Here is a 72089-nt window from a genome sequence, read left to right as displayed (position 1 = left end):
TTCAATGGAGATCAAATGTATTAGGATGAGAATAAAATGTTGTAAGTTTTATTTAAAAAAAAAAAAGGAAAGAAGGACAATATTTTAGGTAAAATGAATGCATATGCATTACGTATTGTAGGGTCTTTATTTCCTCTCTCTTTGCCTTTTCTCTCTCACACGCATGCAAGCAAATTAGAATATATAGAATCAAATAAGAATGAAAAGTAATAATCAATAAAAGATGAGATCATTATCTACAGAAAATTAAAATATGGCCCTCCATTTTCTTAATATATAACTTCCCATTTACTTTTCAATATTAACTTGTGTCTTTGACTGAGGAAAAAAATATTTCTAGTTTGTATTTTGAAAATAACACCACTATATATCCTCAATTGATTTAATTACTGGAGACAAAATTAAAACTACTATACCATAATACCACCTAAATTTACCCATAATCAAATTAATAGAATTTTTTTTGTCGTTAGCAAATAGTATTGATCTATAACTCCATAGAATTTTATATGAAATAATAACCTAATAATAAAAGTATAAAGACCTAGTTAAAATTTTAGTAAAAATATAAAGACCAATAGAATAATAAACTTAAAAAAATTATGTTCTTATTGATGCAAACATACTATTCATGTAACTAAATAAAGAGAAAGAATTCAAACATTATTATTTAAAAATATAATAAAAACTTCCTTAGTATTAAGTTCAGTCAGAATATGATTTTCATGACTCAATAAATGTTGCTAAATATTTTATAATTTTTAAATAAATGTCACTTTTTAAATGCATAAATAAAATCATTTAAAAATATTAAATAATTTACCTAGATTTTAAATAATTTTGGATGTATTTAAATAATTTAAAAATGTTAAATATTCTTTGTTGAGGTTTTTTTTAATCACAGGTGGGTTCCATTCAGAGATTACAAGTAATTAAACATGCTCATTATTTGATACAAATGGCATAAAAAAGTAATCAATATTTCTTTTTTTGATTTTAATTTGTTCAAAAATTTTAGAAATAAGTAAACCTAGCTAACTCGATTTTCAAAATTAATTCAAAAGATAAAATGATCATATAGTTATAAATTCATATAGTTGTTTAATAAAAATGCTTCATAAATATTAGTGTTTTAATAATTTTAATCGTTAATGTCAATTATGTATAATATTGTATAATAAAAACCAATAACTAAAATTACTTGCACATTAATATTTTTGGAGTTCCTAATAAATTTCTTATAAAATATTATTGTATCTAATTAAGATAAAAACACATAAAAAAAGATAAATTAGAGACTATGATGCTCAGATAATACAAGATACGACACAACAAAAAATACGTAGACATACAAATTTTAATATTTTATATTACCCAAAAACACGACATATATTTAAACTATAAATTAAAATAATTTTTAGATAAATTATAATAATATTTTGATATTTTATTGATATTAAAATATAAATTAATTTTAAAATTTTTTATATTTTTAATATATAAAATATTTATAAAATAATTTTTTATTTTAATAAATAATAATATATATTATTTTTAAATTTATTTTAAAAATAATATTAAAAATAAGTTAAACATATTAATACGTAATAATATTTAAATATATTTAAATATATTTTTAAAAAATTATATTTTATTAAGATACGATTAAATACAGACGATATATAATTTAGATAAACATAAAATATGTATCATATTTAAAATATATCTGATATGAGAATACAAGAATTCAATCAAGAATTGTTGATTCATACATCAGAGGTAGTAGTGGTAACACTAACACATGCATGGAGGACACTGAATGTAGTGCATGGATTATTCGTTGTCCTTAGACAGCAACAAATTAAAGAATCTTCCAGCCCTTTGCTAACTTGCAATTCCTTCTATAAAACAATTAAATCCCCATTCCCTCATTTTTGTCCATAGTAACCCAGGGACCAATCTTGTACTTCTCTTAATAATTGAATTATATTAAATATATATTGTACAAAAAAAATAAATAAAAATGATATGTGAGTCCTACCACCAACCTAACTACTTTATTATATTTTGTAATTGTTATAAGATGACACTACATATATCATTTATAGATAAGATGTACAATTACAATATATAACTAAACAACAAGCTTAGCATTGAAATTACATTTTTTTTGTCTTCTTATTCAAGGCATCAACTACAAAAATTCTAAAATAGCAAAACTGATTTAGTTATTGAATATTAGTAATTAATTAATTTGGTTGGTTACTAAAATTAATTATTATTTTAAAAATTTCTTGTAATAATTTCTATGGCTGTCAAATTAAATTCTTTGGCACTAATTTTTTTTTTCTTTTCTTTTTTTAAAGGCATTTGTTTTCTTTTGTTGCACATGATATCTTCTAATTCGACAGATTAATGACTAATTCGTTGTAGATTAAAATTTTATTTAAAAATTTATCGTTGACTAATAAATTACTATATATATATACAAGACAAAATTTAAACTTTAATTTTATTTAAGCAGACGAGTGAACTAACCATTATAATCAAGTTAGTTAAAGACATTTGCTACTAATCATCGTGTTCATGCAATTACATTAGCAAGATCCGAACTTTTGACTAAATGCTTAAAAACCTAGATAATAAATGCCAAGCTAAGTGTGTTTGTCCTCTTAATTGGTTAGAATTGAGATTACCTAACCCTCAATAAGATTGATGTGATTTAGATTCGAATAATTGGATCACTAAATAATGACATATATACGCGATAATGCTGATGCATGGCCACTTTAATTATAGTGAGCAAGATCAAGTGGGAATTTATGATTCAAAACTGAGCAACGTTTCTTAATAAAGAAATTAGTAAGGTACAATCATTATTTATTAGGATACTGTTATTATTGGTATTAGATATATCAGAGTGGAGAGAATATTATTTAATAAAAATAACAAGAGAGTACCATAGTTAATTACCATTTTGAAAGTTAATAAATGGAGAAAGTAATTTTAAAAGAATGAGATTAAATAAAGTAGTTTTTTTTAATACAGGATTACTACTAGCGCATTGTTGGATACTTCGTGCTCGTCAAGCTATGCTACCACAATTTTATTGATTATGTTAACAAAAAAAAAAATTATAATATAATAGTAAAAAAGTTAGTAAAGAATATAATTTGAATGAACTATATTTGATTTTTTATAATTACTAGTTTAAAATTGTTTTTACAAAATTATATGAAAAAAAAATGAGAATGAAAGACCAAAATTTAAATCATATTATTATTTTTTATTTTATTCTATTTCATTTTATTTATGTTATTACTTCTTTGTATTGTTTTTCCTAAAAAAAATTCTTGATTTGTTGACTTTTCCACTATTTACGCACATGACCTTGTCTTTATCTTTTATAACTAAATCAACTTATTCATATGAATTTGATTTCAGCAACGGATTCAGAAAATTTTAAAAGTAGGAAAAAATAATATAATAAAATAATAAAAAATATATATTAATATTAATATTAATATATTTAGATATTTAAATTTTGGAGTATATTAACTAATTAAATTTTTAATAAATAAATATAATTAATACATTTAAAAGTATAGTAATTTAATTTAAAAATATTTTTTTCATTAATATTTCGGTAATATTGCATGAGTAATACATTTATTATTAATATTTATGCTTAGTGAAGCATTTAATATCCGTCAAATTATATTTATATTGATTATCTTTTATATGATACAAAAAAATTATAACTTAATAGCTAAAAAATCTATACGAAATATAACTCGAATGAACTAATTTAGAATTTTGACTATTTTTTATTTTGATGTCTGAATTTTTTCTAAAATTATGCGAGAGAGACAAAAAAATTGTGAAAAAAAATAAAAATTTAAATTAAACAATCACAATTATCTTTATATGTAGATATAGATAAAATAATATATTTTTTTCTATTAAACAAATATCAAATAATTTTTTTGATATTTAATTGTAAAGTTGATATTTTATAATATTATAATAATTTTTTTTTAACGAAAACAATATTATATGTATGTATAAACAAAATTAAATTAAACAAAGTATATAATAAATATTAATAATCTCATTTATATTTAAAAAGTTAAACTTAACTTTAGGCAATTAAATCATTAGATTATTATTGATTATTATTAATATTTGTTTTGAATTTATATAATACAATAATTTTTATTGTTATATTAATATCTAATAATATAAATATTTCTTACACATAATTTTTTTTTTGAAGTGTGGGGCAAATAAATTATTGTAATAGAAGTAATTCTCTACACATATATATACTTATTATTAATCTTTTAAAAGTTTAATGGAACAATTGCCCTCACACCTCTACACATAAATCTGTCCCTGCTTCATTTAGAATTTAGTTTAATTGTACTATGTAAATTAAACATGTAAACAAAATATCAATTAATAGAATAATCAAATAATACGAAGATATTATCACCTAATTATACAAAAATATATATATTTTTAAATAAAAATATTAAAGACCAATATTTTTTAGTAATATTAGTCAACACTTTTAAATTTTAATAAATATTTTATTTTTATACTATTAAAAATTATGATTTAGTATTAACAAAAAATAATAAATTTTATTAGTCATGTAATATTATTTTCTTTTAATATGGATCAATAATGGTGTGATACAAGAAAAAAACATAGTGCAATATATATATATATTTTATATACACCTGTTCTTTTGGTTAGCGTTTGGTTTCAAAGACACAGACACAAAGACATGGACACGCTAGAATATGTTTTATGTTTGTTTGTTAAAACACAAATCTTTGATGGACACATTAGTATACAAGTATACACAAAATACATATATTCAGTGTACTTTTAAAATAATGAAACACAGACACAGTCAATTAGACACAATTTTTTACTCATTTATCTTCTTTTTCTTCTTCTTCATCCCCTGTTCTCCTTCCTCCCTCCTCCTTCTTTCCTTCCGCCGTCGCATCCCCTCATCCAGATTCGCTGTCAGCGTTGCATCTCCCCGTCCAGATCCCTCGTCCAGATCCACCGCCGCTGCCGCGTCTCCGCTTTCACCCAGATCCGCGTGCCACCGCCACTGCGTCTCCTACTTCCTCCAAATTCGAGCGCTGTGTCTCCTCCTCTGTCTAGATCTGCGCGCCGCCACTCGTCTCCTCCTTCGTTCAGATCCGCCGTCGCCGCTAAGTCTCCTTCTTCGTCCAGATTTGTGGTTGTCGCCTCTCTTCCCTCTTCGCGATGTCCATGGCCGCCTCTCCATCTTCCTCTTCGAGTTTGCCATTGCCGCCTCTTCCTCTATCTTGGTTCTCTTTTCACAGTTTGCTCTTCAGTTACCTTCTCCTCTCTTTTATTTTTCTGTTGAAAAATAAAATTTTTTGTTGATTCTTGTAAAATTTTTGTTGATTGATTTATGGTGAATTGTGTGTGATGATGAATCTGAAGTGGTGGAAATGGTAGATGATAGTGATAACAATGGTGACTGATATTTTTTTTATAAAGATAATATGGACTTTTTCTAATTTTATTGTGTCTTGTTCAATATTTACCAAATACAGTATATAAACACTAATAATTTATGTTCATGTCTTTAATATCTATATTTCTGTGTCTTTGTCTCAAGAGATACATAAACCAAAAGCTGCCTTGTGGAACAAATCACAGGAACCGAGACTTCCACCTACTCATCGTTGAATGTAGGAAATTAAAATTCTCTCTGTGTCTTGGGTTAATAGAAAATGTTGGGCATCACTACTACATTTCTATTGTACTAGCTTTCTTCACAAGCAAATGTTTCATAAACCTACAATTTCATATCATTCTTTTCTTCCCTTCCTCTATAGCTATAATCAATCAAGCACTAGTTTGTAAAAAACAACTACTTTGCCATTAGATCATAATAGTAATAATAATATCCACTAACTCACTCCCCTAATAGTGAGGGTTGCAATAATTAGGTAGAGCACCATGATAGGACTACCTCCTCTTAATTATACAATTGCCACCAAAAAGGTTACTATTAACTTACCTGCATTGAAAGTTTAAGCATCATAGTGCTCAATGACCAATTGACAATTGTTTCAACGGTAGCACAACATTGTACTTGATTGGTGAAAATTACTCCATTAAATCCTAGCATAATTGTTGTAAAATTCCTAATGGGCACTTAATTAATGCTTTTACTAATACTTTTAATTTGGTATTAATTTCAATATTTCATTATATTATCCGATAGAGCATTATCCTAAGATCCTAATTTTTGGAAACTAGACCAGCAAAAGGAAAACCACTGCCACCCTAATTCAGAAATTGGAACGATTCATAACTCCACTTAGGGTGCACATGGACCGGGTGAAACCGAGTTTGATGTGACTTAGATCCGGCTCGAAATATACAACGGGTCTATTTATTAGACCCGAATCCGGCCCTAAACCCGATGAAACCAATACACTTTCGGGCCACAATTATACCGGGTGAAAATCAGGTGAAAACCGGGCCGTTAACATTACATTACATTGATACCTTCTTGTAAGCTAGCATGTAAAAATATCCAAATTTCCAAGACTCCAACCATTAGTTAACATGGTAAAATTCACTTAGAAAAATATAACAAGAACCAACCCTTCTTTAAAATTAAAGCATAACCACAATCAATACTAATATTGTCTAATAATACCAAATATTTAAATCAATACAAATAACACAATCTTATGTATCAGTCTAAAGTCTTATGCATTCTAAACATAAAACATTAACTTATAGTCTTATAATGACTAATAACACAAAATATTAAGGTTTACAATACTTAAATTCCACATAAGAATAGTCATGATCTATCACTAATAACACAAAATATTAATTATGTATGATGACCGGGCCACCGGCCGACTTCGGGTGACCCGAGCTATGGCCCGGACCCGACCCGAAATAATAATCGGGTCTATTTTTGAGACCCGTACCCGACCCTAAACCCGATGAAATCACACCAAATTAGTCCCTAAAGTGTTCGGGACCGGGCCGGGCCTTCGGGCTGGGCCGGGTCTGTGCACCCCTAACTCCACCACATTCTCCTACATAAAACATATATCCATGATGCATCACCTCAACAATTTCAACAAGGAAAAGTATACGGAATCAAAAGGTTATCGGCCAAAAACTAAATAAAATCACATTAATTTATATTAATAATTAATTTTAAATTTTTTAAATTTAAAATTTTAAAAATTTAAATTTGATTAAGTAAACCTAATTAAAACCTATAAAAACCTTCATCTTCTCTCTCACATTAACCTACCCACTTCCAACAATCACACACACAGACCTCTCTCTTACCGTTAGACCCTCTCCACCTCTCCACCACAACTTACTCCTCTTCTATCACCGACATCTGGCAACACTGGTGATCGTTATTATGAGGATTGTAATTCAAAGAGATTAAGTGCAGATGAAACGTGTAACAATGATTTTAAAGTAGAAGCTAAAGGTTCTTGTAGATCTACATAAGTTGCTTCTGAAGAGCTTGGAATATGCATGACTGGAGGCTCTCCTTTGCAAATGGTGAGGGTTTGGCAAGGTCATGTTCACTGTATAGTCGGTCCTTGAATTGCACAGGAAGTGATAAATTGGAGAATCTTGCTGTGGAAACTGGCCACAATTTTGAAAATGATTTTTCCACCATTAATGTGTGTTCTCAGTCTCAAAATATCATTCCACTCATGTCAAACCAGAATATGCAATTTCCAATGTTCCAAGGTCCTACAACAATGAGTTACTTCCATCAAAATTCAGTTTCATGGCTGGCAGCTCCTACAAATGGCTTGATGCCCTACCCACACCCGAATCATTATTTATATGCTGGCCCTCTTGGATATGGTTTGAATGAGGATTAAAGAGACTCCAAACTACACAATTACAAAAATATAAAAAAAACATTCATTTAATATGAAAAAAAACATCTTAATACTTAACAAAAAAATCTAGTTATATTTTAACAAAAATAATTAAATATCTATAAAATTTAAAAAAATATATATAATTTTTAAAGAAATAGAGACATTCACATTTGCAATACAAAAAAATTCGAAAAATATATAAAAGAACATCCATTTAGTATGAAAAAGAAACATTATGATACTTAGCAGAAAAAACATCCATATATATTAACTCGTAGAGATTTTGAATTCACCCAAAAATATTTGGCTGATTTTTGGCTAATACCCTTTTGGTTCCTTAGCATTGTTCTTTCAACAAACTTTTACAATGGTACTCTTTTTTCTTTTTTGTCTTTTGGGTCAAGTACATATTATAATACAAGAGCAAAACAATTTAGGAAACAGAGAACCTTCTCCTTCTGGGCCGATTGAAATCCACAGGCCCATCATCTAATTGGGTCGTATCTTTTGACCCATTTCTAAACGGGTTCATCTTTCCCAGCCTCCTAGAAACAGAGGACAAAAACGTGGCCTTCTTCTTCATCGTTGACGACGACGAAGACGTCGTTTCCAGAACGTTCTTCTCCAGATCCGTAACGTACATCTTCATCCTCATCAGCTCCGTCCTCAGCTCCTCATTCTCCTTTACCAACGACACATCCGCCGCTGCAGCTGCCGCCGCCGCCGCACGGTGTTCCTCTTCTTCCTCACTCCTCAGTCTCAGTTGGTCGTAGTAAAGAGCGTGAAGCACCATCTGCACCGGTAAACGCTTGTTCTGCGACGCGTGCACACGCGCCTCGTATGATAGCTTCAACGGATCCATCACACTACACAACTTCTCCCTCTCTATCTCATCAAGCTTCGAGTGCGCCTACAGAAAAAGGAAAATAAATAAATAAATAAATAAATAAGTAGCAGAAGAGTTAAACGGTGTAGTTTTGTGATTTAATGTACCTTGAGGTAGATATCTACGGCGCGGTAGAGATCGTCGTCGATCTCGCGTGCAAATTTGGGAATTAGAGTTGCGATGGCGTTGAACTTCGAGATTGTGAGATCATTGAACGAAGCAATCTCGGCGAGGTAAGCGTCGACGGTTTTGGTCACGCGGCGCAGCGCGACGGAGCAGTTATCGTCGGCGGCAGAGATAACCGCTGCATGCTTTTCGTTCTCTATGAACGCCGACACGATCCTCCGTACGGTCTCGAGATCTGAGAGCCTGTCGCCGTCGTAGGCGAACGACAGAACGAGGATGTCGTCCACCGTTGCGAGTTCTAGAACCGCCGCGATCCGCTTCTCCAGTTCGCTCCTGCAGTAGTTAGATGCTCTGAGGTAGATCGCGCAGCGGAGGAGGCAGCAGACGAAGCTAGCCGGAAAAGCGGTTTTATCAGAGGGGAAGAGATCTACCACCGATTCCAGAAGCTTCCGCGGATTTGTTCGGTGATCAGAATCGGAATCACTAGGATTCAAAAGACGGATTCTGTCGGTGGAGAGAGATCGCTCTGCGTAAGCGATTAACGCTGCTGCTAGGGTTTTCGGTTTGGCGCCGCGATTCTTCATGGCGGCGATGACTTTTCCGAAGAAATCTACGTCGAGAACGGCAAGATCCTCCGTCCACCAGTTCGCCGGTGACCTGCTCGGAAAATTTGCCTCGCTGCAAGCCTTGGCGCTGACGGCCTCCACGCAGCGTTTCACGATATTTAGTTCGTCGGCGAGAGGGAGGAGGTTCCGGCACGATCTCAGTACCGTGATGGCGCCGGTGAGTGTGAAGAACGCAACATGAGAGAGATAGTCCTCAGTTTTTCCGGCGAGGTTGTTCCCTTCCGTCATCTGGAGGAACTCCGCGGCACAGCGCAAAGCGGCGACGTTTTGAGCCGTTATATCGAACTTAACGCCGTAACAGAACTTCGCTGCCTTCTCAAAGGTTCCACTACCTCCCGGAATGCCCGAAAGGTCGATCCTGGTGAGTTCATTTTCTTCAATCTCTTCTGATTCCTTTATCAGTTTTCTGATGTAGTTGCTCTTTGCCACTAGCATAAACTGCACATACATGAACAAAAAAAAAAAAAAGAAAAGATTATTGGTCACGTGCAAAATTGGGTGCATGCATGCATAGATTACGATTCATGCTCTTATACGGTGAGAAAGTTAACAAAATAAAAATCATAGATTACATTCATGCTCTTATACAGTAGCTCTATGCAGTAGTTTTGGTACCTTGTGGAGAGGGAAACTTGCTTCTCCAACTTGAACTATAAGATCTGATGGAAGTTCTTGAGAGAAAACCCTGAAAATTAAGATAATAATGCAACGTATATAGTATAGTTAGGAAAATATAGACATAATACATGATCAAATAATAAGTGGAATAATCATAGAGTTTAGAGAGTTAATTAGAATTTGGTTGCATGGAAAATGGATATAGATCAGAGGTAGTGGCGAAATACCATTGGCTGGTTCTCTCCATGGCAAGGGAGAGTGTTCTATTGGGAGCAGCCATGATGAATGATGAGCTGTGCTTTATTTATTTCTCTGTGTGTGGTTGAAAATAGCTAAGTTAGGATATTGAAGGATGCATATCATTATAATGGATTACATATGTGGTGAGAGGCTGGGCTGTTATAATATAAGGAGATTTTGAAGCTTGTAGCTTTCATGCTTTTAATTATGATTTAATTTTATCTTCATAGGGGCGGGGCTAGCTAGCTGGACTATATTCTGAGTTTGTGGTATTGTGCATTGTTCCAAATATGTGATGATAATAATGATAAGTTAGAGAAATATTTGAGCTGCTTTTCAGCGCAACTAGTTGTATATATTTTGATTGGAAAAGTCTAGGAGACTAGCAAGTTTGTTAAATTCTGGCCAGTATATAACTAGCAAAGAAAAGTGAGTTATTGGATGAAATCTCACACCAATCTCACACCATTAAAACCATTATTGATAGTTATTTGATGAGTACAAATCACAAAAGTTGCTGACCCCTAACATTTCTCATTTTGATTTGTTCAAATAAATTATTATTATATATACGGAAAACTCATATATTTTAAGAATAAGAAAAAAAAAAATATATATATATATATATATATATATATATATTTCACTTATTTAATATATTCAAGACTTTTAATGAAAGAATTCTTAAGGTTATTATATGGCCTTAAAAGTGAATTTAAATTAGGTCTGTTTTGATAAAATTTTAATTTTTTAAAAAATAATTTACTAAAGTTGGTTTTTAGAGAATAGTTTTGAAAAAGTTGTAATCGATATGTTTGGTAAATAAAAAAAAAGTAATTTTCAATAAGTACAAGTTACAAAAATTATTGCACTTAGTAAATTAATTTTAATATTTAACATGACTTATTTAATATACATATGTGTAGAAAGGAAGAATAAATATAGATATTTATTAATATGTAAAGGTATATTAGATTTCTAACTTTGAGAAATACAAGTTAAGTTTAAAAAGTATCTTCATATATACTTTCAAAAGTACTTATCATAATTTTTCCAAACTAAAAGTATAAGCATGTGACTTTTTAATTTGCCAATTGTAATTTGTCTCTCTGAAAAATTTATCAAACTAAATTTTAGTCACATGGATGTTTTTGGATGTTGAATAATTGATCTAGTTACAACCTTTATTTTCAACTCCAATAACATGTGTTATGTATTAAACAATTTAAAAAAGAAAAATAAAAACTTAATGTTACTATGATCTCTCTCAGTGTAACTACATTTTTTTTTTTTAATTTACTTAGTGACTTAGTGTGAACTTGTTGAATGTTAGTATCTATTTACAACGTTTTTCTTTAACTCTAGTAATAGTATTTTGATAAAAGAACATATAATGGGAAGTGAATTTTGTCAATTAAAAATACTTTTTTGCTATAAGTTGATAAAATAGATTCTAATATAGATTTCACAGAAGTGTATATATATAATTAAAAAAATTCAAAAGAATATTTAATTGAGAATATCAGTTCTTGTTAAATAGGATAAGAAAAAAGTTTGAAGACTAACAAGTTTAATGTATATTGGTCAGTATTTTAATTTTGGCTAACATTTCAACATTTTTAGTCTAATAATTTAACGTTATACTTTTACTCAATACTTTTAAATATGATTAATTAATTATTAGTCAAAAACAATAAATTGTGTTCATCTTTTAACATTGTTCATGGGATAATTGTTTTTATATTATCCGATTTATTTTAGTTGGAGCATTTCCTTTTCAAGGTAGTATTGTAATTGGAAGACATTTTCCACATGCATAGTTGTCCTACTGTTTAATATGCTTGCAATAGTGCAGACAATAAGTTCCCATCGGCTCCACTGGAATTTAATTTTCACTATGCAGAATATTGTGCGCTACGTAGTATATACTCGGGCGTTACCTTTATTCTATAATGAAATATTAAAATTGAAAAGTTTTATTTATCTTATTATTCGGTTTTCAGATCTTTCATTTTTCTTTTCTTTCTGATAATTCAAACGCTTGCATATGATTGGCAACCACCTACATTTTCATTAAATATCAACCCCACCATATCCAATACTATTCAATATATATAAAAAAAATTATAAATAAATATAAATTTTGTCTACATTCATGATTCACCAATATATATTCATAATAATTTTGACGTCCACTCCCCCCCCCCCCCTTTAACTGTTTTAAGTTACTACTTATTTTGAACATGAGTTGCAATGCTATTCATAGTTTCCTACGATGTTGTTATTTTACACCATTTTATGTAATGTAATCGTCGAGCCAAGCTCTAATAGTCTAATTCATGCATATGGTTATTCTTCAAGACTTCATGGTCATTATTTCAAAAATAAAATAAAACTTCAACAGAAGTTTCAAGGTTTGACTATCAATTTTCATGGAGACAAGTTTGGATACTTATTTACTGGCATAGTTGATCAATTGACTTATTAATTTTTCCTCATTAATGCTGCTTATTATTTTTGGATAAGAATAAGGCGACAAGGCAGGATATGATATTAGAACTGTATATTATTATTATTTTCACGTGGAAGGCCTACGTATATAATAACCTAAAATGTTTGCGGGTACGTAATGCCTAGTTATTGTGACAAGGAAGAGAAAGAAAGATTATTAGCCATGAACTAACCTCTATATATGCATGGTCCCAATTCTAAGGTCCAAGTTAAGGGATGAAGATCTTGTGGACTAAATCGCTGAAACAGACGCGACTTTAAGTCCTTAACTTCCCAAATGCAACACGCCATTTTTCTTGTCATGATCACAATAATTGTTCTATGGATACTACCAATATTAAGTAGTGGGGATAGTGATTGTTAAGAGAAATTCTTGCCTACTTATAGATTGGCTTTTCTTTTGTTTTTTTCCAGTTTGTTTTATATTAACTTTTTTTCCTTTTGAAAATGAATAAGAATAAAATTTTATACTTTTACATTATAGAAAATCTGATATTATATTATAAAATTATTTATTCAAAAAATTTAAGTCGATGAATAAAAGTAAATAAATATTTATATCTCTATCAAATAGGTCAAGCAAGGCTAGGAAATTAGCCAATTATTAGGCAAGGTTTAGTTGAACATCATCTGTCTTGGCGTCTTGCGATGCATTCTATGACATCATTTTTAATTTAATAATTTGTTTCTACTTAATTACTTTACCGATCTTAATTCTTATGAGAAATTTTTTGGTTAATGTTCGAATTAATTTTTAAAAGATTAGTCACTATTTAAATTTGTTCGTAAAAAATTTATCAATCAAATTAGTTCTTTAAGTATTATAAATTAATCATCTTTATTTTTCCGTCACCTAGTTAATAGTTTTTGTTAACGATTAATGATATAAAATGTTAACTGATAGCATATATAATACCTATCATGTCTAATTGGATACTGAACAAATATGTTTATGAAAATCTATCAATATAGTCCATTTTTCTAATTATATAAATCATAATCCTAATATAACATAACGACACTAAATTGATAAATTTTCATAAATATATTTATTTAGTATCTAATTAGATATTCTAGGTGGCATATATGATGTGAATTAATGTTTCATGTCGTCAATCGTTGATAAAAACTATTAATTGAGTGACATGAAAATAATTAATTTATAATATTTGAAGGACCAATTTAATTGATAAAATCTTTTAAAAACAAATTTAAAATATGTCCTATCTTTTAAGCAAGGTTCTGAAAATCGAATCGATCATCGAACCGTTCTAACTATCAGTTCGTTGGTTTATAGGTTTAACCGATTTGACCGTGGTGGAACCAAAAAAATTATTTTATAATAAAATAATAAATAAATAAAAATACATTCTGCAGAAAAATACCATCCAAAGTTCCTGTTCATGCATATGAAACGGACATCATCAAACAAAGCCATATAAATCAATGGCACGAGACATCAAAGAAGTTGTCTCTTGCCAAAATTTCGTTTCATATTACAACATATACAGACAACAAAATGCCACAAGTGATATAGAAATTCTATAATGGTTATTGAACATGCATGCTCTCATCAACACTAATCAACTAATCAATACCATCATTGCCGCAAGTGCTAGTCCACACTGCACCATGGCTTCGATCTAGCAACTTGCACTCAAAGTTCTTAGTCTGCATAATAATTATATGTATGATCAATAATACTAGCTGCTAGTACCATTTACAATGAAAAAAGTTTAAGAGTCAACAATTTTAATTTATATTAGCTAACACTTTTAGTCAACAGTTTAATGCCTTTAGTTTAATAGTCTAATACTATATTTTTAACCAACACTTTTAAATATTACTGACTAATTGTTCAATAATGTTTTATATATATTAGTTATATACTAGGAACTTAATTCTTACATACATATATATAACATAATAAAGAGTTTTTAGTAATGGTTTTGTGAGGGTGTCTATTTAGTGATTCCAATGCAATATATATGATGAAAAATAATTTTTTTAGTCATAACAATAACCACTATTTCATTACATAGGATAGTAGCATTAGTGTAAGATGTTGAAGACTCAAATTTCAACTACTCTTGACGTTAATTACTTGATTCAGCAAAATAATTTAAAAGTAGAAGAATGTGTATATATATAGTATACCTCACAAAGCTGGACAGCAGTTATGTTTCTAATTCCCTGTTGATACCAATCACAAATGCCAAGTAATTAAGGTTGCTGTTACTCTTGTTTATCTTTAATGTTATGTTCTCGTGTGGATAATTGCATGCAACCCTGCACACACAGATACAAAAAACTATAAATATTTCAATCTTAGCTTGCATGTGTGCATATATAAGGATCTAATTAAGAAAAAATGTTAATTATTAAGGGTTAGCACCTAACAACTAATCAATTATCATTGCTTTTAACAATTAATCATGCTTCAAAAAATTAACAGAAGGTTTAGACTTTAGAACCAACAATTAATAAATGCTTCAACAATTAATTATGCTTCAAGCAATCAGCTTCAACAATTAATCATGTAATCATGCTTCAAGCAGTCAGCTTCAACAATTAATCATGCTTCAAGCAATCAACAACAAAGTTTAGAACAACCAACAATAAATCAATGCTTCAACAATTATTATTACAAAAAACAAATTTTATACCTAGGGTTAGTAGAAGATAGGAAAGAATACAGAGCTGGCGGTGACAGTGGCTGGGGTGGAAGGGTCGAATAGAGCTGACACCGGCAAAAAAATTGCATGACGGCAACTGGCACTGGCAATAGCTGAGATTTTGACGGCTGAAAGGAAAGCTGGCTAAAAGGAACTTGCGACGGTGAGTGACTTCCACAGACCTTGCGACGGCGGCGGTGGCTGAACGGAGGTTGTGCCGGAAGCTCACCGTGGAGACTGGACGTGGTGAGAGCGAGAGGTGAGAGTGGAGGGCTGGAGGGGAGGTTCAAGAGTGGGTTTGTGCAGCGTGAGTGTCTGGGTGAAAGAGTCCTAAGATTCCCTTTTTGGGGGGGCCAAGTCAAAACGCCTACATTTTTTTGACAAAATTCAAAAACCAGCCGGATCACAGTTCGGTTCGACCAAATGATTTTCAATTAGTTCGGTGGTCCAACTAATTTTTAGATTTGATGGTTTTACTTTCTGTTCAAACTGTATTTGCTAACGGTTTTTGATTCGATCGACCAGTTCGAACCAGTTTTCAGAACCTTGCTTTTAAGAAGTAATTTAATTATTAACTCGAAACTTTTTATATTTATGAAACATTCAAATGAATTGTATTACGTTACATCTATATGATGACAAAGAAAATTCAAACATGCATGATGAGTTAACTTACTGAAAAATAAGTTGTCTTAAATAAATTTTATTCGCAGCTCGACAAACCTAAGAGCCAACTATATTTTAATCCAGTTTTGGGTTTTTCAACTATAACTATTTGTAATAATCACCAAAAAAGTTCGTTCCATATTGACTTTCTGATGCAATTTTGCTTTCTTTCTTTCCTTAATCAACACAAAGTCTAATCCTAATTAAGCTTTTGCGACAACAATTCATTTTCGGTATTAAAATTGATTGAGAAGAAGCAAGAAAAAATAAAATAAAAAATATATATATTTTATACCATAAAAAATATAAAAATATATAAAGAAAAAATAGTATAGATATATTTTTTCGAAAAAAATACATAGCTTTTTATTTGGGACTTGACATAAAGTTTTTAAGTTTTTACTTGTGGGGATATCCTTTTTTTTTTGGGTGTACTGTGGGGATATCCTTTTTGTTGGAAGATGATTGATAATTGGGAGTTTGGAACCAATTTTGTATGTTCTTCAGTGTTGGAAATAAGATACTTATCAATGACCAAAAAAAAAAAAGAGAAATAAAAACTAGACTACTTACCCTAACCACCCCCCCCCCCTCCTTTCTTCTTTTGGTCTGGACTTATTTTACAGCAAAAGCAAATCGTCAATACACAAATGCCTACCTCTATTTATAAGCATCCATATATGCTCTCCGTTGGGCTTTGTTGACTTCAGACAAAAAAAACATTAACTGTCCAAAGAATCAAGCATGATTTTACTAAATTTAAAAAAAAAAACAGAGGTATATTGTAAGCCCTGGTGATTTACAGAGTCCTCCGAGTTCTCTACAATTCTCCAAACTTGTTTTGCAAAGTGCGTTAAGTTTTGTAATTAAAAAACTTGAATCCCAACCCTCTATGTTTTTTGTTTAGGTAGATACTACAATGAAGATTTTATAATTGTCTTTATGTGAATATATTTCTTTTTGATCACTGAATGATAGATTGTATAATTAGATTTTGATATTTATAAAAGTGTTATTTTTGTTTAAAATGTGACTAAATAAATAAACTACACTTTTAACCAAAGCATCTTCATGAAAAGATATTTTTGCCATCTTTATTGAAGTATCCACTTTTTGTTTATCGTGATCTTTTTCCGGCTCTTCAGTGATTTCTGCGATCTTTTCCTAGAATGTCCACTAAAATTTGGTTACCTTGTTCACCGAAAAAAAAAAAAAATTGGCTACCTTAACATTTAATCTTTATCAAAAGTTTTTTGGAAATTTAATTACGTTCGATGCATACGATGGAATAGCTTGAATTATTGATTTAATCAAAATCTCTTTATCTGTTTGATTAAGTAACATTTTTTTTATCCTTTTATTTTATTCATAACTCTTTTTATATTTAAGCTAACGCTCTACTTTTAGATCTTTTTTAATGTGTTGATAATTCTAAATATTTGTCAGAATTTTCTCACGCACATATCCAAAATCTCTTTAATATTATTTTTTACTTGAATTGATACTTGTTCTCTTACGCTTAACTTCTTAAGATTAATTCTGTCTTGACACTTCTATAAATATACTCATTCAAGATTAAAACAATCTGATATATCTCCTCCTTTTTTGCTTCAACTAAAATGATGTAGTTATCTACAAACATGAAATATGGACTCATTTTTTTGGATATGTAAATTTTTTTGTGTTGTGCATGGCTATGGAAGTGGGTGGTGCTAGACATGAATGTGAAAACTATGAAGTAAAGAAAACAGACTTATGTGGGAGGAAAAATCGGAGGGTCCTATTTGTACTTTTAAAATTTTTTTATTTTAAAAACAAAAATCGGATGGTCCGATTTTAATATTAAAATTTTTTTAATTTCTAAAACACAAATCGGACGGTCCGATTTGTGTGCTGCAAATTTTTTTTAATTTTTAAACATAAATCGGAGGGTCCGATTTGCTCTTGACACTATAACTGTATAAAGCACTCATGTACTCCATAACTGCGTCTTACACCATTCTCTCTTCCATATCTAAATTAAAAAGTGATAAATATGTGATGGTAGATACATTAGGTATAATTTTAAACATAAAAATCTCCACTACTATTATAAACAGATAAAAAGATAGATGATCATCTTTGTCGGAACTCTTTTATGCTATAATTTTTTTTGGCAACTCTCCCCTCACTTTAAATCTATAATTTGCATTTTTAATACATTTTATGATAAGTTGCATCCGTTCTGTTTTAAATCTAAAAGCCTCTAAATTTTTTTTAAGAAACCTCATTTTAATCTATCGTAAGCTTTGTTCATATCTAGTTTAATAGTCAAATTTTTAGATCCTCTTTTTCTTTTCTTTTGCAAGATGTGAAACGCTTTTTGAATAATTACAATATCATCCTGAATAATTAGTTTATTTCTTATAAAAGTACTTTAAGTAGGTGACATTACTTTATCCAAAATTTTCTTAAGCCACATAACTAATATTTTTGAGATGATTTTGTAAATAAAATTGCAATAACTTATCAATTTTAGATGATTGAAATTTTTTGACTACTTTATTTTAAGGATAAAAACAACCGTTATTTCATTACTAATCTCTTCTGACAAATTCTTATTTACAAAAAATTTTAAACGTCACATACCTCATTTTTTTATATCATTCCAATATTGCTGGAAGAACGACCATTGAACCGTCTGCTCCTAGTACTTTTAAACCTTCCATGCTAAAAGATTGCATTTTCTTCTGTCACTTGCACTACTAGCTCTTCATTCATCTCTTGATTCACTTTTGTGAAAATCTTTTGCACACATTATTCTAAGTTGTTGTTCTTAGAGGCTTTAAATAGTTATGTGAATTGCTCCTCTATCATCTCTAATACCTCTGAATTTCTGCTGATCCATTATTTTTAGGCATTTTTGAGTTTCTCGATTTTATTTCTGTCTTTCCTCCAAATGGTGGTAGCTAAAGATGGTAATGAGTCTTCATGAGAGCGGAGAGTCCTCAGTCCTCTCCTGTTCCTGTTCTCATTTAGAAAAATATCTCCTGATCTCGTCCCATTTTCGTTACGAGTCCGCGTTTATTTTTGTTGTTGGAAAGGTGGGTATCTGCGGGTATCAATGGATAATTGAATATTATTAAGTTTTAACATAATAACATAACATAAAATTTTTAACATATAAATTAAAATAAAATAAATTAGAGTTATTTATATAACTTATATTAAGGACATTTAAGTAAATTTTCTTTCGCAGGGATTTCTCGAGTCCTGTGGGACGAGTACCTCAATTCGCACCCTGTCTCCATTTATTCGTGGGAGCGGGTCCCGTCTCCGTAGATATTTTGCGGGTCTCCATTAGCCTTCTCGTCGCGGATAATCCTGGGTTTTTTTTTGCTATCCCTACTTAGGAGTGTTCATGAATCGGGTGAAATGGGTTTGATGTGACCCCGACCCGGTCTGAAATATATATCGAACCTATTTGTTAGATCTAAACCCGACTCTAAACCCAATGAAACCTAAACACTTTCGGGCCACGATTATATCGGGTGAAAATCGGGCCGTTAATATTATATTACCTTGATATCTTCTTGTAAGTTAGCATGTGAAAATATCCAAATTTCCAAAACTCCAACCATTATTTAATATGGTAAAATTCACTTAGAAAAATATAACAAGAACCAACTCTTATCTAAATTTAAAGCATAACCACAATCAATACTAATATTGTCTAATAATACCAAATATTTAAATCAATACAAATAACACAATATTATACATTAGTCTAAAGTCTTATGCATTTAATAACACAAAATATTAAGTTTTACAATACTTAAATTCCACATAAGAATAGCTATCATCCATCACTAATAACAAAAAATATTAATTGTGTATGATGACCGGGCCACCGGACCGAATTCTGGTGTCAATACAATGGGACGAATGGTCAGAACTCATTGTTGGAAAAGCCTCAAGCTTTGTATGTTAAAATATCTTTCCTCATTTCCAATTAGCTAGTACCTAATTTTGACATTGTGCTTCATACCAAATATCAATTATACATCACATACCTTGTACTCCATCTACATAGATATCAGATCATCAAATCATACCAAATTAGTAGTGCTCAAATTTATGTAGTTATAGTAGCCATTTGGTTAATATCACAAATTTAAGCTTTATCAATTAGGTGTTGTATTTTTTTTAACTCAAAAAAAATCTATATTAGATCATTAAAAGATATATTTAATTGTTCTTAAATTTATGAATATGATTGAAAAACTTTAATTTTTTATCTTGATGATTTGTTGTTCTAAATCTTAATGCGTGTTTTTTTTTTTTTTTTGAGTAAAATTTCTTAAATCTTCATTATTTAGGGTTGAGAACTAGAATTGGAAGGTAATTTTTTAAATATTATATTGAAAACTAAAATCTTAAAATTTTATTTATACTTTATATATTAATTCCTATTATACCCTGTACAAATAAAATATGTATTTAGTTTTATTTTTATTAAGAATCAAACTAGTAAATAATATTGACTTATCTTTTTTTATTTATAAAATAATAATAAAATTATTATGAGTTAAATATAAAATAATTAATATAATTATACTTATTTCTGTAATATATATATATATAAAAGCATAAAATGAATAATGAAAATAAAATTTTCCAACGTTAGGAGCACTCAGCAAGGGCGGAGGTTAGCTTCGACAACGGAGTTATAGCCTTCCTAAATTTTTTATAAAAGAATTAGTAGTATTATTACAAAAGAATAAATATAACTCAATTGATTTATGTTTTCTATTTTTATATTAAATTTATGGGATTAACTTTCATTTTTTACATTTATTCAATCGTTTTTAATTTTAAACATTAATGTCTTAGACTTAATTTTAATGGATTTTTACAAATTAAAGACCTTATTAGCTTATTCATATAAATTAAAATTTCATTTTCATTATCATTTATTATTTTCATTATCAACAAAATTTTACAATTTTAGTATTGAAATAGTTATAATAAAATTAATTCTTTTTATTTATATAATTTTTTTACAATAACATCTTAAATTTGGATTTCAATAGACTTTTACAAATTAAAAATTTTATTAACTTATTTATACAAATTAAAATTCTATTTTCATTATTATTTATTATTTTTGTTATCAACTAAATTTTACAATTTTAATATTAAAATTAGTTATAATAAAATTATTTTTTTATTTATATAATTATTTATTTTATAATTTTAATTCTACAAATTTTAAAATATTTTATAATATCTATTTACATAGTTATTTATTTATTATCATATTAGTAATAAATTTAAAAACAAATTATATTTATAAATTTTATTTTAATATAAATATTATTATATAATTTTATGTTACAAGTTTTTGCCTCCCAGACAAATTTTCAAGCTCCGCCTCAACAATTAACTGCTGCAAGACCTCGTCAAATTAAATGATAATGATAATAATAATAATAAATTAGAGAATGGGCCAGCAAAGTTGAATCTTAATCTTTTCTTTGTGCAACTTGGATACTTGTGTATTTTCAACAAAGAAAGGATATTTTTGAATTCTTCATCCAATGGTCTCCGTTTACGTTCGTTGATATGAAAGCATACCTTAATAGATATATACATGCAGTTGTATCTCTCATTAAGGTCTTAGGAGCATGATAAGAATTATTGGTTAATTGTCAAATTAAATAATAATGACTATGATGATGACCGTGATGATGAATTGATGATACAATACAAGATGGAGAATGATATGACCTTGTTGTACTTCACTTCTACTAATTATGTATATATTTTTTTAGAAATATAGATAAATAAGAATTTTGATAGAAATGGAAGAATACGGAGAAAAAAGAGATTGATAAGAGATTTGAATTGAAAATTGAAATAGAATAATTATTGTGCTATTTTTCAGTTATTTATAACAGAATCATAACCTTCTATTTATATAGCAGAGTTAGTAAGAGGACCTTATTTCTAAAAAATTAACAATCTCTAACTAAATCAGTTATAGCTAACTAACAGTTTTACTAATTGTTACTCATATCTCCAATATCCTCTCTCAAACTTGAAGATACTCTTGCAGTAACTTTAAGTTTGTCTTTACACATTGAAAAGTTCAGGGATTTAGTAAAAATATCAGCCACTTGATTCACTGCACTAATATGAATAATACTTAGTTGATTCTGATTTACTCTTTCTCTAACAAAATGTAAATCTAACTCAAAGTGTTTAGTTTTGCTGTGCAAAATGGGATTAGCTGCCAGCAAAACTGCACTCATGTTATCGCAATATAGAGTGGGAACAGTGTCAACTTGGATGTGAAGTTTCTTGAGAAGATTTTGGAGCTAGATTATTTCGAAATCTGCTTCGGCTAGTCCCCTATACTCAGCTTCTGTACTGGATCTACTGACAGAGGGTTGTTTCCTGCTGTACCAAGATACCAGGTTTGCACCAAGATAAACTCCATAACCATAAGTGAATTTTCTATCATCAACATCCAATCCCCAGTCTGAATCACAAAAAGTATAAATTCTTAAGTCAATGCTGGAATTAAACAAAAGATCTTGTTCTATGGTCCCAGCAAGATACCGTAACAATCTCTTCACACATTTCTAATGACTAATCAAGGGTCTTTGAATATATTGACTTAATTTGTTAATACAATAAGAGATTTTTGGCCTTGTTAAGGTAGCATACTGTAGAGACCCTATAACAGATCTATATAATGTTGCATCATCAAAGATATCATTTTCTTCTTTAGATAGTTTAACACTTGTGATCATAGGAGTTGGAACTCCTTTCAATTCTGCCATGCCAACTTTCTTCAATAGGTCAGATATGTATTTTGTTTGGCTAAGAAGATAAGTTTTCGAATCAAATAAAGAGTGATCTGACCTGGTTTTGATGAAACCAAATGAAGCTAAAGTTGGAGAAAATTTAACAAACCATGCTCTTGGGGCTTGTTTTAAGCCATACAAGGATTTTTTCAATTTACAAACCTGTCCAACATCACCTTGAGAAAATCCTGGAGGTTGTTTCATAAAAACCACTTCATTCAAATTCCTATTCAAAAATGCATTATTGAAATCGAACTACCGAATCTGCCAATGATACTTTAAAGCAATCGTGAGAACAATTCTTATGGATGAAGGTTTGATTACAGGGACAAAAACTTGTTCATAATCAACCCCTTCAACGTGGTGGTTACTCTTTGCAACCAATCTAGCTTTATACCTAACAATATCTCCATTTGATTTTTTTTTAATAGCAAAAATTCACCTGCTACCGATCACCTTGGCAGTAGGGGGAGGAGTTTCTAAACTCCATGTTTGATTCTTATATAAAGCTTGCAGCTCCTCCAACATGGCTTGATGCCAATGAGGTGACTGTAAAGCCTGTGCAGTAGTCCTAGGAACATTATTATAAAGATTAAGATTGGAAGAAGTAGTACTTGAGAATAGTTTTGGTTTTGCAATACCAGACTTGGATCTGGTTTGCATTGAGTGAGTATTAGTTGAAATTTTTGGTTTTGGAAAACTTCCAAATTATATTTCTAAACCTAAAATAGAGACACTATCTGAGTGGTGTTGAGCTGTATTGGCTTTAGAGAGAGGAATTAGCTCATTTGATTTTCGGTTAGAGGCTTGCTTAGGTGATGATACATCTAAGGAAGAGTGAGGAAGATTGTCAGAATTAGAACTAGATGGAACTGGTTGGTAGGAGGAATGAAGAGTAGAACTGGACTCATTGTTAAGATGTGAATTTGAAAAAGTATGAGTTATAATAGGCAGTACCAAGGATGTATGAGGAAATTGTTGCTTAGGCAAAGCAGGAGGTGAGGATGGCAAAAGAATAGAATATGAAAACTTAGATTCATCAAATATAACATGATGAGTAATAATGATATTTCCAATTTTAGTGAAACACTTATATCCCTTATGATTAGGAGCATAATCTAAGAATATGGATAATTGAGATTTGTAGTCAAATTTATTAGTAGAATATGGTTTAAGACATGGACAACAAGCACATCCAAAGGTTTTAAGGAAAGAATAGTCTGGTTTATGATGGTGAAGGAGTTCATAAGGAGTGATATTTTGAGTATTTAGAGAGGGTAGTCTATTGATGATGTAAGTTGCCAAAAGGAAGGTATCGTCCCAATGTATCAAAGGAAGAGAAGCTCTTGCAAGCATTGCAAGACCAGTTTCAACAATGTGACGATGCTTCCTTTCGACCCGTCCATTTTGTTGATGAGTGTATGGACAAGAGAAGCGATGAGTGATACTGTGAGTAGCAAAAAATTCAGTGAATTGTGTAGATAGGTATTCACGGCCATGGTCAGTTTGTAAAACTTTAATCTTTAGACGCATGTGAGTTTCAAGATTAGCTTTGAATTGTAAAAAATTATGAAAACGCCTGATATTTAGAATGGAGAAGATAAACACATGTATACCTAGTAAAAGCATCAACAAATGAGATATAGTAATTGAATCCATGATATGAAGTAATAGGAGCAGGTCCCCATAAATCTGAATACACCATTTCAAGAGGAGCATTAAAGTTAAATTTATCTAGAGAAAAAGGAAGAAGGTGCATTTTTGCCATACATCAGAATTTACAAATATGAGAAGTGACTTTATTTGATTGAAAATCCAAATTACAATATTTCATTACATTTAGAACAGTATTTGTACCACAGTGGCCAAGTCTATCATGCCACAATTCATATAAGTTCAAATTAGCATGAAAAATCTTAGGATAAAAGTTGTCAATTTGCACTAAATTCTTATCAGCATTGTCAGATTTAGTTTGAGTAACAGTCACTCTATCAAAATGATAAATGCCATTCCTAGAAATTCCTTGAAGAAGAATCTCCTTTGTAATCTGGGATTTAACACAATAGTAGTTAGCATGAAATTCAAAGAAACACTTGTTATCAATAGCAAATTTATGCACACTTATAAGGTTCTGAGTTATTTCAAGGGAATGTAATAATTTGACAAGCAGAAACTTTTATTTTGTATCAAGATTAACAAGATACGAGTGACCATATTGAGTAATACTACTACCTGTACCATTACCTAGCATAATCTGTTCAGAACCATTGTAATAAGATGAACAAACCAAATTGTTTGGATCAGATGTGACATGCATGATGGCTGGCACCTGTATCAAGAAGCCAGGAAGAATCTGACAAGGTGGAAAGAGTTGCAAGATAAGCACGAGGAGTATGAAATGATGATGGAGGTGGAAGAGCCAAAGGTGTATTTGTTTGCTGATTTGTGGAATTTTGAGAAGAAGGGTGAAAGTTGTGATCAAAGCGATGGAAGCAAGAAAAGGCCACATGTCCAAGTCTCCTACATACTTGACACTGAGGCCTAGAGTCCAAAGAAGAGTATCTGCCACCGCGAGAAAATCTACCACCCTTTCCACGACGTCCATAGAAATTTGCTCTTGAAGGTGGTCGTGCATACGGAGGAGTTGTTTGTGTGTAATTGGCAGAAACTGATCCAAAATAAGGTTTTCAAAAATGATCGAACATATGTTCATGAGCCAGAAGGAGGGATTCAGCTTTCATTAGAGAAATTGATTCGATGTTTGTCAATGCAGCAGAGATATACAATGCATAATCCTCAGACAAGCCTTCAATAATGGCAGTAATATGATCATCAAGGAAGAGGGCATAACCACTTGCTGCTAGAGAATCCACAATCTTTCTTATCTTGGCAAGATATTCAGTAGCAGAAGTTCCACCTTTTCTAATCGACTTGAGTTCAAATTTTAATTTTTGAATCTTGATTTTTGAAGTTTTAGAGAAATAATCTTGAATTTTTGCCAAACCTGGTGTGCAAAAGCGCAATCCAACATTCTGTTCTTGAAGCTATCATCAATTGATGAAAGAAGCTAGGTCGTGAGGTAGTGATCTTTAGTCTTCCATTTCTTGTAGGATTCTAATTCTGTTCCTGCAATTCGAGCTGCTTCATTATCAAATCTGGTTAGAATTTTCTCTGGATTAAGATGATCCACCAATTCATTAGCATTAATGACATGGAAAGCCAAGTGCTGCCAAGTCTTGAAAGAGTTTTTATTGAGTTTATCTATCATAGGCGCAGAAAAAATAGTTGAATTTGTAGAAGAAGGAGAAGAAGAAGTGTGTGTGATAATTGCTGCCTTGGATCTTGGACCTGAGCTCATGATACCATGATAGAAATAGAAGAATACAGAGAAGAGAGAGATTGACAAGAGATTTGAATTGAAAATCGAAATAGAATAACTATTGTGCTATTTTTCAGTTTTCTACAACAGAATCATAACCTTCTATTTATACAGCAGAGTTAGTTAGAGGACCTTATCATTAGAAAGCTAACAACCTTTAACTAAATCAGTTATAGCTAACTAACAGTTTTACTAACTGTTGCTCATATCTCCAATAAATTTAATTTTTATATACCCGTAAGTGTATATAAATCTTATATTAATAACAATAATTAATTTTTTTTAAACCATTGTAATATGTAATCATAAAAATTCGTCGTTATTTTGTGACGGTTTTTAGAATGAAAGTGCAATTTATTTAGAATTTAGTATTATATCTTGAAATTTATAGAATATGTGATAGCTAAGCTAATTTTATTTTTATTTATTTCTAATATTGTTTATTCTTCTCTCTTTTTTGAATTAAGTCTCAAAGTAGTCTCTGAAGTTACACTCGAGTCTCAAAGTGGTCCTTGAAGTTAATAGTTAGCAAATTTCGTCCTCGAACTTACACTCTATGACTCATAGTAGTCCCTAAGGCACTTTCCGTCCATCGGAAAGCTGAAACAACGTCATTTTGTATTAATAAAAAAAATAGAAAAACCCGAGCCCCTTCTTCAACCCAAGCCCTTCCTCTTTCCCTTTCCCAACCCGAGCCCCTTCCTCTTCCCCTTCCGCTTCCCTTCTATCGCCGCCTCTCGCCATCCTCCGTCACAGCGACGCACCGCTCGCCTCCTATTCAACCTAGTCTCACACTCTTGTCTCTTCTCTGTCTTTCTCTGCCTCCCTCTTCTCTGTCTGCTTCTGCAAGTTGGAAGAGCCAATAAAGTTAAATTTTTTGAAGATTCTTGCCTTGGGATTTGAAAATCCAAATTTAACATAGGTCAACTAGTTAATCAGACATGACAGAACATGGGATGCTAGCTTAATTCACACAAATTTTAACACAGAGATTACCAACAAAATTTTTTCAAACAATTATCAAAGAAAGGGAATATTGTATTACATGGGCAAAAGATAAGTCTGGTCAATATTCTATAGCATCTAGATGCCAAGTTGTATTTGTTTTCTTTTATCCCCCAATTGATCAACTCCTTGAGGTTTGTAGACAAAAAGCGTTATGGAATACAATTTAGGACTTGAGATGCTCTCCAAAGATCATTTTGTTTGGAAACTCCTCCGTAATGGTGCTCCAGTTCGGCAGTGGCTCCACAACAGATTCCCGAACATTGAAGACAGATGCCCTCGATGTGGAGAAGAAGGGGAATCAATCATCCATTGTCTGGTTTACTGCATACAAGCAAAACAAACTTGGCAGATATCCCCTCTAGCTGGCCTCGACACAGTTTCAGATGAACTTGAACCATGGTAGTGGTGGGCGTGGCTCTGCGAACAGACAAAACAGCCGTTCAGGGAAAGAATGACTTGGCCATGGCAGCTAACATCCTTTGGAAAATTTGGAGAGGAAGAAAATTGAAGGTCTTTGAAGGAAAAGAAATTCCGTTGGCATTATACTCTCTTAGGCGTTGGAATTCCATGCTCGAATGTTGGACGATGGGGGACGGTGCAGCAAATGCGAGTAGAAAGGAGAGAACAGAGCGGCGTCAGAGAGGAGAATGGACGCGATGGAGAGACTATATTGGGGAAGGGGCGAGTGGCACGACGCTGTGACGAAGGCCGGCGAGAGGCAGCTAACAGAAGGGAAGGGGAAGGGAAAGGGGGAAGGGCTCGGATTAAAGAAGGGGTTTGGATTTTTTTTAATTAATAAAAAACGACGTCGTTTCAGCTTTTCGATAAACGAAAAGTGCCTTAAAGACTACTATGAGTCTTGGAGTGCAAGTTCAAAAATAAAATTGAATAACTATTAATTTCAAAGATCACTCTAAAATTCGAATACATCTTTAAAAATTACTTTGAGATTTAACTCCTCTTTTTTTCCTCATCAATTTTCTACTATATGAAGAGACATATAATACATTGTGTGTATCTAATTCTAAACTACTGTAAAAGGAATAATTACAAAAATCATATTAAAACAAGACGTAATTGATTGGCAATATGATTTAGTATAGTAAAACTATAAGTAGTTAAGTACTCTAATATGAACATATTCTGATTGAAAGCAAGGAAAAACAAGTTGAATAATAGTAGTCTTTATTTTATTTAACATGGTTAGAACTTACAACCTACACATGTATAAACTATATTATCCATGCACAAAGTTCAATCTTATTGAACATTTATGTCACGTTCAACCAAGTCTTAAAAAAAAAAATAAAAAAAATATTTGGTAACAACAAAAATTAACAAAACAATAATCAAAATTTATTTTATTTAATATTTATTAATTTTAGTAATAATTAATAAATATCAATAAATAAAATAAATTTTGATGATTATTTTTTTTATTTTTCTGACATTATCATAAAAATATGCATTATAACAAGACTGCATTATACTGCAATTCACTTGCTATTAAGAAAATACTACATAAACAAGATTCCAATATTTAAAATAAAAAACATATTTTAAATTTTTTATTTAAAATATATAATACACATGTTTCTTAGTACTAATGTATAGTATAATCACGTATTTATCAATGTAATATAAATAACAATACAAACAAAGCAAAATTTTCAAATTAATATAATTTGATATAGCAGGGGAAGGAGATTCGAAGCAGCTATAGTTTGCATAGTGTCTTCATTAGAAAAGAACAATAAAATAAATACTAAATAAAAAAATATCTTCCGAAAATATTTGGTAACAAAAAAATATTAACGAAAAATTATAAAAATTTACTATTTTTAAATATATCTTATAATAAACAAACATTAAATAAAATAAATTTTAACTGTTTAAATTGATTATTTTTTATTTTTCTAACATTATCGAATATCCTCCTAATCAAATAATCAATAAAGTAAACTTCATAAATATTATATAAATGATTTTAATTATGATTATTCTTGATTCTTCATCATTGTTAAGTGTTTGATTCTTTACGATAGGTATAAAAGAGATCCATATACTTACTTAGTACAGTCTTAAAAGGGAAAAAAAAGCTTTTGACCTAGTAAAAATGCTTAATAAATGAAATTAGAATTTAATTAGGAAGTAATCTTTTTTCAGCCAATATCAATAAACTTTTTTAAATAATAATTTTACTCTAAATTTTAAATTTTATTTAATCTTTAAGTTCCAATCCTAGACTTTAAATCTTCTTAAAAATAAGTTAAAAAAAATAATTTTATAATAAAAAATAAACTAAAATTAGTTTTTTTTTTATATATATACTTATGTATTAAAATTGATAAATAATTTAATTAATTAATATGCATTATTGACTTTGAGGAGCCAATAGAATATATATACAATATATATAATGGAGGTTTAGAAAGTATTAGAGATATAATTATTAGTATTATTTTTTTCATCAGCTGAAAATTTTAGGATGAGTGGTATTATATTTATTATCGCTAGTATTTGGATGGTTATTCTAAATAATATAAAAATGTTTATTTTATAATTTAATAGTTCATTATACACATTGTACAAATAATTCATTGTCTCCCTAACGAAATCTATCTGAAATATATAGTTCACTTGCCTTCAAAAAGGATGGCTTATGTAATTAATGCGCCTACATATTTGAAAAAATTGGAAGCTTCAGCCTCAATGATCATTATAAAATAGTAACATTCAAATTAGACCATTTTACCAACTATACTACTTTTAAGATAAAAATTCAAGAGTCAATAAAATTTATTATTTTTAGTTATTATTTTTAATTATTAATATAATTTTTTAATTTAATAATTTAATAATATATTTTTAATTTATATTTTTAAATATTAATAATTAATTATTAACAAAAAATAATAAATTCTTCTCTAATATTCTTCGTACTTTTAAAACTCCTATATTCTAATTACTATCGAAAAATATATACTTTGATTCCTAACATTTGTCTTTGCTTTCGGTTTTACACCAAATATTTTAATTTTATTTTTTATAATACAAATTTTGTTGATTAACTTTTTTTTTCAATTTTTTATGGTAAAATTAGAATCGAACCGATCAAAATGTAATTGGTTCGGATTTATATTTTTTTGTACATGTACCCGAACCAAATCAAACCGATTAAGAACGGATTGGTTCGGTTCGGATAATTTGCTACCCAATGACTTTGAAATTCATAAAAAAAAAATAAATTTTTATCTTAAAAATTCAACAAGTACAATAAACATGTAACATCAATAGAAATAATCCAAACATGTTAAACATCAAATACATTAAAAACTAAACTCATTAAAATTCAAACATATTAATAATGAATAATCATTGTCTAATAGAAAAACCATATATATATATATATATATATATATATATATATATATATATTTATTTTTTTATTTAATTAATATATGATCGGATTCGCGGGTTGGTTCGAGTTTTGCACCCCAAAAATCGATATTCAAACCAATCACTAACAAAAGTCATCGGTTTGGTTCGAATTGGACCTGATTACCCGTTGATTTCAGAACCAATTTAATTGATTCAGTTCGAATTCGAAGGGATAATCAGATACCCGCTACCCGTGCTCACCCCTATCGGTCTTCCTTTTTAAATTTTAAGTCTCTACGTATTGCAATTTTTGGGATCAAAATATTATTAAACTTTTAGTAATAGAGTCTGATTAAAAAATATCTTTTAATTAAGTTTAGTTGCCACCGACACCTATAGATTGTGTTCAATTTGCTTAATTTCCTACTACAGGTTCACCTAATTGACTTGATTTTCCCCACTGATAATATATTATTAACCACTTACTTTACTATAATTATTAAGTCATATTCGATGGAGTGTAAACCAATATGAACACTTGCATAAGGAATCTATCTATAATTAATATATAGTGGTTTGAAGCTTTCTACGCCTGACTTGTTCAATTACTCTCTCTAATTAAAATGAATTAGGTTTGATAAAGTTTTTTCTGAAAAGATGTACAAAAAGGTTATATGCTTAAGTTTTTCAAAATTACAGTACTTTTTTGAAATTAGTTTATATTTAAATTTGTGTAAATTATTTTTTTAATTTTAAAAATTGTTTTATAAATATAGTTATTGTGTTTAAATTTAAAAATTATTTTTAATTAAATTTATCAAACATATATATTACAATTTTTAAAAAGTTATATTTTAAAAACTAATTCTGATAAGTTATATTTTCGAAAAATAAAAGGTTTACTAATCAATATTTTTTTAATTGAATTTTTTGATGTCCATCCAGAGCTTGTGAACCAGTGAAGAAGAGCTGGAAGTCTTGGAATGGCACATTAATTAATTATTAACCAATTTATAATATATGTTAACCAACTTGACTAATGTGATCACATTTGTTTGGTTGACTATATTCAATTCGAGTCTCTCTGATCTTAGCTTTTTTTTTTTTTTTTTGGTGACTAAATACTAATCTCTTCTTTTTTTTGATTGGTGACATTTTTTTACCTCTATTTTTTTAAATAAAATATTGTTAGTTTTTTTTAAAATAAATAATTTATTTTTTAATAAAAATACTTTTTTAAACATGTTAAAAACTTAATAAAAGTACTTTATTTTTTATAAAAAATATTTTTTCATTCAAATAAACTAACTCAAATCAATATTTATACTACAAATTAATAATTAAATTAGTCATATATATATATATATATATATATATATTGGTGTAATGATGATATTATTGCAATGCTTTTGGTATACTACTCCTCTTGCTATATGGTTCTTTTTTTTGTTTAAATCTTTTTCCTACTTCTTGTTCTACCAATTACCAAAACACAAGCAATTGCTTAGTTTAAAAGTTATCACAATCTCAATCCCAACACAACATTAAATAAATAAATTAAAGAAATCAAAAGTCAAATGTATGTTTATATTTTATCTAATTAGACCGCATAACATGGATAATGCTTTATGGAGGGGGAAAATTTATTTGAAATATTGATAGTCTAAGTAGGAAAAAAAATTAAGATAAAATAATATATTACATAAATATTTTTATCTTCTTCCTCTCATTTTTGTTCAGGAGCATGCGCCATAGCAACCACCACCATGTGGGCATGTGGTATGATGACCACCATTGCTATCACAACTTATTATTGCACCACCATCATCTTAGATATTAATAATTAATAATATATATTATTTTTAAATTCATTTAAAATGTGTTAATAAAAAATAATGTTAATACACTGATGACATATATATGTAATTGTATATAGATGTATCCAAGTTTTTTCTTTAAAATATCTTTTATTTTTTTTATTAAACTACCACACTTAAATAAAGAATACATATCGAATAAGTATCTAATGAATTATGTATTTAATATGTAGATATGACAATTAAGTAAGATGATAAAGAGACGATAAATCAATAATTATAAATAAGAAAAACTAAACAAAACTATTAATAAAGCCAATAATGTTGATGGATCGAATCTGATCCGCAGATCCGTGTAGTGGCGGAGCTTGAAACAAAATTTTGGGGGGCCAAATAGAAAATAATTGTCAAGATGCTTTTGATATGGATCCCATTAAAAATAAGTTTGTCTAACCTCATCTCTCTGATTTGGGTGATATTGCCAAATTTGAAGCCGTTTTCCAAGATCTTGTTTCAAAGAATTAAGGTCAAACTCATTGGATGCAACTCTTTAAACTTTTGAATGTTATATCTCGCTTTTTTCGTGATTCATTAAAGTAGAAGAACTATCTACAGGTGTTGATATTGTAAAAGTTATATGTTCTCTTTCTTGAATATTAGCCTTCCTCTTAAAAAATACATCAATTCTTTGATTTTTCACGATTATTTTATATAAAAATTTGAATATATATCTTATAAAATATGTAGAAAAGAAGTTAGAAGCACAAATATTAAATTTTATAATATTTATTAATTTTTTTATTAATTTATACAAATACAATAATATCAATACTTATTAAATATTCTAATTTTTTTATCATATAAAAAATAAATTAAATAAACAGTAAAATATAAAATAATATTAAATTACATAAATAAAAAATACCTAATTTTTATATTTGAACTCGAAGATAGAGGGAGTGTTGCTTATTGAATAGAGAGTTGTGAAATACAAATACACTCGGTTAAGTCCAAATCCAACTTGTTTTAAATGTTTAAAACTAAAAACTATTGTGCAATAAAAGCAAGAGATGGAGATTAAAATTTGGTATTTTAAGTCATAGAAAAGTATTTGAGCCAATTGAACTATTTTTTATTTTTTGAAAAAGTACTACTAATTTTTTTAACAAAAGTTTGGGGGCCATGGCTCCCTTGTCTCAACTAAGCTCCGCCACTGTATCCGTGATGTTTATCCAAATTCGATCTAAAAATTACGGATATGAATCTAATCCGCAAGGCTATCGAATCCGATCTGCACACTAATATGATTGGATTACAAATTTTGTGTATAGGTATATGCATATCCAATTCGCATCGCAAAAATAAAGAAATAAATAAGTAAATATTCTTTTTATGTTTTATTTCAATTAATAATTATCAAATATGTATTATTTTAATTTATTATTTAAAAAGTATGTTTACTATTATTTTAAGAATAAACATATTTAAAAGAATAGAAAGATAAATTTTATTGATATTTTTTTAATAAAAATAAATTTTTTAAAAATATTTTTATATTTTACGAATATATCCGATCCGCAAATGTACGGATCGAATTAGATTCAAGCTTAAAAACTACGGATATTAGATCTGATAATTTTAGTTCGGATCGAATTAAACAAAATTTTGACCATATCCAATTTGATCCGATCCGATCCCATCCGCGTCCCTAACCAATATATATGATTGATGAGAAGGCACAAGAATATTATTCATCCAAGCAGTTGACCCATCGGATAAAGCTTTGATTATTGTTGGTAGATTGGTTTTGTTATTACTTGTTTTTTTTGTTAAGAATTTTAATATTTCTTTTGGCAAATTATTATTGTATTTGAGAACATTCCTGAAAATGTTTTCACACATGAGTTGTATGTCACATGGGATATGTCTAAAAAGTAAACAAATTAACAAATCCATGTTGATAAAAAAAACTAAGAACAAGAAGGAAAGAAAGCTATTTATTAATGGTAGTTGGGAGATTGCCAATACATTAATTCCAACCAAGAACTGATAATATCAAACTATACACAAAAAGAGCAAAAAGACTGAATTTTATATCTTTATCTCTAGACTTTAATTAGAGTGAATTTTGTAAAGATAGCTTTGAATGTTGGAGAGCAAAAAAAAAAAAAAAAAAAAAAAAAAGAATGAAGGAAATGGCTTCATATATAAATACTTTTATTTCATTTAATTTATTAAGCTGTTTTCTTTTCCTTCCTTTTATTTTCTTTACACTCTTTTATATAGATAGATTTTGATGTAATTTTTTTCTATTAATTGTTTCCATTAAATACGAACATAATGGATTGGAATAGTAAATGCAAAATGTGTATAAAATCTTGCTATACTTAATATGCTATATTGTTCTTTTTCTTTTTTAAATTTAAAAAACTCATTTTCTCTTAGTTAAATGTTAAAAATTCAATCCTAATCTCACTCATAAAAGAAAATTAAAATCATGGTTCAATTATTGCCCTCATCAAAATTCCTACTAGTTAAAAAAAAAAAAAAATAATCATCATATATTCATATGATCATTTAACATGCCATATATATAACTATTTGTTAATTAATAATAAAATATCAAAGCAAAAGAATAAAAAGACACCCATTTCAACTAATGTATGTATTTATTAATTTACTTTTTTCTATACAGTACTTTTTTATATTTTAATGATTAAGAGTATTTTAAAATTTTAGTGATTTTTAAACCTTTTACAAAGGTACTTGTATTTTAAAATTGATTTTTCCTGCTAATTTTAGTGAAATATTAATTCACTCTACCTTATATTTTGCTTGTCTATACCAATATATTTTTTATCAAACAAGAAAAAATAATCTAATTTAAGTTATGCTAATATATATTATTCTTTTAATTTTTTAGAAAACATAATACAACTTAACAACAATAGAAAGATGCCTCAACATACATTAGTAGTTAGAAACAACAACAACGTGCAAGATATTGATAATATAATAATAAATTAATGATAAAGTCTAGGTTGGTTATTATTATTGTCACTACAACGATTATATAATTTTTACATTTTTGTACAGTTGCGTTTTTTAATTTTAACTAACATTTTATTAGTGTTACTAAAATTATTTAACCATCTTAAAAACCATAACACAACATAACTCTCCTATAAGGTGAAAATTCAAATACAATTAATTTTATATAAAATTAATAATTAAAATTATTAAAAGATAATTTTAATTAAATCTATTAATATATAAATACTACTAATACTTTTAGTACTCCTAATTTAGTAGGTATTAGGTAATACTAATAAGTGACAATTGTATAAAAAATATAAGAAAATAGCTAATATGACAGTGTATAAAGAATATAAAAAAATAGGTATATATATATATTCTTTTTTTTTTTTCGTTCTTTCTCTTAGGGTTGTACACAAATCAGATTGGATATAGTCTATAGTTCTATCCGATCGGTATTTTATCGGATTAGATCAGATACGATATTCGCATTTTGTAGGTTGGATTCGATCCGATCAAATCCTTGTATTTGCGGATTGAATCCGATTAGATATCAAGTATATCTGCATCATTAAAAAAAAAACTATTTTAAAGTCCTGTTTAACTGTTTTAAAAAAATTATTTTTTTCATATATTTAAGTCTATTTATTTCTAAAATATTATCAATAAAAGTTCTCTTAAAATAAAAAAATAATAATAATAACATAAGATTTAAATTTAAATTATTTTAAATTGAAATATAACATAAAAATAAAAAATAAGATATTATAAACTATACTATTTATATCAGATATACGAATATATAAAAATATTACTCCTAAATACACAATCCGATGTTATCATATTTGATCCGATTCAATGAATATACAGATCGAATAATATCTACAAAATTTAAATTAAATACAAATAATTACCGCAAATATACAGATATTATCCGATCATTCTGCAGTCTCTCACCTTGGTATCTTCGGAAATTAGAATCAAGCTTCCCTCTTTCGAAGAAAGAAAAGAGGTGACAAACCCTAGCTCTATTGCCGCTGCCGTCCCGCCATTTGGCAGCTCCTTCATCGTCCGTCGCGTGCTTTTCGCTGGCGGTTTTGCTCCTTCTCCCTCATATTTTGCTAGTTCTCCGCGTTGTAAACATATGCACCGGAGGAATCTCTTAGTGAAGCTATTGGGAACTTGCTGCAGTAAGATATCAATTGCACAGTTGCACTCCCAATGTTTGAAATTGGGCCTTGCCCACGATAGTTTCATTGCTACCAATCTTAATGTTCTTTATGCTAAATATGCTTCAGTTACAGAAGCATATAAGCTATTCGAAGAATCACCTTGTAGAACTGTCCATCTGTGGAATGCTATGCTTAGGAGCTATTGTTTAGAACGAAAATGGGTAGAGACACTCTGCCTGTTTCATCGGATGAATGCATGTGCTTTATCAGCTGAGGAAAGACCTGACAATTTCACAGTATCAATTTCTTTGAAATCATGTGTTGGTTTGCAGAGGCTGAAACTGGGCGAAATGATTCACGGTTTTCTCAAGAAAGAGGCAATGAATAAGGATGTGTTTGTGGGATCTGCCTTGATTGAGTTGTATTCGAAATGTGGACGAATGAATGATGCTGAAAAAGTGTTTATGGAGTATCCAAATCCAGATGTGGTTTTATGGACTTCAATGGTTACAGGCTACGAACGAAGCCGCGATCCTGAACTTGCACTTGCATTTTTCTCACAAATGGTTGCGTCAGAGAATGTGAGTCCTGATCCAGTGACACTTGTTAGCGCTATTTGCGCTTGTGCTCAGTTATCGGATTTTAAGCTTGGAAGAAGTATCCATGGATATGTAAAAAGAAAGGGCTATGACACCAAGTTATGTTTGACCAATGCACTGCTGAATTTATATGCAAAAACTGGTTCTATCAAGAGTGCATATAACTTGTTCGAGAAAATGCCTGATAAGGATATTATATCTTGGACCTCAATGGTTGCTTGTTATACTGATAATGGAGCTGAAACCAAGTTATTAGATCTTTTCAATCAAATGATTGATAACAGAGTTGAACCCAACAGGGTTACTATTGTTAGTGTACTGCGATCATGCACTAACATGTCCAATCTGGAAGAGGGTATGAAGATTCACAAATTAGCAATTGACAATGGTCTTGAATTGGATATGGCAGTCTCTACAGCTCTTATGGACATGTACATGAAATGCTTTAAGCCTGAAAATGCAATTAGCCTCTTCAACAGAATGCCAGAGAAGGATGTAGTTTCTTGGGCTGTTTTGTTTAGTGGGTATGCTGAAATTGGAATGGCTCACATGTCAATGGGCATTTTCCGCAACATGTTATCTACCGGAACCCTACCCGATGCAATTGCCCTCGTGAAGATTCTTGCTGCTAGCTCGGATTTGGGGATTCTTCAACAAGCCGTTTGTCTTCATGGTTTCCTAACTAAATGTGGATTTGACAATAACATTTTTGTCGGCGCATCTCTCATAGAGATGTATGCAAAATGTAGTAGCATAGATAACGCTAACAAAGTTTTCAAACAAATTACACATAAAGATGTTGTTGTGTGGAGCTCAATCATTGCAGCTTATGGATTCCATGGGCAAGGAGAAGCAGCATTGAAGTTATTCAACGAGATGGTTGATAGTTCACATGTTAAGCCTAATCATGTAACCTTCCTTTCTATTCTGTTTGCTTGTAGTCATGCAGGTTTGATTAAAGAAGGGATAAAAATATTTGATACAATGTTAAATGAGTACCAATTGAAGCCGAATTCAGAGCACTATGCCATAATGGTTGATCTTCTTGGCCGGATTGGAGAGCTAGATAAAGGCTTGGAAATAATCAATCGCATGCCAATGCAAGCTGGTGCTAATGTGTGGGGAGCCTTGCTTGGTGCATGTAAGATTCATCAAAACATAAATATGGGAGAACTTGCAGCTCAGAATCTTTTTTCCTTAGACCCTAATCATGCAGGGTATTATGTACTTTTATCAAATATTTATTGTGGGGACAAGAATTGGCATAATGCTGCAAATATTAGGAAATTGGTAAAGGAAAATAGGTTGAAGAAGATTGTAGGTCGAAGTATGGTTGAGTTAAGGAATGAGGTTCATAATTTTGTTGCTTGTGATAGATTACATCATGAATGTGATCAAATTTATGACATGCTAAGAAAACTTAATGCAAGAATGAGGGAAGAAGGTTAAGCTCCTCAAGTACAGATTGAGCCTCTTGTGAGTTATTAACTTGGAGTGGATCCTAGTGGAAAAAAAATTGGATGGTGTCCAATGTAGAATCTCATCTTTCATTGCTCTCTCTTATTTAATTTTGGTCCCACTCATAGAATTAAAAGTGAGAGATTACACTTTATTCTTTCAAGTGTTAAAAAAAATAGAGAGGATCCATTCCCATTAACTTGTAATAATGAAAATTACTACCATTTTTTGGAAAAAAAAAATAAAATTATACTAGCTATCTCTTCGTATTCTTTATACAGCTGTCATACTAGCTATCTTCCCAAATTCTTTATACTAATAGGATTCATAAATTAATAAAATTATCAAATTATTTAACCATTCTCAATTATTAATTTCACATAAAATTAATTACACCTATAATTTTAACCTTTTTATAATTAACCGTTACTAAATAATGTGTGTCTTTTATTTATTGTCTATTTATCCAGGGTACGCTTTTGATTTGATGTAGAAATATCAAACATTTTGTGTATTGCGTCTTTCTTCACTCAATTTTTTTATTCATTGCTTGTCTAAGCTGTCTCATTCGGGGGTTTTGCTTTCTCTTCTTCTTCTTTCTCTCCTCCTTCAATTTTCATTCATCCCCCACAAAAGTCAAAGTCTTCAACTACACACATTATTATTATTATTATTATTATTATTATTATACCTCTCTTTCTCTTTCAAGTTTCAACCATTTTCTCCCTTTATTTTATACTGAGAAATTCCCATTGAATTTGGATTCAGAAAAGCTACAGTTTTCATGACAGTGATGGCATTGCATTCATCATCAACTCCACCACCTACATTTCCTGCTGCATTTGTTGTGTGTGCTGACCTGGTCCTACTCCTACTCACTCTTCTTCATCCCTTTCATTTTCATCATATGTTCATGCCTCACTATCTTTTGGTAACTTTAGCTGCAACTACACCCATGTGGTAGTTTAAATTTTTGTTTTCTTTCTTTATATATCATTATTCTCTTTCTTTATAGCTGTTATCTCAGGTATTCTTTTTTAATTTGGTTCCATAGATACATAGTTGCCACCCCCTGTGTTAATTTTTGCTTTCTTCATACCATTTACTTCAAAGTTAGAGTCTTTTTTGCTCATAATATTTAGCTCTTAATTATCTCAGGTACTCTTCTTTATATGCTGGTTTTCTTCTTTAACTTATAGTTGACGCCCCATGTGTTAGTTCTTGTTTTGTTCATAGTGTTTGATTCAAAGCTTCTTTTTTGTTCATAGTATTCAGTTGTTAATTATCTTGATTGTAGCCACCCGAAGTCTTTGTTTTTGCTTAGTTATACTATTTGCTTCCAAGTTAGATTCTTTTTTGTTCATAATATTCAGCTCTTATTTGCTTTAACCTCTTGTGCTAGTGTTTTTTGCATTTTTTGGATAGTTTTTTATTCCAATTTAGACTCTTTCTTGATCAAAACATTCAGCCGCTATCTCAAATTTTCTTCTTTAGTTGCCATCCTTTTTCCTTTTTGTTTCTCCAAGTATTTACTCTCTAAATTAAGAGCCTAATAGTTATTTGTATTTGCATTTTAGCTTTGACTTTGCTTTTAATTCTGTTATTTTCTTCGTTGATTTGATATGCCTTGGTTTTCTACACTGAATTGCTTTTGCCTTTTAGTTTGATAACTATTGTAAATTCTGTACTTTATGCATACGTGGGGTTTTATCTAAAATAGATATTCTTCTTTAGTTTTGAACTTAGGCTTTTATGCATCCATGGATGTTTCTTACCTAAGTTGTTGCTTTCAGAGAGAGAAAAGTAGCTTGCTTGGTTCATGAGAAACATTTAAGAGTTTCGTTGATATCTACTTTGCCGGGATGTATCTTTCAAAGGGTTGCAAGCATCAAGTTCTTTTCATCTTGTGGTTCTGCTGCTACTTGCTACATGTTTCGGCGGAGAATAATATCACTGACCCTGTTGAAGGTTTTACCCTTCTACTTTCATTTTGGTTTGATATATATTCCATGATGCTTTTCTTCTAGAAGTGAATATTTCCAGTCCATTAATTTGTCTCTGTGTATAATTGTTGTTGTGCTAAAGATCATAAGAAAACTTGGTAAAAACAATTGTGCAAATGCAGTATTCATGTGTCCCTTGCAATAATTATCCAAATAATTAAAGAAAAAACTTTATGAAGCAGTGCTGATAATGTGTAGTGTAGGTAACTGTTTGTTCCATTGATGATGAGATGATTGCTTTTGTTTTAATATGTAGTTGAAGCATTGAATGCCATAAAGCAAAGATTGAATGACCCTAATGGAAATTTGAGCAACTGGGGAGATAATGATCCATGTACATCGAAGTGGACAGGAGTTTTGTGCTACAATGAAACATTGGATGATGGATATCTACATGTTCAAGAACTGTATGGCCTCTATCTTCTATTTGACATTTCTTTTCCATAAAATCCATATGAACATTTCTAAGCTTCCATTTGTTTTTCTTGTTTGTAGGCAATTACTGAGTTTGAACCTGACAGGAAATTTGGCACCCGAGCTCGGCAACTTAACCCGTTTGTTAAGATTGTAAGACTTTGTCTAAATTGATGTTTAAGAAAGGACTAATATTGTGAATGGTTTTCCAATTTAGCAATTTCTAGATGCCATTTTTACTCTTTTTTTGCAGCTGTTAATTTATCCTTCTTCCTCTGATATATGCTTTTCTTTGTTCTCTAAGGAACTTTATGTGGAACAAGATAACTGGGAGTATTCCGAAGGAAATCGGTGAAATCAAAACTTTGCAACTCTTGTAAGTTGAGATTTCAATTTTGGCTTGTGTTTTTTTTCTGTCACCATTTGGTTCAATAACAAGGTTGTTTTATTGCCTTGGTAAATTTGAATCACTTTGTTACATAAATATCCTTGTCTGTGAATCAGTTTTGAATTCTGGTTCCTATAAGATTATAGAAGAAAAAAATAATTCAAATTCTCTCTCAAATTTTAGTTTTTTATTGGTTTTGTAGGCTTCTGAATGGAAACAACTTAACTGGTCCACTACCAGATGAGCTCGGCTATCTTCCGAATTTGGATAGGATACAAATTGATCAGAACAATATATCAGGGCCTGTACCTAAATCATTTGCAAACCTGAACAAGACAAAGCACTTGTAAGGTTCTTTATGATCAAAGTGTTGTTCAATTAGTCTTAATTTTTCTACTTCACTTGTATTGTTACCATAATGGTTTCATCTTTTTCCCTTTGATGGAGCAGCCACATGAACAATAATTCACTTAGCGGACAGATCCCACCGGAGCTTTTCCGGTTGCCGAGTCTTGTTCATCTGTAAGTTGATGATGACTGGATATCATTGATATAATTGCATCCATTCAAATAACTTTCTTGATTCTGTTTTATCCTTTGTTGTGATGCGAAAATCTTTGGACTTGCAGTCTTCTTGATAACAACAAATTAACAGGATATCTTCCGAGTGACCTCTACAAGTTGCCAAACTTACTTATAATGTATGGTTTGTTATTCTTTTCATCTTCTTTTCTTGGGAAAAAGCGCAGAGTCTTGTTGTAAAATTATGTTTCTAACTTGTTGTTTCGAATCTTCTTGTTCTTGCAGTCAACTTGATAACAATAACTTTGAGGGAAATACTATTCCAAGTTCTTATGGCAACATGTCAAAACTGCTGAAAATGTAAGTGAATTTGCTATGCAATAGATTTTGAGAATCTTGGTGATTGATTTCTTATATGTAGGAAACAAAATTTTATTTTATAATAATCTAATAGTCATAAAGAATGTTGAAAAATCCCTCCATAAAATCCTTTTTAGATGGCTTAGTACTTTGTTGAAGCCGATAATTGAAGAACAATGCCATATTCTATTTTTATTACTTTCCATTTTCTTTTTGGCTATATTTGTAGGACACAATTTTGTTGCTGTTTCTCCGTCCCTCTGCTTAATAAAATTTCTTAATTTAGTTGATTGGTTTTATCAGGAGTCTTAGGAATTGCAACTTGAGAGGACCAGTTCCTGATTTAAGCAGGATACCCCGCCTTCTTTATCTGTAAGTTCCATGATCTAATTTTCATGTAACATAAGATTTTGTACCATGTGTAGTGATGATAAATAGAGTTATGTAGTCTGAAAATGTTTTACTGACTATTATTTATAAAAATTTCAGAGACCTCAGTTCCAATCAGTTGAATGGATCAATTCCTAGCAACAAGCTTTCCAACAACATCACAACCATGTAAGGATCTCTTTCGTGTGAATATTTTTCCTTGCATACAGAATGTTTTTACTTTTAGTTTCTGATATCCACTAATATATGCAGTGATTTATCGAACAACAAGCTTACTGGAACTATTCCATCCTACTTTTCTAGTCTTCCTGTTCTTCAAAGATTGTAAGTTTCTTTCTATTTAGCATCCTTTTCAAACATTTTACCTTGAATTGCTTAGTAAGATAATATTTCTATGGAACAATCATGGCATCATGTTATAAAGTAGATGATGACTTTCGAGTTTTGACTAAATTATCTTCTCTGGCAGGTCACTTGAAAACAATTTATTGAAAGGCAGTGTTTCTTCCACCATTTGGCAGAACAAGACTTTGAATGGCAAAAAATTTATCTTGTAAGATCAGAAGTGATGAATTCTACAATTTTTGGCCACTTAGATGTGTATTTGGGAGTGTTTATCTGTGGTTTTCATATTTTTTGAATGTTGTTGACATTTTTCATGTTCCTTTTTATAGATGTTATCGAAATTTCCGAAATGCTAAGCATATGTTTCTCATCTTGCAGGGAGTTGCAAAACAATAGCCTTACAAGCATATCAGGCACTACTGATATTCCTCCAAATGTCACACTCTCGTATAGTTCTAATACACCGGCTTTCGATCCTTTTTATGCTTGTTAATTATATATAGTGGTGATGAGCATTAGATATGATCATTTATAAATTACTTTGTCACATTGTAATGCAAAAATTGATGTATTTCAGGCTCAATGGGAATCCTCTATGCTCAAATAATAAGTCCTTGGTTCAATTCTGTGGATCTGAGACTGCTGACAATAACACAAATGGCATTGTTTCAACAAATTCCAGCTCATGCCCTGCTCAAGCGTGCCCTCCTCCTTTCGAATATTCCTTGGACTGTTTCTGTGCAGCACCATTGCTTGTCGGTTATCGGCTGAAAAGTCCTGGATTTTCGGATTTTCGACCATATGTGTTTTCCTTTCAGGAATACCTGAGTACAGGTCTTAGTATACAGATGGATCAGCTTCAATTTAATTTTTATTGGCAAGCCGGACCTCGGTTGAGAATGGACTTGAAGCTTTTTCCAGTTTATGTTGATAACAGCAGCTCTCATATTTTCAATACAACCGAGCTCCTACGGCTCATGACCATGTTCACCGGATGGCACATTCAAGACAGTGATTTGTTTGGTCCTTATGAGTTACTTGGCTTCAATCTCCTTGATCCTTACAAGGGTGGTAAGTCTCAAGATTTCAAATTTGATTTAATGCTTGACAATCACAATAAAACTTGGGTCACATTTTCTTTAGCTCACTGAGAATTACAAATTCAAAGTCTTATCTATATAGATTAAGCTGTTATTACAATTCTTTCTATGCAGTGGTCATCCCCAAGTCTTCAAATTCAAAGATAAGTACAGGTGCTTTGGCTGGCATAATCTTAGGATCAATTGCCTGCGCCGTGACGTTATCTGCAATAGTTACACTCCTTATATTAAGAGTGAAGTTGAAAGATCGTCCTGTAGTTTCGAAGCGTCGTCATTGTGAGTTTTAGTTTTGCTCTTTCACCTATCACAAGTGCCTTGTGCATGAAGCTTGAGTTTTTATAAAAGGATATGTTAACACTTGATTCTCTTTACTTGCAGCATCTAAGATCTCAATAAAAATTGATGGTGTAAGGGCCTTCACTTTTGGAGAATTATCTGCTGCTACCAACAATTTTAGCAACTCTTCTCAAGTAGGACAAGGAGGTTATGGCAAGGTTTACAAAGGTATTCTTTCTGATGGCACCGTTGTTGCCATTAAACGTGCGCAGGAGGGGTCACTGCAAGGTGAGAAAGAGTTCCTCACAGAAATATCATTACTTTCGAGGCTACATCATCGCAACCTTGTGTCTCTCCTTGGATACTGTGATGAAGAGGGTGAACAGGTACCTTTAGCTTTTAATTTCAGAAAGTTTAAACATTCTATGCTCCATTTTAGTAAATGCTATGCAAGTCCATTTTCTTTTTATCATTGTGAACTCCCTTTCTGTTAAGATTCTTGCATTTGGATTGTTGCTTTGTGCTTGCAGATGCTGGTTTATGAATTCATGCCGAATGGTACACTAAGGGAACACATTTCAGGTACACTATCCGGTTCGAATAAGAAGCACAATGATATTTTGGATAATTTGTTTTACTTTCCTTTTATGTTGTATCTCTTTAAGTGTATGCTTATGTTTTACAACAGTTACAGCAAAAGATCCTCTGAGTTTCGCCATGAGATTGAAGATTGCGCTAGGATCAGCAAAGGGTCTTATGTATTTACACACTGAAGCTGATCCTCCAATATTCCACAGAGATGTTAAAGCCAGCAACATATTATTGGACTCTAAGTTCACAGCAAAAGTGGCTGATTTCGGACTTTCGCGGCTCGCTCCAGTTCCTGATCTTGAAGGAGTTGTCCCTGGCCATGTATCCACAGTGGTAAAGGGCACCCCGGTAAGTAAGGCTTTTGTGATAGGACTTGCTCATGTTAAAGTTGAAATTATAGACTTTAATTTTCATTCTTTTATATGCAGGGTTATCTTGATCCAGAGTACTTCCTAACTCACAAGTTGACTGATAAAAGCGATGTTTATAGTCTTGGGGTTGTGTTTCTGGAACTTTTGACTGGGATGCAACCAATCTCACATGGCAAGAACATTGTTAGAGAGGTAATTTACCTATAAACATGTGTAATTAGATCAAACTCACCATGTGAATAAATAATCTTAATTATTTCCTATCTCTTATGATATGACAACATTCTATGATACTTGAGGATGACATAGTTTTTTTTATGGTAGGTTAATGTCGCGTATCAATCTGGCGTAATATTTTCGATCATTGATGACCGCATGGGGTCCTATCCATCTGAGCATGTAGAGAAATTCTTGACCTTGGCCCTGAAGTGTTGCGAAGACGAGCCAGAAGCCCGGCCTAAAATGGCAGAGGTGGTTAGGGAGCTTGAGAACATATGGTCCATGATGCCAGAATCAGATACCCGGAAAGCCGAATCGATAACCAGTGATTCAGGAAAGTTAAGTACAAGTACACCATCTTCATCCTCTGCTATAAAGACTCCTTTTGTATCAGGAGATGTTTCAGGTAGTGACCTTGTTAGTGGAGTAATACCAAGCATCAAGCCAAGATAGAAGAAGATTTCATGCTGCATAGTGTGAGTTATTGGATCAGGAAACTATGTGTTTGTTAGATTTGACTTCATCTTCACTATGTAAATTCTTTTTGTTAGTACAATGTAATAAAACTTATAGAGAATTGGCAGGTAAATAATATTATTGATTTTGTAGTTATGTAAGTGTTAGGAAAATAAGTGCATGTTTTATGTTTGAATTAGTTTGTTTTGGGATAAAAACAATTTGTAATCAATAACTTCCTGGTACAGATTTTGTAGGAAAAGAACAAAAAAAAAAAAGGGATTAACCAAAAAAATTAAATTAAATTTTTATTTTTATTTTTTTGGTCTGATCATTTTGCAACTTATCCTATTGTAACTTCAGAGGTTGCCGATGGTGGTAGGATTTGACTCCTTCATGAGACTTTAATCTTGTGAAATTGAGTTAGCTAGATTCTTAGTAATATTGAACATTCCATGAAAAAATTGCAAAAAATTCGAGACTTAAACATCGTGTTAGATCAATATTTAATCTCACATATCAACAACTAATTCTGACACTTTAAGTCACTAGGAGAGTGTAACGGTAGACGAGATGGGTACGTACTCTCCCTGTTTCAAAATAATAGTGGCTTTCATTTTTTGGATTCGTAAAAAATTAATATATTTACACAATTAAAACAGAGGAAGTATGAAAAGATAGATTCAAATAATATCAAAATGATATTTACTATAAGATCATAAGGGTAAATGAGTCACTAAATTGAAAAAAAAAACTCACTTAATAGGCTTTATAGTTATGAAACACAAAAACATTTACACAGATACGAGATATAATACAATATAAAAATATATATATATTAATTTTAATTTTTTAAGACATGAAGACACTACAACAACAACAATAAAATTTTGTCCCAATAGATGAGGTCGGCTATATGAATCAAACAATGTCATTGAACTCTATCATGTATCATGTCTACAGAAAGACTATTTACATGTAGATCTCATTTGACAATTTCGTGGATAGTCTTCCTAGGTCTTCCTCTTCCTTTCACCCCTTATCCATCTTCTATCTCATCTACCCTCCTGACTGGGTGTTCTGTCGGTCATCTTCTCACATGTCCAAATCACTTAAGATGCGATTCTACCATATTTTCCACAATAAGTGCTACTCCAACTTTTTCTCTTATATCTTCGTTCCTTATTCTATCCAATCGCGTATGGCCACTCATCCATCTCAACATCTTCATCTCTGCCACACTTAACTTATGTTCGTGCTCCTCTTTGGCTGCCCAACACTTTGTACCATAAAGCATAGCCGGTCTGATATCAGTGCGATAGAATTTACCTTCAAGTTTTAAAGACACTTTTTTGTCACATATAAACCAGACGCACTCCGTTATTTTGACCAACCAACTTGGATCTTATGATTTACATCATGTTCAATATCTCCATTATCCTGTATGATGCACCCAAGATACTTAAAACTTTTAACTTTTCGTAGGATATTTTCTCCAATCTTCACCTCTATATTAGGATTTTCTCTTCGACAGCGGAACTTACATTCCATATATTCTGTCTTACTACGACTTATGCGCAGACCATACAATTCTAGAGTTTCTCTCCATAAATCCAACTTTTTATTTAGGCATTTCCTTGACTCTTCCATAAGGACGATATCATCGGCAAAAAGCATGCACTATAACACAGGCTCTTGGATATGCTCTGTGAGTACTTTCAATACTAATATGAAAAGGTATGGATTTAAGGATGATCTCTGATATAATCCTATACCAATAGAAAATTCTCTGTCACACCACTTTGAGTCTTCATACTAGTTGTAGCCCCATCATACATGTCTTTAATTGCACGAATATATGCGATCCTTACTCTCTTCCTTTCCAAAACCTTCCATAAGACCTCCCTTGGCACTCTATCATACGCTTTTTCTAAATCAATAAACACCATATGTAGATCCCTTTTAGTACTATGATACATCTCTATCATCCTTCTTAACAGGTATATTACTTCATTAGTAGATCTGCCGCGCATACAACTAAATTGGTTCTCTGTTACTTGTGTCTCTTGTCTCAGCCTCCGTTCTATCACCTTTTCCCATAACTTCATGGTATGACTTATAAGCTTGATTTCTCTATAGTTTCTACAACTTTGTATATCCCTCTTATTTTTGTAGATAGGTATCAAACTACTCTTTCTCCACTCATCTAGCATCTTCTTTTACTTTAAAATATCATTAAAAAGCTTGGTTAACCAATTGATGCATTTCTTTTCAAGGCCCTTCCAAACTTCAATTGGAATGTTATCAGGCCCTACTACCCAGCCATTTTTCATCCGTTTTAAAACCTCTTTTACCTCAAAGTCTCGAATCCTTCGATAGTAGTCAAAGTTTTAATTTTCTTCCCTCGTGCATAACCGACCAAGGCTCGGAAGAGTCTTCTATCCTTCATTAAATAACTCTTAGAAGTAGTTCTTCCACCTTTCATTGATTTTCTAATCTTGAGCAAAAACCTCTCCATTTTTATCCTTTATGCATTTAATTTGATCTAAGTCTCTCGTTCTTCTTTCACAGCTCTTTGCGATTCTATATATACATTTTTCTCCTTCTTTCGTGCTTAAAGACTAGTAGAGATTCTCATATGCTCTTATTCTTATTTCACTTACAGCCACTTTTGTCTCTTTCTTAGCCTATTATATTTTTTCAATTATCTACATTGCGGCACAAAGATCACTCCTTAAAAGCACTCCCTTTTTGAACTTTATCTTTTCTTATACACTCGCATTCTACCACCAGAACTCCTTGTCTCTTGGTCATATCCCTCTAGATTCTCCAAAACTTTCTTCTACTATTCTTCTAATAACTTCTATCATCTCCTTCCACATCTCCACTGCGCTTCCATCCCCATTTCATTTTGTCTTTTCTCCTATCCATCTTAAGAAGCTTCTTTGTTTCTCACCTTTCATCCGCCACCACTTCGTTCTTGGATTCTTCATATGATGTCTCTCTCCCGGAATAATTCTACAATTAATCCGAAATTTTCGGTTGACTCTCCTTAACAAGAAGAAGTCAATTTGAGAGCTTGTCATACCACTCCTATAGGTTATAAGATGTTCATCTCTCTTTTTAAAACATATATTTACGATGAGAAGGTCAAAGGTTGAAGAAAAGTCCAAAATAGTTTTACTCTTGGTATCGACCACCCCGAAAACATGGCCTCCGTGAATGCTTCCATACCAAGTCACTTCACTTCCAACATTGCCATTTAAATTTCCTCCTAAGAAAATCTTATCTCTCGAAGGTATGTCTTGGACCAAACTCTCTATATCCTCCCAAAACCTTATCTTGTGTTGTTCGTCCGAACCCACTTGCGGTGCATAGACGCTAATCACATGAAAAATACCTCATTCCACCACAAGTTTGATAGAATGATCCGATCTCCCACCTTTTTGACATCCACTATGTCTTTCTTCCACTGTCTATCCATGATAATACCTATCTCATTCCTATTCTTCATCTTTCCCATATACCAAAGTTTGAACCCAGAAATATCCAATTCCTTAGCCTTCGTATCGACCCATTTTGTTTTTTGTAGGCACATGATGTTAATCTTCCTTCTTGTCATAGTATCCACCACCTCCATGAATTTTTCTGTTAGAGTGCTTATGTTCTATGTCCCAAATCTCAGCCTTCTACCGCTCCACCTTTACCTTTACATTTTTTTTATTGAACTAGTTTATTTACTCTCGTTCGTTCATGAAAACGCGGGAACCCTTACTCATTTAACACTACACCTGGACACCGATGCAGCGACTCTTACTCATTTGGTACTGTATGCGAGTCATACCGCGTGTTGCTTCCGAGCAACGACCTAGTTTTAGCGCAATAACGTCTTTGATTTATGTCATGAAGATTCAACTAAGTTTTTATGTTGGTTGTCGAAGGCCAAAACAACCCTCCATCTTTATCCGGGTTTGGGACCGGCTATGTACCACAAGCGTAGCATAGTCAGAATTTAAGACATGAAGACACTATATATTTATATATTTAGATAAATTATAATAATATCATAATTTTTTATTGATATTAAAGCAAAAATTATGTATTAATTATTTAAAATAATTTTGGTATTAATAAATTTGAAGCAGTAAGATTAAGATGGGTATGGGCCGAATAATAGGCTTTAAAATAGAGCAAGTCCAATCCAAGATTCTGAAACTTTCTGGGCCTTTCCTAACCCAACCCCGACGGTCAAAGAAGAATAAAAAAGTACCAACGATGACGCAAGCCCATACGTAATGAACGACACGAATAAAACAGCGTGCGAATGACGCGCCATTGCCCATACCGTAGCGTATATAAAGCACCATCACCCCGCGAATCCTATCCATCTCAATTTTCCTTACGCAATGGGGAGAAGTACGATCTCTAATCCTTCATTCTTCGATGCAATTGAAATCTCTGTTTAAAGTTTAAATCTCTAGAATTGAATGTTTGAAATTTGTTTCCAGGACCAGCGAGGTGTTACAGGCAAATCAAGAACAAGCCATATCCAAAATCGCGATTCTGCAGGGGTGTGCCTGACCCTAAGATCCGAATCTATGACGTCGGAATGAAGAAGAAGGGTGCGGATGAGTTTCCGTTCTGCGTGCACCTTGTTTCATGGGAGAAGGAGAATGTTTCCAGTGAGGCACTTGAGGCTGCTCGCATTGCTTGCAACAAGTACATGTCCAAATTCGCAGGCAAAGACGCTTTCCATTTGCGTGTTAGGGTTCATCCTTTCCATGTTCTCCGTATCAACAAGATGCTCTCCTGCGCCGGCGCCGACAGGCTCCAGACTGGCATGAGGGGCGCCTTTGGCAAGCCGCAGGGCACTTGCGCTAGGTATACTCTCTCATATCATGTTATCAATAATTTCTTTTCAGATAGTTATAGATAGATCTAACAATTCGCATGAAAGAATTCTCATCATTTCTTGCTCTACAAGAAATCTCATCTAAGATATTCGTAATTTAGTTGAGAGTTGTCATACAGCAGTGACATATCAGCATACAATTATCACGTCACAGTATTTCTGTATATGAAACATATTTTAGGAATACAACTTGTTAGAAAACAAGAGACTAAACTGGAGAAAGGATTTGTGTATTATTGACTGTATTTAAGTTGTCTATTCAAGTTGTCTAGAATGATACAATATAAATATAAAAGGATATTTATAGGTACTAAGAGAATCGTAATAATAAAGACGTAATCTCCTATAATAAATATTCAGATATACTAAATAATACTAATTGATCCTAATTATATTCTAACACAACTGAAACAAATTGTTAAAGAGTATTTTGAAAAGGTGCATCCTACTATGCAGATGTTATTTGTACAGATTTTATATCATGCTATACTAAATAATAACCACCTTTTAAGCTATGTTTTCGTCTGCTATAAAACATTGTACACATGTTGCTCAATTTGTGATTGTTTTGAGAATATCCGTAGAAAATACATCTGTGTTGTATAATTCACCTTTTGATATAAAATTTATGATTTACTTTCATAGACCAGCTTTTTGGTAATTAATATATGCAGCTCTTCCTTCGATTTAGTAGTTGGTTAAATCATAACTGACTAACATACTTTAGTGCCTTGTATAATGTATATGAAATGGAATCCCAATGATATATGCTCATTTTGCATTTGGTTTCTGGTTACCAGGGTGAACATTGGCCAGGTACTTCTCTCGGTTCGCACCAAGGATAACCATGGTCATCATGCTCAGGAGGCTCTGCGACGCGCCAAGTTCAAGTTCCCCGGCCGCCAGAAGATCATTGTCAGCAGGAAGTGGTGAGCTTTTTAACTTTATGGTTGCATTTCTAATACTGCAAGTTCGTTGCTATTCTTGCAATTTTGATTCTATACAAATTACTAGCCTTGTTATTGCTAATACTAGATTTTGTTGTGAGTTTATGTGTCTTCATAATTTGTATCACTTCAAGAATTGTTAAATTTGCTACATGTCAAATTGGTTATTTGAACAAGTTATGCAAAGAAAAATGCTAATGATGGATGATCAAGTTTTTCCAACTGGAAGAACATGGGGTTTCTATTTTTCAGTGTGTATGCTCATTTTTTACCCTTTGTATTTATTGGAAATGCTTGCTTGCTTAGTAATTCTTTTTCAATTTTCAGGGGATTTACAAAGTTCAACCGAACAGAGTATTTGAAGTTAAAGTCTGAGAACAGAATTGTGCCTGATGGTGTCAATGCCAAGGTTCGTTTCCACCCTGATAAATTATAAACTACAAAAATGTTATTTGCACTCCAAAATTAATCATCAAAATCAGTCACCAAGTATTTATGTATAAACATATATGTAATTTAACTTATTTTTAATATGTATTTTATATTTTAATGTGTATTCTATACTGGTGACTGATTTTGATGTACACCTAACATAGTTGTTATAAATTGTTCTCATTCTTTTTGGGAAAGAGTTCTTGCAATTGATACATAGTTTATTAATATTTTTTTTTATGTTCTATGAAGCTTCTTGGGTGCCATGGACCTTTGGCAAATCGTAAACCTGGACAAGCTATCTTGCCAGCTACTGCTAGTGCTTAGGCCCTTTGAATATGTGGTTCATTTTCCCTTACCTGGTGAATAGGTGTTCCTATCGACCACGGTATTTACTGTAATTATAAGAATAAACTGGGGTTAAGGGTCTTCATTTTGTTTTATTTATGGAAGTATGACTGTAATTATAAGAATAAAACTGTGTTCAGGGTCTTCATTTTGTTTAATTTATGAAACTATGAATTATTGTTTTTGCATCCAGTTTTCTTTCAAGATGCATTGGAAATGTAGTTGCGCATGTTTATGCTCCTTTAAGTGCACAAATGATTCGATATTTCATGAAGGTTCTATAAATAATTCGATGGGTTTAAGTAACTATTAACCATTTATATATCAGACACATTTAAAAAAAAAAAAACCATTTATATATCATGATGCGCAAAAAATGTTCGCATAATAAATCTGAATAAAGAATAACTATGGGTATAACCTGACGTACGTAAAATGACAAGAACCTTTATACATCTTCTTTTTTCATGTTACGTAAATATTAAAATTAGTTACTAAATCGTCATTTGTAAAATTACATATTGGATTATAAAATACATAATAAAAACATATAAAATAATGTATGTGTATATATATGACATTTTGTCCACTACCAATATGATTATTTGCTGATTTAACTTTCCTATTTCAGCTTAAATATGAAAGGGATTATTATAAGCTTCCTGTCTTTGTTGTACTTTCTTCGTCCTATAATAATAAGATTTAGTTTGGTAAAGTTTTACTTTTTAAAAGTTGTAGTATTTATGTTTGGTAAATTAAATAAAAAATAATTTTTAATAAACACAAGCAACATCAATTATATTTGATAAAATAGCTTTTAAAATTTAAAAATATTATAATAGACATAAATGTAAGCATTAAATTTGAAAATTAGTTAACATATGAGGTTATATTAGACTTTTAAATTTTGAAAAGCACAAGCAAACTTTAAAAAACTCTATCTTAGGTACTTTCAAAAGTACCCCAAAATTTTAAAAGCTGTCAGCACAAGCACATAGTCTTTTTGATTTACCAACCACAAAACGAGGAGCTTGAGTTTTTAAAAAATACAAACACCTCTTCAAAAAGCTTTACAAAACTTATCCATATCACACAAATTTTTGCTCATGGCATACAAATCTTTGTACATAGCACAACTTTTTGCTACGAATATATTTTATTAGTTGGGTGAGTCAATGTTTTCGGTATATAATCCTCTAAAAATTTTTATGCTACATATAAAAAATTCTATGTTATACTTATGCAATAAGATTTTTGTGTTGTACATCAAAATTTATATGATGTGTGTAGTGTCAATATTTTGGGTATGCGCTCCTTAAAAAAATTTTGTATTGTATACTAAAATTTGTGTGCTGTATACCAAAATTTATATGTTATGCATCAAAATTTATATGCTTTAGTTTTTTGAACATTTATAAGAGAAGAAAAAGATAATGAAAACGATAAGGACCGTGATAATGATAACAAAAGAAGAAGGAGGAGGATAAAAAAGAAAAAAAAAATTAAAGAACATCAAGAAGAAAGATAGCCGTGGTGACAACGACGATGGCGGCAGTGACGACGACAACAACGTTGAAGAAGGAAGAATGAACGTAAGAAAAGAAGCAGCAACCATAATAGTTAAAGAAGAGAAAAGTGACGCACGAATAGATTTTTATTTTTAAACAACTTGATTAAACTTGGTTACTCAAAATATTTTTATTTTTAAACAAACACCTAACATTTTTTATTGATATATGCCACTTTGATGGCAAATACAAATACAATTCTTCATACCCGTGATCTTGTGGCAGTGCTGGTTAACAAGACAAAGTTAGCCTCTAAGCCGCCAAATACACCAATGGAACACTCAGATTTATGCAAAGATTCTTTCCTATCATCTCAATTTATTGTTTTTATAATAATAAACAAATAGTTAAATTTTAGAAATTTTATCCATCTCATCCAATAGTTCCTACCATTCACTTTCAACTTTCATTTTCTTGCTGTTTATAAGAAAACATTTCTTATAAGATGACACTACAAACTTGAAGTAGCATTGTAATATCATAAAGTGGACGTTTCATAATAGCATTTTTCAATCAGATTGCCAACAATGACAAATCAACTAAGAAATTTCTTAATACACTAAACATGCAATTTTCCAAATTAATCTCCAATATACCATTTCATAACGTTGCAAGTTTAATCATCACTTCGATGAACTTTGATGGAATAATTGGAAAATGTTGTTGGTTTAAGATTGTTTTGGAAGGTGCTAAAAAGCATGGTTTCCATATATATCATAACAAGAGATAGATTTGAGATTTGAGATTTTTCATATAACCAAAAAAGAGTGTGATCCTCTTTTTTGCATTAAAACTCAAAAATTACAACTTACACAACTATGAATATATGGTATACATAGAACATGAAAATCAGCTCAAGACTGATTGTTGGGCAGCTTGACAAGAACCGAGTGCTCCGGTTTGTGTTCGCATTCGAAGTCTAGATGAACGAATGCGCGCTCAACTTCTGGAAGCTTCTCGAGCTTTATCTGTAGTGTCTCTCCAATGGCATGTGCTTCTTTCAATGGCAATTCCTCTGGCAGTTCAATATCAACCTGTTTCCAGTAATAGCTTTACTTTCACAAACTCTAAGGTCTACTTAGCAATTAGAAGTACCATACATATATTATTTTAAGTGAATAACATTAGTGAACTCTTTTTTTATATGCACAAAAGGTGGTTAGAAATTCTATAGGAATTACATCAGTACTAATAGAGAAATCACAATTAAATAATCTAAGAACTTGGGGATGCTTGCATTTATCCGAAGATTCATTGATCCAAGAATGTACCAAAAAATCGGCGAATAAAAGGGAACAGAGAGCTTGCAGCATACCTCCACAAAATATAGAACACCAAATGTGTATGCGCGGACAGTGTCAACTCGCTTAACTTGAGGATGTCTTACAACAAGATATGTTAGCTTCTGTAAAAATTCAGGTGGGGCAGATTGTCCCACTAGTGAAACTGCAGGAGAAGTCATTCAGAATCAGAAATTAAAACATCTTCATTTACAAACAAGGCTAAGGATTAGGTAGTGAAAGATAAAGCTTGCTGATTTATTAAAACTAAATTGATCTAGTCTTACAAAGTCATTTATCATAGATGCCACCACATTTTCAAATGAAAAAAAAACTACTATTAAGGATTAATTAGGCCAGTGCTTCCTTGGCAACACTAGATTTTGTTGCAAGTGCTCCTGTTATAGTTTTGTCAAATGAGAATATTTTGCTACTTGAAGTTCTAATAAGGTTATAGTAGATTGAATTACCTGCATTTTCCATAACAGTGCGGGACCAATTTGTAATGGTGTAAAGTGCAAGTAAAATAGCGCCAATCGGATCAATCCACCAGTAAAACTTATCACCAAGAACAGCTGCAACTAGTCCAACCAGATTTGTCACAACATCAAAGTGGTGATCCTGAAATTTTGACCATTATTTTGGCATGGTTCAAGAATCAAGGCTATTATGATAAAACAAATCAAATATCCGAAAGAATTATCCATACATCCGCATAGGCACGGACAATCTTGTTCCGTGATGTTCTACAATAAAGCCAGAGGAAAAGCTTCACCACCGACGCAAATATCATAATAGAATACAACCAGATCAATTGTTCTTCAGTCATCCTGTCATTAGGAGTATTTCGTATTAGTTCTTCTAGAGCCGTGATTAACACCTGAAAGCCTGTAGCAAAATTTTTTTAGCATTCTTGAGTGAACAATTTTTTATGAAACTAAAACAAACCACAAGAACAAGTTTTGAAGAAAACTAGGAGCCTAACATGAATCATGAAAGATTTAGAGAATTAACATTTGAAATAACCTATACTCAAATATGTTCTTAGTTCACTTTTTATCTTGCACTTCATTAGCAAAACTATGTTCTACTATTCAAGTTCTATGATTTGAGAATGAGAAAAAGCTCAAGAGTAACAAATCCTTTAAGGAGAAAGAATGGTATGTGTGGTATAAAAATGAACTCAGACCAGAGACAGTGTCTGCTGGCTGCAGCATTATTCTCCCTTGTACATTTTTCATCTGGTCTATGGTTATGTCATCCTATAACCTGTGTCACCATTTATATTCTAGATTTTAATGCTTTCCTTTATTTCAGCAAAAATATGAAAGCCTATCCATTGTAGAAATCCTGTTTAACATTACTCCCGCTGTTTTCTTTTATCTATCATTAGCACTTTTCGGTATATGGATACAATTTACATTGATCCAAGAATATATCAAAAAGTGACAGTGATACATAAAAGTGAAACAACAGAGAAATTTACAAGAGGATATAATCTCTAGATTGTACCGTCTCCATCCCAAATTATTGGTCACTTAGAAAATTAGGCATATTCAAAACTCAATATATCTTGATACGATTTGTATCCAAAAGCATTAAATTTTGAATGTACCATATTTTCCAAGGTGACGGATAACGTGGGATAGAGGGAGAAACAGACACGGGAGATAGCAGATAGAAAATTGATGCATGTAATATGATGTAAAATTAAGCGAGCAACAGACTAACAGCAGAATGAACAGTATGGAAGCTAGGAATAGGAGTGAGTTTGACACACCAAGTGTTGCCATGACAGCAGCAAAGATAATTATGCCAACTGGCTGCACCCTCAACTTTCCAATTGGATATTTGTAGATATTTATGTTCTTCATTGAGAGGTGAGTGAACCAAAGTATTCCACCTGCCATGAGATCAAGCAGAGAGTCCAATGTTGATGCTGCAATAGCTAATGATCCACTCCTCACTGTGGCATAAATCTATGTATGGAAAATTCATATTAGCTGTTCCATTTCAACTCAAGGATTTTCATCAAGAGAAACAAAAACAAACATGTAAAAGGATCTAATCAACGTTTAAATAAGTATAACTTCTTTGTTTGAAATCTGTAACATGTATCATGGACCAAATAGCCAATTTTGTATCATGAATATAGCATTTCAAATTTAACTATTAGTTTGAAGTGAATCCTCTTAATTAAGATCATAGGTTATATATATAAATAATGGTTCAAATTCTAAAACATGTCGTTGGAATGATAAATGAATGAATACATTATACATACTTAGCAGTATCAAATAAAATATCACCTTTAGTATCAATAGAACTATGTTTGCATAATTGGAAATCCTCATAGCTCTTTCTTGTTGAAGCTGTTCCTCATCGTCAGTGTCCTCAATAATGTTGCTGTCAGATGCCACTATGGCATCAACTTCATCAAATGATTTTAGAGTAGCAATTTGCTTTTCGTAATACTCTTTCTCCCCTATAAATATTGTACAATCTTAGTTCAAAGTAAAATTAAACACATAAATAGATAAATACTAAAAAGAATGTCATTCAAGAACAGATTTACAGCACTTAATTAAGTTTCATATATGCTATCATAAGATATCTTAACCTTATAGTTGGACAAATTAAAGTTGCTTAACATCTTGAACCTCTCTTTGCTGACAAAACATGGCACTTAATGACAGAAGGCAACACTAATCTTTGTCCCATTAATAATTCTAAATTATCATTAGTAATCTATACATCTAATAGAGATACTTAGATTGAAGAAAAGTGTGCATAAATATTGGCAACATAAATACATAATGCCGCACAGAAAATGCCAAAAGAAGACATAAGTGATATTGTACTTGTACATTTCACAAATTGGTAACATTAAATGTGTTCTGAGCATAGCATCATATGCAATAACACAAACTTTCATTCTAATTAAGTTTCTGACAAAAAGAAATTATTCTGTCTGAAATTGAACACCAAACCTATGACTTTGTCCCCTTTTATTTGTCCAAATTTTCAATATCTAAGACTAATACCTACCCTCTCATCAGAAAAAAAAAAGCTAAATATGCGGAACCATGCTAGAATTCTACCATTCAGGTTCAAGCTAAGTTCATGATATAAACTTCAAAACTTGATTGACAGGTGTATCTCTACCTTTCTCTTTCAAGTTGCAGAGTTTTCCTTACTCCACAATTGTACTAAGAACACTAATTAAAAGCACTATAAATGAAAAACTTTTACTAAAAGTTATTAAAAATAAATAATTTTCTTTTCACATTTTTATTACATATACATAAAAAATATAAAAATATTACATCATTATCTCCTCAACTAATTTCTTTAGACACTTTTTAGCTAAATTCGAATGCTTTTTGCTTTAAATTCCAGTGTTTTTATATAACTTTGCAACCTAAAAAGTAACCAAAAACAGAACAGAATTTTGTAAAGTAAAAACTAAAAAAAAAAAAAAAAGTGAAAGTGATAAAATAACTTAAACATTTTCTAAATCATATGCATGGACATCTATATATATATGAGAGAGAGAGAGAAACCTGGAGTTAAGGCGGTGGAGAGAGAGAGATTAAGGTTGGAGAGAGACTCGGCGTCGAGGGAAGATCGGACCTTGTCAGGAATCTTGGAGAGAAAAGCGGTTCTGAGGGAGTTGACGGAGTTGCGGCGACTAAGACGAGATCTCCGGCCACCGTTCTCGGCGGCGGAGGAGGCAGGAGGATGATGATGATGGTGCTTGGATAGCAACGGGCTCGTGATGTTGGGATCTGAAGCCGAATTATTGGCGTCCATGGAAGGATGAATGAATGAAGGAGTGAGGTGGTTAGTTGTGTTGCGTTGTCAGTGATATGATGAGAAGAAGAAGAAGAAGACGACGACGACGAAGAAGCAGTGAAGCACCATGCGCACCACATTCACATACCTCCCTGCCTGCCAAAACATGATTATTCAATCATGAATATATAATATATAATAATCGACTATGCTAAGTGTACACCAAAATCAACCATCAAAGTCAGCCATCAGTATCAAATATACGTTAGAATATAAATATATATTGAAAATAAATTAAACAATACATATATTTATACACAAATACATTGATGACTGATTTTAGTGACTAATTTTGATGTGCAAATAATATTTTTATATAATAATAAATAGAAATTCAGGTTCAGTGACGAATTTGATAACTTGATTAAAATTTAGTTTTAGTAATTAATTTTAATGTATAAATAATATTTTTTAAATAATAATAATAATAATACAAAAATAAAATCCTTTGCTAAGTCAATGTTAATGTCATATCTATGGACTATGCTCTCCTTCAATGGTAAATAAATGCTTACATAAAAAAGAAAACATTCATAATTACTTGCATAATTATTATTACAAATTAATTACACACCAAAAATCAATCGTGTGTAAGTCGCTCATTAGTCATTAACTCATTATATATAATAATTATGTTAAGTGCGTATTAAAATTTAATCACTAGTTAACAAACATATAAAATTATATATTTGGTATTTGATAATTTTATAATTTTAATGTAAAAATATTATTTTATTATAATATGTTTGATTATTTTATTATAACTTAATAAAAATATGTGTTAATTAGTATATATAAATATGTATAAATACATAATAATTATATTGATAGAAGTGTATCTAATATTCTTTGTATATATAAAAATACGTATTTAATATTTTATAAAATAATTTTATTATACAACGATAAAAAGATTTAAGTATTTGTCTATTATAAATATTATTAGTTTACTATAGCAGATTTGATTAGTCTAGTGGTTGGATTTCTAGCTAAAAGAATATACAAATTAATATGTATAAATATAAGATAGGTGATTTTTATTATATATAGAACATTTTTTTTATAAATAAGTATTCTGAAGTGACCTATTTTAGTATATTTCTAAAATTATTATAATTACCTATAATTATAGCAAAAATTTTATATTTACAATTGTCAAAAAGATATATTTCTAAAATGGTATTTAAAAATTTTTATTGTTGACAAAAATAACTTCAAATAATACAAATAATAAATAAGTCTAAAAAATTAGTAGATATTAAATATGTATTTTAAAAAAATTAAAAAAAAATCAACTTTTGATGTAATATTTTGTAAGTATTATTAAAATTTTTTTTAATTTTAAAATTTGATAAATTTATGTCAAGTGATTTTTTTTATTGTGAACTAACGATCAATTTTTATATATGATGACTAAATTCATGTAATATTTGTATAATTGTATTGTTTTTTTTTTCCTATTCCATTATATATTAGTACGTTAATTAATATAGGTGCATGTTTTACACTTTTACCCTTACACGACTGTCTTAAAAATCTAACTCCTGATAGAAATATAGAACCTAACTGACAATGTACGTATGAATACCATTTCAATTTGAGATCAACCTAATAATTTTTTTTTTTTTGTATGGACATGAAAATATCAAAGAAAAAACTATATATATATATATATAGTAATGGTCAAAATAACTTTCTATTCTATATATCAACATGCAAGAACCTAATATATAACTATATTATTATTGTTTGTAAAAGTGACATATGGACTGCATGAGATCGATGTTTTCGAATCTTTTATTTTGAAATTAAACTAATATTGTTAATGTATAATTGGACAAGGATGCCACCAATTCATACCAGTGCTACAGTGCATATGTGTGTTAATCCAATTTCATTTTTCTTTTCACGAATTTCTAAAAATATAAACAAAAAAATTAATAGAAATAAAAAATATATTCTTAAACTAAACAGGCACAATGTTTCACTTATTATATAGGTGAAAATATATATTTTTTTATATATAAAAACTAATTATATGTAAGAAAAAGACAAGTTCAGCTAAACTAACAATAAAAGCTTCATAAAGTTTTTCATCACTTAGATTATTACTTATTCTCTTGCTATTAAATACTCTCATAGCAAAAAATTAAAATGTAGTAGATCGAGCTAATTTATTAATAAAAATAAATTAATAGATGAAAATGATCTAATATTTATAAAAGTATAATAATTATATTTGCAAGTAGTGATGTGAGATTTTAAAAGCAAAATATATACCAAAACAAAACCAAACCCATAAAGAGTAGGATGAACTATCTCAAAGACAAGAAGGCAAAGGCCATGCCTGCAAATTCTTTTTTTTTCCCCCCTCCCTTGTTTATCTATTTATTTATTTATTTATTTATTGTTATTATTATTACTTTGTGGACGTGATGACGGCTAATTTTTTGTAATATGAGGTTGACATGTGAGTTACGCTGAGTTATAGAGTATTGGAAAAATATACACTGTTGTGACGGGTTCAATTTTTTGTTTTAGTGGAAAGAAATCGGACCGTCCGATTTCATTGCAGAGAGAGGGACACAAATCGGACGGTCCGATTTGTGTGAAGCAGAATTTCGTGGGTACTGAAATTGGACCCAGAATTTTCTGTACCAGTTGCAACGTGGAGCCAGTACATAAATCAGACCCAGAATTTTCTGTACCGTTTGTACTCAGTCCGTCCGATTACAATACCTCCAATCGGTTCGATTTGTCTTGCACAATCCTCATACGCCATATACCTCCATAATCCTACTATACACCAACCCCCTCTCTATATTAAAATTAAAAAGTTCCGTGATAACAACTCAAATTTCGGATATTGTTTATACAATTATTAACGTATGGACCAGTATTTTTGGTGCTATATTCCCTAACCTTTTTCAATATCAATACGTTTGACTAAGAGACAAATTAATATTAAAGTAAATGGCGAAAATAGATGTAGACGTAACACAAGTATATCAAAATTCAAAGAAAGGGAAATTGGGACATGTTTCTTGTAATTATTTGTGTTAAAAATATATAAAATTATCTTAAAATTGAGGGTTAAACCTTTATCCCAAATATAATTATTAACTTAAGCAATCTGCACATTTTAAATACAATTTACTTGTTCCTTAATATTTTAACCCCAAGAGTTGTTGTTTCATGTTGAGATACTTCTAAATAATATATAATTTTTTGAATTCTTAAAGCAAGACTTTTTGAATTGATTTTTAAATAATCAAAGTTATTGGAAACGGACTGTTCAACGCAATATGTAAATGCTAAAATAAAAATAAAGATGAAAGTCAGCTGAGTTATGATTATGAAAGCTAAACCCTAAAATTTTAAAACGATAGATATTTTATAGGGAATAAATAATTTATTAATTACTATTAATCTTGCCTAATCAAGACTTCCTATGTGCTTCTGGGCACACAGTTTAGCTCAATGAGGGGCCAACTGCACCATTCACAAACTGCACTTTTTTAAGAAATCTATATGTCCAGGACAAAATTTTCTAAAATTCTACGATACCTACTTGTCTTATTACTCTTGTCAATAATGAGTGTTAAGAATCCATGTCCAACAAAGTTTTTGTAATTAAGCTAGAATTAGGGATGGCAAAATGGGTTGAACTCGTCGGGCCTGCTAAATCCGCTAAAAAGGGCGGGTCGGGCTAGAATTTGGAGCCCGCCAAATTAAAAAAATCCGTCAAACCCGCACCGTCAAATTAGCAGGTTTTGGCGGGGCGGGACGAGACGGTCCGCTGGGTCGAAGATTTTTATTTTTTTTATTAAATAAAAGAGTTATTACTATTATAAAATTCATAATTATATAATTTTTAAACACTTTTTTTTGTTTTTGTTTTTATTCTTCTTTTCATTATTAATTTTATTTATTTTATTTTACAATTTCATATATTTGTTCAAATTATGTTTTTTAAAATAAAGATAGTTCTATTGACAAATATTATTTTGAACAATTTTATTGAAGTTAAAAATTAAAAAAAGATAGTAAAAAATTATATTATAATTTGACTATTTTTTATTTGTATTTGATTTTTTAATTATTATTTTTTAGTTAATTTTAATGAATTTTATTTTTTAAAAAAAAAAAAAAAGAGTCAAGCGGGCTAGCCCGTCGACCTGCCAATCCGTCATAAAGCGGGGCGGGCTAGCATTTTGAACCCATTTTAGCTGGCGGGGCGGGCCAGGTTGGGGCGGGCCGGCCCGCTTTACTACCCCTAGCTAGAATCATCAATTCATCACTATGGTGATTCTGATACAACGATGTTCAACTCCAATTTAGGTCAGATTGAGACTTGGATTCCAGCAGTTGTTATTGTGACCGATAATCGAGACATTACAGATTAATTGAAAAAAAAAATGTTAATCATCACTCTGTTTAAAAGTTCAAATGATTACTGGTCTAGTATAATATTACGATTTTTTTTTAATCCATTACTTTGTAAGAACACAATCTGTCTTGAATTTGAACAAAATCCAAAATTTAAATTTTCATGCTAACCAATTTTAATTTTCTTATTTTATTGAATTCAAATGAAGATATTTTATTATTTACATTAATACGTTAAAATGGAAAATAGACTCCATTACTAGTTTCTTACCACCCTTCTTCGGGAGCTCATTTCCTAAAAACAAACAAACAAGAATCTTATTTGTGCTGATACAATTTCAAGAGATTAAGGTCCAAATTGTAGTTAGTTGGTACTTGGGTATTCAATTGAAGTTACTTGTACTTAAGTTTCCTGAAATTGCCGATGTTCATGTTCCCTCCATGGGTGAGATCCTAACATGAAACTGTCATGTTTGTATCTCATAACGTGATACTATCACTCTATCACTACCTTCATTTTCACTATTCATTTCAATGATATACCAATCTCAAACCAAAATGAAACAAGAAAAAGGGAATGCAACCATAAAGTAAAATGAAGAAAACTATCAACATTAAGACATATCAACGTTGAAACGTCTCAAATTCACAGGCATCTCAGAAGCAAAAGGGCAAAAATGAGTTTCAACACATTATTATTTGCTCATAGACAAAGATTAAAGCAACACAGTTGGAAACCATCCAAATATTGATAATGTCATGCTCTCAATATCTGTGGGACAACTTCTCCTTTTCCTGGTAGTTCTGAACATACCTGCGCATCCCATATGAGAAAGAATGACATTAGATTCAAAAGCAAAAGCTGAAGCATGGGAAGCTGAGAGAAAGAAACATATGTCAATGCCAACCACAGCTACATTTAGGCTAAGCTTTTCCCTGAGACACTAGCTTTGATATCAAATACAAGATATTTTTTGAAAGAAAGAAAGAAATGTGAATCAAGGTAAACAAGTGCAACATCCTCGCATATAATTGACAATGTAGCTGATTTCAGCTCAATTTCCAGCTTTATCCACAAAAAAAATCAAATGGCTAATGCTATAATCAATAATCACATAGTCAAACATTTGCTTTCAGAGAGTACTTGCATGTCTCTCTTGCTATGCTTAAAAATGACTCATTAACCATTAAACTCATCATTTCAATGTTGTAAAAGCAGTGCCACCCCGTCAAAAACTCAACTAAGTTGCATTAGCTTGAGAAACAGTGAATCTCAAAATTCAATGAAAACGCAGAGATAATCACACACAGCAGCGCTAATCACAACCACATTTAGGCTAAGCTTTTCAACATGAGACCTAACAACTTAGCATGAGCTAGGTTGGTGCCTCTAGGTTCACACGAGGGCACTGGATCCTTCGCAAGAGGAAGCATCCTTGGTAGTCGAGTCATTTAGCTTAGGATCACAAGGACAGCTGGCAACTAGAGTAAGAGAGAAAGACTAATATTTCCGAAATTTATATGAAAAAGTTTTAGTCATTCCCCACTCACATCGCTTCTACTTTTTCGAGAAAATATAGTTATAACGTTCGAATTCAAATATAGATGCATGCTAAGCTAGTGGAGCATCCTCTCATTATAATTACGACGATTATAGCTTATTTCAGCTCAATTTCCAGCATTTTCAAACAAGAAAAACACAAACAAGAAGAACCAAGCACCAGGACAAGAACTAGAATAGTTAAATGGCTAATGATATAATCAAGAATCACTCATTAATCATTATACTCAACATTTCAACATAACCAACAATATAAAGCAATGGCACACCATCACAAATTTCAAAACAAGTTTTTATTAACTTGAAGAACAGTAAATTCCAGATTCATCCAAAACAGAGACACAGTAACCAAACACAACAGTGACTGAAAAAAATCCCAAACTCATCACATGGTCCCTATGAATTAGGGACATCTACCATATCAGTCCTTACTATAATTCCTAGGGATCAAATCGGAGTTTTTGAGAGCCTATATTTCTATATAGCCACCTCTAAACTCGGGACCAAATTTGCGAATCAATTCTTATAAAAAAAATTTCCCTCAAAATTAAGAAAAACACAGGAAATGGACCGAAATCGAAATCGAAATTCGATGGAACTAAGAAGGCCAAAAAAGCAATCAATCATCGATGATTATTATTTATCAAAATCGCAAGAAGACGAAAACCATAAATTCGATAATTTTATAATAGAACATCACACGAAGTGAACCGAAATAGAACATCAGTGAAACTACGAAGAAGAAATAGCAAAAAGGAGTAATGCATCGAATCGATTAAAGTCGAAACCCTAGAAACAAAAGTGAAGAGAGAATACAAAATCGAATCGAATGGAAACGCTATTGAGAGAGAGAAGGTTAATTACGAGTAGACTCCGACGAGGGGACCGAGGAGGAGGGTGGCGCTGATCCAGTTCTCGGAGACCTTATGGTGGATCTTGGTAGGCAGGTCCTTCCATAGACCAGGCATGATCTTCTGGTGGAAAGGTGAGAGGCCGTAGGTCACCGCCTTCATCGGAACGAATCCCTTCCCCATCTTCTTTCTTCTTCTTCTTCTTCTTCTTCTTCTTCTTCTTCCTCCTTTGATCGAATTACTCTTCTCTTGTACGGAGCGTTTCGGTTCTGAGTTCTCTTCTTTCTTTCCTTCTCTGGTGACTGCAAGTAACGGAAAAAATATGCGATGGGGTTAGCTATGGTCTCAGGAATTTGGGCTTTATCTGGGCCTGGATTTTCATTTGGATATCGAGCGGCCCAATTCATAGTGCCATGTTATTTCTTGTAACTTACGGTAACTATGGGTTGATATAATGATTAGTTCACTAGTCTGCTTAAGTAAGTGTCAAAGTTTAAATCCCGTCATGCGCATGCAAAAATTTATTGGTCAATAACAAACCCTTAAATAGAGATCTGATCTGCAATAAATTAATCCTTAGCCGGTTGAATTGAAAAATACCGTGAGAAACTAAAAAAAAACTTGTGAGTTACCATATGATGAAAGAGTATTTCATAGACTAACTTGCCAGCTTGGTTGATCGATTAAATTATAGTTTGAATCTTGTCTTATGTATGCAACAATTAACCATAGCAGCTTACTTCGATAAATGTAGTATCTGAATATTTTATTTGTCAATCAAAGTTGAAAGAATATATTATAATTATGATCAAGGAACTGTTTACTTTAATACACGAGCCTAAAAATTTATAAAGCATACTTAATCATTTCCTCTAATATTGAAAAGTTTATCCTTGTATGGTGTAAATGAGGCCTAGGAATTAAAGTGATGGACAAAGGTGGTTGCTGTGACAAAAAATAGCCCCACTTTGCAGAAACAAATCATTAATCATCAAACCAAAACCAAAACCAAACAAGTTTTAATATAACATGTCTTAGCAGTGTTACAGTCAACAACATCAACATCTACATTAACTTCCATGGCCCTACTGGCATGATTCTCAAGATATGGTCTTCCAAAAATGGTTTGTTAGAAGAAAATAATTCATGAAGCATATTAACCGTTTATATATTTAACATGTCTTCTATGAACAAATTTTAGACCTCACGATCATAAAAATTCTGATATTCTCTAGTTGTAAAATGATGCAATAACTTCTCCTGATAATTCTGTATTTTATAAGATTTGACATAAACCTTCCTTATTTCCTTACAATCATAATGCTTCTCCAGATAAATTTTGTCTCAAGATGTAGCTTTGATATTGAGATCTTATAAGTTATAACATTGTTCAAAAAGTACACTTATGTTATGAGACATGTCTTCTAAACATTATCAATAATAAACAGTTTTGCTATACTAATAATGCAATAGATATTGTCACAATGAATATAATATATATGTCCCTTTCCCCCCTGTTATTTTTGTTCTGCAAAATCAGCATTACATATTCTGCAATAAAACCACCTTGTCATTTGAAGCTATACATGATTTTTAGTTACATAGAAAGCAACTTTTTTCCCCTACTGATCAGTTTTGGCCCTTTTAATTTCATTAGAAGTGAATGGAGAGGCACTACCACTCAATTGAGGGCTCTCTTCTCTGAAATTGGAATTCAGCATTGCAAGTTCCCTTAGCTGTTGTCTTTTGTAGAAGTCTTGTGACTCATCCTTCACATGTAAACAGAAGAAATTTAAATAAAAGAAAAAAGAAAAGTTAAATAAAAAGAAATTATATATATCAATACCTATACTTCCTACAAATGTTTTGTCTTGAGACATGTAAATAAGAGTAAATTGCAATCTTGTTCTTGACAAAATGTGTAGGGAAAGGCTGTATTTTTAGTATTTAAATACGACAAATTCGTCATGTTATATTCAAAAGAAGGATGATTAATTAGTCTATTGATATACAATCTATATATGTACGGGAGGACTTATGAAAATGAAAACAGAAAACGAAAACGCAAACTAAACGCATATTGTTCTCATAATTTTGCTCAGAGGGACGATCGAGCGTCAAGGCTTACCCTTTCTACATTTCTATTGACTATAACTATATATAAGTTCCAAAACTCAAAGATTATATGAGTTCCCTAATTACAAGCTTGCTGTCATGATACCACTCATCCCAAAAGCTTAAGCTTATAGGAGAAGACAACATCTAGACCTTTCGGACATAGAGTTTGATATAATTTCATGACACCACTCATCCCAAAAGTTTAAACTTATAGGAGGAGGCAACATGAATGTTTATATCTCTAACACTTGCCAATTCAGAAAAGGAAAAACAATTCAACTGGCTAAACCTTGCATCAATGCAACATCACATGTATACGAGCGAAGATATTAAGAGTACTAAAAAGTAACAGTGACAGATAAAATGGAAGGAGATTATGTTGGGAACTATATATGTGAAGTTTCATCAATGAACTCTGATAAATGCAAAAGAGTTAGAAAGAGAGATGTACATACCACTGGTTTAAGTAGCTCTTGTATGATTTCCTGTGCTTGCCTCAACCTTACATCAACAACACTTGCTGGTAGTTCAGCTTCAATCAAAATGTGTAGTGGATCATTCAGGTGTTCATACCCTGGCCTTCCTCTTAACAACTCTTCCTTCATATTCAAAAAGTTATTATAATTAGGCTCTGTTAAATTATTTGCCACTCATTTCAATTGTTCAGTTTTCATAATCTTTGGTGGTTAGTTAATTGTATTACTACACAATCCAGTAAGATATAGATGAGATGATACCTTGTCTAGGTCCTTAATTGAACCTTTCCCTCTGATAAACACACGGCAACCGGTTGTTGCCTCGACTCGCTTGAGCGAATTACCCCTTGGGCCAAGAAGCCGGCCGACGAAATTAAACTGAAAAGCTAAACTAGCCTTAGTGATTCAACGGTTAATAGAAAGTTGAAAAATATCACAACATTATTAGAGGATGCATAAATCTTTTAGAGCTTAGGGACAAAAATGCAGCAGAAAATGTCTTACATATCTTACATTTGGATAGCCTTCCTTCGGAATATCCAAGCGCAAAATCTTCTTCACAATGTGAGAATTCGGAACTGCTTGTGGTGATGTTTGCCAATCCACATTTAGGCCTTGTACTCCACTTAGCCTCTGATGTTACCAAATCATGCAGAAATGGCCATAAGATTTAAACAAAGAAAAGAAGTGAAAGACTGAAAGAGTGCTGGTAAATGTTTAAAGGAAATTAAGATGTCGTGACCGGATAAATACACTAACATCTCTGCATTTGAATAAAACATCTACCCTTACCACAACAAATCAAAGGGTGTCGCGTATGCGCATGTGATATTATCTAATCTCAGGCTAGGTTAACAATTAGAAAGTTTCATATTGAGTTAGAACAAAATGCTGAGATACTTACATCATGTGACAAGCTGTTCCAGCCAGTGAAGTTCGGTGTTATATCCGACGAAACCATATGACTCGGGCTTACATATTGCATTCTGTCAAAGTCACTAAATCCTACTTGGTTCTGCAACATTCCATTCTTCCCAGAAACCCTTAAAATCTCTGATACAATGAAAATGATACTCAATATAAGAAGAACTTGTATGAAGAGCAACACAGAATCTAAAAGAGCACAAGTAATGTTGATGATACTTTCTTGATATAAGTTGAAAATCATTGAATGGGAAGGGTTCTAGCAAGATATATACAACGAAAAATCTCGACGGAGGTTAATGTATACTTTTACTAATGTATTCTTCCTTTTTCATGATTCTGTCACCACTCAACAGATTCAGAATTGTAAAGAATCATTCATACAGAAAATTACATAATGTAGGATGATTGAGTCAATCCATAATCAATAAACTGAAATTGAGAACTTGGTGCATTACAAAAGAAGATTAAAATTATAACCCTGAATACAAAGAAAAGGTGATAAACTAGTTCAGAGTAACAGAAATCAAATTAGAGAGGTGTCTCAACAGAAATGAAAAATTGAACAAACAAGAGTAGTGAAATTGAAGATACAAACACTAAACACCATTGAATTTCACATTAGAACATAAGAAATCAAAAGAAAACTAATAACCTTGATTGAGGAGTCTGCTACACAAGGGTAAAACTTGCATGAAAGGACCAAGCTTCTGGTGTTCTTGTAGCAGCTCAGTTAAGTAGTGACTGAAAAAAAAAACAAACAAATTAGTTGAATTTTCAATATTATGAAAAAACAACAAACAAATTAAAGAATAGAATCATTCAAACCTATCAACATCAAAATTGCTTCTCATGTTTATGTTTGGTGAATTAGCCCTTTGAGAAGCAGGTGAGGAAATCTGATTATACAAGCCAGACATGAATTCTACAAAGGGCTGCTCAGAAGAAGAAGAACAATTGAGATTCAAAGGGAGAAAGAAAATGAATAATAATAATAATAGATAGAAAAAAGAATGAACTAAACCTAAGAAGAAGAGAGAAGGGTATGAAAAAAAAAATAGAAAATATTTTTGATGAAGGGGAAGGGAGGGCCACCTCTTGTTTGTGTAGGCTCAGTAGTAAAAGCAAAGGCTTAAAGGGGTGTCTCTCTGTCCCTCATCATCATCATCATCATCATCAACATCATCAATTCATCATCATAATCTTCTATGTGTGTTTTGTTGGCTTCTGATGAATACAAATGCAAAAGGGTTAGTAGTAGTATCAACTATCAACTATGTGTATATATGTTTTTCGTCTCTGTTGTATACATTGCCAAAAATTAATTGTCTAACACATGTGTATCACTGGTGAACCCCACCTTAACAGCTTTTTTTTTTTTTTTAAATTATATATCAATTTTAAATTCGACAATTTTTGACATAATTTTAAGTAGGTTAACCAAAAAATCAGCCATCAGATCAGTTCAGTTCATGTAAAAATCAGTTAACAACAAATCGATTAAAAAGTAAAAAAAAAAAAAAACAGTCAAAGAACTGATTAACCGATCCACTTGATATAATTTTTTAACGATTAATTAATTTAAAATAATATATATAAATATATTATTTTATTATATTCGATCTAATTCTAATTAAATTATAGCTGAATTTTTTAATTTTTAAACTTCTAACTTCATCTCTATTTCTAGAAACTTGTTAATATCTATGATTGTTGATATTTTTTTTAAGGGTGAGCACGGGTCGGTTTGGTTCGGGTTTATGATAAAATTAGAATCGAACTGATCAAAATATAATTGGTTCGGTTTAATTCGGATTTGCATTTTTTGTACATGTACTCGAACCGAACCAAATCAAATCAATTAAGAACAGATTGATTCGGTTCGGCTAATTGAATACCCGGTGACTTTGAAATTCATAAAAAAACCAAATTTTTATCTTAAAAATTCAACAAGTACAATAAACATGTAACATTAATAGAAATAATCCAAACATGTTAAACACC

General features: G+C 31.1%; 6 protein-coding genes and 1 pseudogene across 13 annotated transcripts; 3 read left to right on the top strand and 4 right to left on the bottom strand.

The window, feature by feature from the left end:
- Positions 1–8182: 8182 nt before the first annotated feature.
- LOC107636093 (root phototropism protein 2) lies at positions 8183–10621 on the bottom strand. Its single transcript, XM_088500816.1, has 4 exons — positions 10424–10621; positions 10194–10263; positions 8934–10016; positions 8183–8850 (listed from the first exon to the last, which is right to left on the bottom strand). Exons 1-4 carry the CDS (start codon positions 10474–10476, stop codon positions 8374–8376), a joined length of 1683 nt encoding a protein of 560 aa, XP_088356942.1. The 5' UTR covers positions 10477–10621; the 3' UTR covers positions 8183–8373.
- Positions 10622–36732: 26111 nt separating this feature from the next.
- Positions 36733–39269, top strand: LOC107644135 (putative pentatricopeptide repeat-containing protein At3g01580 pseudogene; annotated as a pseudogene). The gene has a single exon (XR_015902166.1). The product of XR_015902166.1 is annotated as a putative pentatricopeptide repeat-containing protein At3g01580 pseudogene (transcript).
- Positions 39270–39517: 248 nt separating this feature from the next.
- LOC107636172 (Leucine-rich repeat protein kinase family protein) lies at positions 39518–46585 on the top strand. Of its 6 annotated transcripts, none has more exons than XM_021115563.2 (21): positions 39518–39851; positions 40783–40957; positions 41249–41399; positions 41488–41559; positions 41711–41782; positions 41997–42140; positions 42245–42316; positions 42424–42495; positions 42602–42676; positions 42980–43048; positions 43166–43234; positions 43319–43390; positions 43536–43619; positions 43790–43858; positions 43989–44482; positions 44626–44787; positions 44890–45173; positions 45318–45369; positions 45476–45726; positions 45807–45941; positions 46074–46585. In XM_021115563.2, the coding sequence occupies exons 2-21, from the start codon at positions 40852–40854 to the stop codon at positions 46419–46421; spliced, it is 2853 nt and encodes a 950-aa protein (XP_020971222.1). In that variant the 5' UTR covers positions 39518–39851; positions 40783–40851; the 3' UTR covers positions 46422–46585. The 6 variants fall into 6 exon arrangements, with proteins under 6 accessions (XP_020971222.1, XP_088356941.1, XP_016195210.1 ...); XM_088500815.1 differs by having other exon boundaries at positions 39542–39836; XM_016339724.3 differs by having other exon boundaries at positions 39703–39920.
- Positions 46586–50731: 4146 nt separating this feature from the next.
- On the top strand, positions 50732–53251 carry LOC107636315 (large ribosomal subunit protein uL16). Its single transcript, XM_088500817.1, has 5 exons — positions 50732–50840; positions 50933–51305; positions 52137–52265; positions 52611–52692; positions 52968–53251. The coding sequence occupies exons 1-5, from the start codon at positions 50831–50833 to the stop codon at positions 53040–53042; spliced, it is 669 nt and encodes a 222-aa protein (XP_088356943.1). The 5' UTR covers positions 50732–50830; the 3' UTR covers positions 53043–53251.
- A 2055-nt stretch (positions 53252–55306) lies between these two features.
- On the bottom strand, positions 55307–59888 carry LOC107636396 (Cation efflux family protein). The gene is made up of 7 exons (XM_016339937.3): positions 59475–59888; positions 58221–58396; positions 57692–57890; positions 56621–56799; positions 56382–56532; positions 55947–56077; positions 55307–55665 (listed from the first exon to the last, which is right to left on the bottom strand). The coding sequence occupies exons 1-7, from the start codon at positions 59722–59724 to the stop codon at positions 55486–55488; spliced, it is 1266 nt and encodes a 421-aa protein (XP_016195423.1). The 5' UTR covers positions 59725–59888; the 3' UTR covers positions 55307–55485.
- A 4858-nt stretch (positions 59889–64746) lies between these two features.
- On the bottom strand, positions 64747–66885 carry LOC107636479 (cytochrome b-c1 complex subunit 8). The gene is made up of 2 exons (XM_016340008.2): positions 66581–66885; positions 64747–64969 (listed from the first exon to the last, which is right to left on the bottom strand). Exons 1-2 carry the CDS (start codon positions 66748–66750, stop codon positions 64921–64923), a joined length of 219 nt encoding a protein of 72 aa, XP_016195494.1. The 5' UTR covers positions 66751–66885; the 3' UTR covers positions 64747–64920.
- Positions 66886–68001: 1116 nt separating this feature from the next.
- On the bottom strand, positions 68002–71443 carry LOC107636560 (KH domain-containing protein At2g38610). 2 transcript variants are annotated; one of them, XM_016340191.3, is made up of 8 exons: positions 71181–71443; positions 70914–71020; positions 70741–70829; positions 70066–70214; positions 69675–69794; positions 69423–69539; positions 69141–69284; positions 68002–68336 (listed from the first exon to the last, which is right to left on the bottom strand). In XM_016340191.3, the coding sequence occupies exons 2-8, from the start codon at positions 71003–71005 to the stop codon at positions 68190–68192; spliced, it is 858 nt and encodes a 285-aa protein (XP_016195677.1). In that variant the 5' UTR covers positions 71006–71020; positions 71181–71443; the 3' UTR covers positions 68002–68189. The 2 variants fall into 2 exon arrangements, with proteins under 2 accessions (XP_016195677.1, XP_016195569.1); XM_016340083.3 differs by having other exon boundaries at positions 69666–69794; positions 71181–71421.
- Positions 71444–72089: the final 646 nt, after the last annotated feature.

This window comes from Arachis ipaensis, chromosome B1, assembly GCF_059453495.1.
Source record: "Arachis ipaensis isolate K30076 ecotype BB chromosome B1, ASM5945349v1, whole genome shotgun sequence".
In the NCBI taxonomy this organism is placed as follows: Eukaryota; Viridiplantae; Streptophyta; class Magnoliopsida; order Fabales; family Fabaceae; genus Arachis; species Arachis ipaensis.
The sequence above is the reverse complement of the archived record's forward strand: the minus strand, read 5'-3'. Positions and strand labels throughout refer to the sequence as shown.

Coding starts and splice junctions, on each gene's coding strand:
- LOC107636093 (XM_088500816.1), bottom strand. CDS start 10,476: ATGGCTGCTCCCAATAGAACACTCTCCCTTGCCATGGAGAGAACCAGC. Junction 10,264..10,423: donor ATGGAGAGAACCAGCCAATG/GTATTTCGCCAC, acceptor CTTAATTTTCAG/GGTTTTCTCTCAAGAACTTC. Junction 8,851..8,933: donor CCGTAGATATCTACCTCAAG/GTACATTAAATC, acceptor CTTTTTCTGTAG/GCGCACTCGAAGCTTGATGA.
- LOC107636172 (XM_021115563.2), top strand. CDS start 40,852: ATGTATCTTTCAAAGGGTTGCAAGCATCAAGTTCTTTTCATCTTGTGG. Junction 41,560..41,710: donor TTAACCCGTTTGTTAAGATT/GTAAGACTTTGT, acceptor TTGTTCTCTAAG/GAACTTTATGTGGAACAAGA. Junction 43,391..43,535: donor CTTCCTGTTCTTCAAAGATT/GTAAGTTTCTTT, acceptor CTTCTCTGGCAG/GTCACTTGAAAACAATTTAT.
- LOC107636315 (XM_088500817.1), top strand. Junction 52,266..52,610: donor ATCATTGTCAGCAGGAAGTG/GTGAGCTTTTTA, acceptor TTCAATTTTCAG/GGGATTTACAAAGTTCAACC. Junction 52,693..52,967: donor CTGATGGTGTCAATGCCAAG/GTTCGTTTCCAC, acceptor TGTTCTATGAAG/CTTCTTGGGTGCCATGGACC.
- LOC107636396 (XM_016339937.3), bottom strand. CDS start 59,724: ATGGACGCCAATAATTCGGCTTCAGATCCCAACATCACGAGCCCGTTG. Junction 56,800..57,691: donor TGCTGTCATGGCAACACTTG/GTGTGTCAAACT, acceptor ATTTTGCTACAG/GCTTTCAGGTGTTAATCACG. Junction 56,078..56,381: donor CACTGTTATGGAAAATGCAG/GTAATTCAATCT, acceptor CTTCTCCTGCAG/TTTCACTAGTGGGACAATCT.
- LOC107636479 (XM_016340008.2), bottom strand. CDS start 66,750: ATGGGGAAGGGATTCGTTCCGATGAAGGCGGTGACCTACGGCCTCTCA. Junction 64,970..66,580: donor CCCCTCGTCGGAGTCTACTC/GTAATTAACCTT, acceptor TGGGATGCGCAG/GTATGTTCAGAACTACCAGG.
- LOC107636560 (XM_016340083.3), bottom strand. CDS start 71,005: ATGTCTGGCTTGTATAATCAGATTTCCTCACCTGCTTCTCAAAGGGCT. Junction 70,830..70,913: donor AGCAATTTTGATGTTGATAG/GTTTGAATGATT, acceptor TTTTTTTTTCAG/TCACTACTTAACTGAGCTGC. Junction 69,540..69,665: donor GCTATCCAAATGTAAGATAT/GTAAGACATTTT, acceptor TTAGCTTTTCAG/TTTAATTTCGTCGGCCGGCT.